At 39.9% G+C, this 60,948-nt stretch overlaps 4 protein-coding genes across 4 annotated transcripts; all 4 read left to right on the top strand.

Annotated features, from left to right (window-relative positions):
* The first annotated feature begins 15,139 nt into the window (after nucleotides 1-15,139).
* LOC149287483 (ankyrin repeat and SOCS box protein 12-like) lies at nucleotides 15,140-19,520 on the top strand. The gene is made up of 2 exons (XM_089492827.1): nucleotides 15,140-15,962; nucleotides 19,378-19,520. The coding sequence occupies exons 1-2, from the start codon at nucleotides 15,140-15,142 to the stop codon at nucleotides 19,518-19,520; spliced, it is 966 nt and encodes a 321-aa protein (XP_089348953.1).
* A 4,541-nt stretch (nucleotides 19,521-24,061) lies between these two features.
* LOC149287484 (ankyrin repeat and SOCS box protein 12-like) lies at nucleotides 24,062-27,170 on the top strand. Its single transcript, XM_089492828.1, has 2 exons — nucleotides 24,062-24,815; nucleotides 27,037-27,170. The coding sequence occupies exons 1-2, from the start codon at nucleotides 24,062-24,064 to the stop codon at nucleotides 27,168-27,170; spliced, it is 888 nt and encodes a 295-aa protein (XP_089348954.1).
* Nucleotides 27,171-35,046: 7,876 nt separating this feature from the next.
* Nucleotides 35,047-38,253, top strand: LOC149287485 (APC membrane recruitment protein 1-like). Its single transcript, XM_089492829.1, has one exon. The coding sequence runs from the start codon at nucleotides 35,047-35,049 to the stop codon at nucleotides 38,251-38,253; it is 3,207 nt and encodes a 1,068-aa protein (XP_089348955.1).
* Nucleotides 38,254-45,690: 7,437 nt separating this feature from the next.
* Nucleotides 45,691-49,616, top strand: LOC149287486 (ciliary microtubule associated protein 1A-like). Its single transcript, XM_089492830.1, has 6 exons — nucleotides 45,691-45,799; nucleotides 46,254-46,457; nucleotides 47,725-47,826; nucleotides 48,292-48,413; nucleotides 48,537-48,677; nucleotides 49,524-49,616. Exons 1-6 carry the CDS (start codon nucleotides 45,691-45,693, stop codon nucleotides 49,614-49,616), a joined length of 771 nt encoding a protein of 256 aa, XP_089348956.1.
* The last annotated feature ends 11,332 nt before the right edge of the window (nucleotides 49,617-60,948 follow it).

Consider the following 60,948-nt stretch of genomic DNA (forward strand, 5'->3'; position numbering starts at 1 on the left):
AAGCCGCCACTATCCGACGTCCTCCTAGGAGGTCTCATTTTCCATCCTTTTTTCCGTGTCCTTCCTCTCCTGAGGAATCTGCATGGCACATGCTAGTCGTCAAAAGGGCTTTGGAGATTTATATTGCACGTACCTCCTCCATCCGTACCTCGGACCATCTGTTTGTAAATTTTTTCGGGCGTTCAGCCGGGAAAGCGGCTTCCAAATCTTCCATTTCCAGATGGCTTGTGGACACCATCCGTATGGCCTACCAGTCCAATGACCTCACTCTGCAATAGCCCATCAGGGCCCATTCCACAAGGGCCATGGCAGCCTCCTGGGCAGAAAAGGCTTTGGCTTCGCGTGAGGACATTTGTAAGGCAGCTACCTGGTCCTCGTTCTCCACCTTCATTCAACATTATCGGCTAGACGTCTTCTCCTCCTCTGCGGCGTAAGGTGCTCCAGGCGGTGGTCTCCTAATGTATTTTTTTCCCTCCCATATTACCGGGATCTTGCTACATCCCACTCGTACTGCAACTGTATGCCAGGAAAAACAGAAATTTTTACTTACCATAAATTCCTTTTTCCTTAATACAGTGGCAGTACAGGTTTCCCTCCCCAGTTGTGGTGGAATTAATTTATATTTTTTGGCAAGCATTTTCTGTGTGTTTTCATGTTACTTACTGATTTCCTACGGTCGGCTCTGGTTTTCTGGGTAAGGAAGAGGGGCTCCGGGGCATTTAACCATTTCTGTTCTTTAGATTCTACTTGTCCCTAAGAAAAGGACACTACCCACTCGTACTGCCACTGTATTAAGGAAAAAGGAATTTACGCTATGTAAAAATTTCCGTTTTTTTTTTTTTTAATTAAAAAGGGGTTCCCTGCCCCTCAAATTATTTTAGGTACTATTCTGCTGTTTGTAACTCCACTAAATCTGTGTGTGTACATGTATGAATGGATTTAAAACACATAAGAAGATGCCTGAGAGGTAAATGGCAGTTAATATCATTGTGGAAGATACTTGTGCTTTGGTCTCACTTGCTATATGATTTTTAAAATAGTGCAGCAATTGAAAATTATGTACCTTTTTTTTTTTTTTGCAAATAATCCTTATCTTCACATCTTCTATATCCCTAAATATATAAAAGTAGTGAAAATGGAAAGCAGAAAACACAAATCACAGAAACACACGATTGCCGACTTCTCAGTTTTGTAGCCATGACTCCTTATTTCATATAAAATATAATTGGATAATTATTGCTGCATATTATGCCCCTGGCTTTTTGTCTTGATAGATGAGTTCAAATGCCCCATAAACCCCTTTCTTGAAGGAACTATTAGTATATTAATATATACTAAAACAGTGAGAGAATTTAAACATGCAAGGTATTGGTATATGGCTCCCTAATCTAAAACAAGCCCAAGGGCTGATTGAGGCCTGAGTCTTTACAGCAGGGACAACAGGCTGACTAGTGGGGTCAAATGGATCTCATCTGCTGCAATTCTTATGTTTCAATTCACTTACCCAACACTTACAGTGGTAGAGAGTGTGTATGTGTGTGTAGAGGGTAGTTAGTGTACAGTGCAAGACTGTGGGGTGTCAATTTAAAGGGTTAGACTGTTAGAGTGCCAGTGGACAGTGTTAGGGTGTGTGTTAGCGTGTGTGTTACCGTATGGTGTTAAACTGAGTGCGTGTAGGCACATGGTTAGAGTGTGTGAATGGTGTGCAGAGTGACATGCAGGGAGCAGAAGACTAACCAATGAAGAAGCTGTACAGAGTAGGGGGGCAGAGCAATCATTTCTTATACAGGGGTAGCTGTGTTGGGTACAGAGGGTATATCACACCTACCACTAATCACGTCAAGAAGTTTAAAGCTTTAATTCTGCTGGCCAAATGCTGCTAGTATTAACTATACTAAGACCACACTAAGCCTTAAATCTTGCTATATATGTAAAAGAGTAGGAGAGGGTTCATGAGAATATAATTGCCTGAGGTGCTGCTTTATCTAGGAGTGGCCCTGAGAATGTTTTGTTGGCGTCATCATAAATTAGCTGTGTTTTGTTAATGGAAAATATTTGTTTCCCTGTTTTTATTCCAGCAACGGCAAGACATCTTAGTTAAACAAACTGTATTGAAAGCTGCACCAGAAATGGAAGAGATGGTGACTAAAATTATTCCCGAAGAATGTGAAGATGAGACACTGCCACCTCTATCTAACGGTTCTATGGACAATGATAACCATACAGTCTGTGAGGACAAACTGGAGCATCTTTCCAATAATCATAAACTTGTCGGAAGAGACAGAACATCATCTGTCCCTAATGTGTTAACAAATTGCGTAAAAGAAGGGAATGACAGTATTGTTGTCCAGAAATAAATCTAAGAATGCAACGAAGAACAACATTTTTCCTGTTTCGGTGATTGTCCTAAGATGTACCTTGTATTCCGAAAAGGGTATGAATTTGAAAATCTTTGTCCCCTAGCCGTGTGGCATCCAAATCTGTCAGACTGAATCATCGATCATACCTTGATCATTATTAATAAACCGTTTTATGTTTTAAGGTTGCTCACTATACAAGGTGTAACAGCTGCCCAGTCAAATATGTGTTTACTTGTTACATCTTTGCTCTTGGGCTCGTGATCATATTTACCAACAGTCCTGAATGTGCTGGGGCAGTCACGGCTTCTTGGGTCTTGTCCCGTCAAATTTAGGTAAAATACTGTCTATGCAAAGTGTCCCAGGATACCTGGAGCGGAAGTTGTCAAGTATGTATGATATGTTAAATAGAAACAAAGAAAAATAGTCTTGTACATTTGTAATATTTAAGACCATGATTTACCAAAATAAGCATGGAGTATTGAAAGCAGTAAAAGTAACTGTGTTGTCTTTTTGTAACAAAGGTCTGGCTGAGGTTTAGGAAATTTCCCTTGAAGTAGACTCCTTAGCAAGTTCACAATAGATTGCAGGTCCTATATAACTGTCAGATGATAAATCTGTAGATTTTGGGGGAAATGTTTGCTGTATGTCTGTGAACTTTAAGTGGTGCTTTTACTGGATGTAATGGGGAAAATAGGTTAAAGCCATGAAAACGGTAATTCTAAACATTTGAAAGCTGAACACAGCTCAATATAAATTTGAGACTGCATTTTTATTTGGGATCAAAGAGTCTGTATTACTATTAATAAAACATACATTTTTCAATGTGTTACAAATTCTTTTTAATTAACCACAGTCATTAAAATGCAAGATGCCAGATGCTTATTTTCTTAAATACGCTTTATTGCATTATTAACTGAGGGGCAGTGGGGATTTTTTTTTATATTTATTAAGTAGGGTTGAAGACCATGTGCCATAGAAAATCTCCCTTTTAAGAACAACCAAATCCCTTAGAAAGAGCAGGGTCTGTAGGTTCTCACTAAAGGGAGACTAAAGTGCATATTTTATATAATCATAAAAAGAACGAATCAGCCCATCTAGTCTGTCCATCTTTCGTGGTGTAAAAAAGCCTTAATCATCTCCAGGGGACCCCTTGGTGCATTTTTGCAACAAGTCGCTGGCACATCAGTCATTTCAATCTGCCTATGCACAAATGGCATGCAGTGAATGTTCTGTATCAATTTTATATGATACAGGTAGCAGCCAAAGGGCTGGGAAGGCTTAAAAAGGAACCTCATGTAAGTGCTTGTATCATGTAAATATGTATTTATATAGCACCGTCATATTCTGCAGCACTTATGTAGGGTTGAAGATAGGACAGAAATCGCATAGCCCAACCCACGCTTTTTTTTTTTTAAATATAAGGAAAATAACAAGTCTGAGAAAATGTAAATACTCACAAAAGGACCACCTTAGGATTTGGCCCAGTGACTATAATAAGCTGTTTAATAACATATAGCTATTGTGCACTTCAGGAATCTCCATCAAGCCTGCCTTGTTAGATGGTAACTTTCTCTGGAAAGTGAAAAGCTTATTTTCTTTTTTTTTTTTATCCAAAAATAATGTGGATTAATCCAAAAATGCACACTTGGAAGTAAAAAGGGAACTGTATGCATATGGAATGTATGTCAATAAAATGTTTTTGTACATTCTTGTGTCTTTTCTGTGCCGGCCAGCGGAATAGAATTTTTTGGCTTTGCAATTCATAAAGGTTGCCTTTTCATATTTTCAAAGAATATAATATAAATATAATTTATACCGTGTTTTAAGCATATATAAATAAAATTAATGGTCTGCTGCACCATTAGTCATAGCGGAATCATTGGACGCCTTCACTAATTTACAGACCCTTGTTTTCAATCAAAAAGATTCTAAGCTCTGTGTTTAAAATGTCATGTTTGTGTATAACGACATTGTACAGCATACCATGGTATATACCATCGAAAATAAATATCACCCCATGAGCAACTATACGGTTTCTGTTGGTAATGATTGAATAGTTGTTGTTGATGCTAAGGATATAGTTGAGAAACTATGTTGCAAACATGTTTCATAAATATGGCAATATATTGTATTTCTTACATGAAGAGCCAAGCTGACCTGTCATGATAGGTCTATAATAAAATTTTTAAAAATGGTTCAACTTATGGCTGTGTTTTGATTTGCAAGCCTTTTCCCTGGACACTGAAGGAGGTGGATGTGATAAATTCCTATGGTTTAAAAGTAATTTGTTTAACCTGTTTTAAAAGTTAAAACGTTAATGTGTTACAATTTGTAACCTTTGGGCATCATTGTGCTAAAGGAGTTATTGGTAACATTTTATCTAGATGTGGATGCACAATATACTGCATTTATTGCTCACCTATTTGTTCCATGTCTATTTAAGAACATCTCTTCTCCAAAACTCTGTCATCCATCCTCCAAAACTCCCTTTATCCATCCCGTGTCAGACTTCTTGCATTAGCTGTCCTTGCTGCTCACTGGGGGTGTCCTCCGTCGGGTGTCTTCCTTCAGGTCTGAGGTGTCTGGTGTCCTCCGTCAGTTGTCCTCCCGGGACCCTCAGGAGTCACATGTTGGGCATCATCTGTCTGCTGCTTCCCCTAGGGTAATTTTTTGGTCATGTTCCCTCCCCACACACACATTGTGTTACATTGTACCCTCTCAAAAAAAATAAAATCTTGGTTGATGTTGGAAATAAATGTTAGTTGATACCAATCTAAATGTTTTCTTCATATGTAACAACTGCGAACCCCTCAAAAGGTGTTTGTCACTATTTTATTAGTCATTGCAAATCTTCACTATGGACCCATGTGTGTCCCCCTTAAATTTGGAGACTTTGCTGCCTACAATGGTCACAATGAGGATTATGTATAAATAATAATGTTTTATATGTAATCCTGATTTCTTCAGTCATGTATTTGCTCTTGAGCATGTGTGATCTGTATAAACCTGTCAGAATGGGTTTTGTACCTAAGAAAAGAGAAAAATGTGCTGAACTGTGACTTTTTACACTCAACATTTTCCTCTCAGTATGTGACTTCTTGTTGTCACTGTGCCATTTTGTTCCATACAAGATTAGGAGTGGCAGAGAGTTCTAGTCCCTAAAAAGTGATCTAAAATAGGCTTAATTATGCCCCTTTTTTGTACAGTCGGCAACTTTTTATTTCACCACAACAGGCGCACTGTGGCATTTTTTTTTACAAAAAACAAAATACTGTCTGCGCTTCTCACCCTAATAAAGTTGGCAACAAATATATAAACATAATATAAATGAGAGGTTTTGGTTATATGAATTGGCCAAAGCATAATTAAGCTCACCCGCCACGTCTTTTCCCTGTTTGCACATATTTGAGGTTGTTGGCTCCTCATCAGTCTGGTTGCAGCTTGCTGTCCAGGGGTTAAATGGGAGGAGGTTTAATTGCACCTCCCCCAACACATTAATCTGGTTTTGGTAGCAGTATAAACTGCTTTGTGTGCCCACTATGTAGGAGGTGAGAGTAGGTTCTCACCCTATTGAGAGTGTGCCTTGACGTGGCGGGTGAGCTTAATTATGCTTTGGCCAATTCATATAACCAAAACCTCTCATTTATATTATGTTTATATATTTGTTGCCAACTTTATTAGGGTGAGAAGCGCAGACAGTATTTTGTTTTTTGTATACATTGTACAGCCAACACACTGTATTTGCAGCATGCTCACACTGTTTGGTAGGCCTTATATTATGCATTTTTTTTTTACACAGGTTAAACAGGAAATATGGCGCCATTGCACTACATTTTAGAGGGAAAAACCTTAACGGATAACACCTAAGTAGGCTTATGTTTAAAACTGCCGCACACTAAAATTGAGCCTGAAAGTGGCAAAGTCCCATAGTGCAACAATGTATGAAGCAAAAGTTCGTGCCCTTTTTTGTTTTAAACGTATGTTAATGTTTTATCATGTTGTGATTTTAAAATAATGCAATTTTTTCTGAAATAGTTTAGATATGTCGGCATAAAACCTGTAGAAAAATTAAGTAAAAATATACAGATGGTACTATATTCATTAAAAAAGTCTTAAATTTCACATTAGTAAAAAATATATAAATTGTCCTTAATTACAGTTTAGGGATGTGTTTATTGTTGGTCACACCATGAACAAAAGCTATACGAACTATACAACAAAATAAAAAAATACATTAAAACATTTCAAGATGTTTCTATGTTAACTACCAGGAGGGGGAGCATACAACAGGAAACCTGGTTTTCCAGATTTTTTTCAAGTGACCATCAGTGTGTGCTTGTTTTCGTATATGGCTATACAATTCTATACATTCACGGTCAACCCTTTTAAAAAAAAAAAAAAAAAAAAAAAAAAAAATGTTACAAAAATTAAAACATTTAGTTAAAACATTATACAAAATATGAAATCACATTTAAATACAGGATTCAAGATTACACTTTCAAAATACAATCATATTCCTGGCATAAAAAAATGTTCCATCTAATTTATTACTAAACCAAATGGAATTCCACATCATTCCAAGATGTGGAAAACCACTAATAAAATTGAAAGTGTATTCAAGATTGTGTATGTAAAGATAAGTGGATTATTATTATTGTATATGATTGTAAAAATTTTGTATTACAGTTTTCCCTAACCTCTGCATCAATGAAATCAAATCGCAAACCAGAATTGATTGCATGCTATGTTCTTGCATGAAGCTAGAGAACATGTCTTGAAAACCTTTTTTTTTTTTTTTTTAAAAAGGGTTAAAAATGAAAATACATTTTTGTTTTTCTTGCTTATTTTTATTGTATAAAAAATAATTCTTTTTTCATTCTAAACATTTCTAAAACAAGGAAATAACCATCTTATTAAATTCAGACAAGTTTACAAAACAGGTTAACAAGTGTATCCATCATCATCTCAACAATCCATGCAAAACACTTGGAATGATTCTATATAAGACTCTCTGACTTTGCGCAGTAACCTATTGCTGACATGTGAGCCAGCAAGATAAAATAAATGTGTGACCTTTTAAAAGGAGAGAGTTTCCCTGTCAGTAAAAAAAGGGAGATAAAACGTTTTTTAGATATATAAATTAGAAAAGGAAAGTAAAACAAGGAGTGGCAAGATTAAAAACAACATAATGAAGGTATGTAGAAGAGGATAAATGTCTAGCTGACTCCTGAAAATGGAAAGGGATAAAATAATTGATCAAGGTGGTGCAGTAGACATTGCATACCTGTATTTCAGTAAGGCTTTTTTTACACTGTTCATAGCAGACTTATCAATAAACTGCAATCTCTGAGTTTAGATCCCAATATTGTTGAATGGATTAGGCAGTGGCTGAGTGACAGGCAACATAGTCAATGGAGTAGGTTCGGAGTAAGCCCTTGTTACTAGTGGGATACCTCAGAAATCTGTACTATGGATCCATTCTCTAGTATTTTCATTAGTGATATTGCAGAAGGTCTTGATGGTAAGCTATGTCTTTTTACTGATGACACACAGATTTGCAACAGGGTTGATGCTCCTGGAGGGATAAGCCATATGGCAAATGATTTAGTAAACTGGAAACTGGCATTTAATGTGGATAAATAGGCCTAGGCCTAGGGCGGACACCAGAGGGGCTGCAGAGAGCCTTTTCCCCCTCTTCTCAATAGTGCTGGTGCTTCTTGGTTTCTCAAGAGTGGTGCAGCTGCTGTTTTGACATCTAGCCTGCAGAGGGCAAACCAACTGCCTGCCACTCAGTACTGTTACATTTCTGCAACAACCATTTACTGTATGGGAATGTAACTGGCTTCCTGTGAGAACATTTCCTACAAGGCATCTCTCCCCCACAGTTCTGCTCCTAATCCTCCCCAGGGGAGGGCTGGCAGCCTAAGACCTGGGGGGGCTAGTCAAGTGGCCCATTTGGCCACCGAATCAGCCCACCATCCATGCCCAGTTTTTCCTGATTTTCTAATGCATATTGATGTGATGGTATTGGGAGTACATCAGTACACTAAAAAAAAGTCATCATATGTGGGACGCCTGAAGCCACAATTTACTGCCACTGATCCTTTTTAATAAGATATGCAGAATGAAATAGAGTACATAACACAAAACCTTTATTTTGCCTCTCACTGATTTTTGGGCCTAGAAAGTTTTGTCCTCTGAAGTGACTACAAATTCAGGAGGGTGTTTTATCTCTGGATGAGCAAAAATTAAATAATTTAATTTATTCCTACAGTAAGTAAAGTGCCAGGAAACAGATGACCAAATACACACACGCACCAGATGACCAAATACACAAGCACACACGCACCAGATGACAAATACACACGCACCAGGACAGGCTCTGCCACACCGACACCCAAAGACACCAGGGCAGGCTCTGACACCCACCAGACGGGCTAAGCTACAACAATCAAAATATTTTCCACACTGCTTTGTCGTTGACCCCCCTTTTGTGTTTTTGCCCCTTGTACACTTACACATCCATGCAATCACACACATTCATTCATTCATTCACTCATTCACAGATACGAATTCATTCAGTCATTAATATATTCACTCATTCACAGATACGCATTCATTCCCTCAATCACGAATATTCATTCATACACCATCCCCCACCCCCTTAGCTGAACTGCAGATCTGCAATTGTCCCCCCTGCCCAGTCCGCCGTTGCCCTTGACGCTCCAATAAATGGACTTCTTCACTAGCATGTGCTGCCTCCTTTAGACTTTTATGTTAAGTTATAATATTGCATCAGTGTCTCCATACCATATGTCTGGGTATCTTTTTTCTTGATTCCAGGACAACTTTTAACACAAAATAAACTTCTGTTTAGCTGAAAGGTTGCATTGACGGTAGGCATTTTATATAGAAATGCTTTAATGAAAGAATATAAATAAAACAACTTGTTGATAACCCTTGCCTCTGTATAGCTCTATCGTGTATAACTGGGGAAGGTTGGCAAAATAAAAGGAAATAAAAACAAGAAATGCATATTGCTAAATCATAGTTTTTTGTATTAAATATGAAAAAATAGTTTACACGCAAATTAATATTTACTAGTAAAACATTTTTCCTATAGGGTACTCTTATATTCAGGTTTTTTCTTTTTCCTAAATTAATATTCAAATTTGGGGGGTGGTCGTCTTATATTCGAGCAAATGCGGTATTTCTTTCTGCTTTGTCCATTTTTCTGCAACATATTTTAAAAAATGTAATTAGTACAGTAAACTGATGAAATCATCTATTCTAATGTTCTATATTGATTCATACTTTTAATGTCAAAAAGCAAACAAATTAAGCAATATCCTGCACTCCCACTGCTATTTATATAATCTGAGGTTTATGATATGTCACTTATGGTGCAGCTGTACATGCAATAAGTAATCAACTTCCATATAAAAAAAGAGGGTTGGAGAGATGAGAATAACTAAATGCAAAAAATGTGGATTTGAAAAATGTAATGTACATAAACAAATAATATAACATTGTTTACAGAGAGTATAGTCAAAAACACCTGGGACTCAAGAGTTTAGTAAAAGCAGATACAATATAGGAATGTGATGATTTTATTGTATAATTGATCTGAATAAGATCTTAAGGAAACTCAGCAGGACATTCAAACAAAATTAAATACAGTCAGTCACTTATATAACTGTCCACCATTTATTATAAAATTAAATCGATAGATTATCCATCTATAGTAATTTTACTACCCTGCACCACTTGTGTAATCTCTTCATCCTAACCTTAAAAAATGTATGTTAATTAAGCCCTTCCAATAATTTCACTTACTTTTTTCTTCTTCCAAACAGGTTAAACACCCTTAATTTATTTTTACTATCACAGAAAATGTCAGCATTGTTGAATGTGTATGCAATTGCAATACCCAGCCCAGGTCAGTTAGCATTAAAGTGGCTGAGTAGAAGGAAATCAAGATTAAATTAAAGACTAACAGCTTTTCTGCTTCCTCATAATACAGAACAAACATCCACAAAGAAATCTGAGTAAAGGAGATATAGTTGGTATTTACAGTGCCCTCCACTAATATTGTCGCCTTCAAAGAGTGCTGTGAAAAATTGTCTTTATTGTCTAATGAGGTTTGGAGAATACATGGCAATGGATCTGAGACCACTGCATCATACAGAATCTCTCCAGACCCTTCAAATTTCGAGGTCGACGCTAGCGGACTCTCTTCTTCAATTTGCCCACAGGCATGACAAGACTGCTTTAATGTGACTTTAAATATTTAGCATCTGCTTCGCCTACTGCATTTTCTTCTTTTAGAAACCATCCAGGATATTCCTGTAATGTTACTGTGAATGCCTGAGACTTTCCACACCCCTGTTTTGACTTGTTTTGCAGAGTATGGACATTTTTATTTATTTATTTTTTATTATTATTGTTATACTTTTATGTGCATGCTATTAAAAGAACAATCCTGTACATTTGTCCTGGGATCAGTAAAGCTAACTCTGTCCCTGAAATGTTTATTGGCTAACTAGAGGTGCCACAGTCAATCAAGAGCACCAGGTTTCTATATGTACACACACACACACACACACGCACACACGCACATTTCCAGTGCGTTTTACACTTACTGAACCAAGCCATACCAAATATGTGCCACTGGCATAGTAGTGTGTTGAACAGGCTAGGCTGCCGCCATCAGCAAAGGTGAGGGACTTTGACATTGAGCACAGTGAATTGCATAGACTGCTCCTGAGAAAGCCAGGCCCTTACTTAAGACATGGCAGAACCCATTGAGACACTGTTCCAAAGTGTCTAAAAGTGGACTCCAGCATATCCCTACCACTTTGACCCATTTGCTGGTTAACAACATCTTTGGACTCTGTAGTATACCAACCTGTATCAACAGTACAAATTATTTTGCAGCAGTTTGGTATGGTTTTTGATGATATGAAGAGAGTATTTTATTTCCTTTTGTGAGTGCATTGGTTTATCATATATGTTGTAAAGTTATTTTGGTATTACACTCCTTTTATGGTTGGCATTTGCCTTTACTAGTCATCCCATGTATAGCATAGGTGTGCTTGTGTTGATGTCAAGATCATACTACACTATATTAATAAAAAAATGGTTGGGCTGTTCCTGTAATATAATAAAGGGAAGCACACTGGTCTTACAGCAGGGTCACTGGACAGTCCTAGCAGATCACTTGCTAAAAGGGGTGATCTAGATGTCATGAAAAAGCAATTTAAAAATGTTGATAAATGTGGACCAAATGAAATGCTGGAACTCAGCAGCAATGGGGAAAATGGCCTCCCACACAACTTTATAGACCTTACTTACATGGAACACTACTTTTGAACTGGTATGTCACGGATGTTTTGTTTTCCTTGAGTTGTATATTCTTCAAATAAAAACCACAAGTTCGGGTTGTCTCTGTTGTGAAATCAAGTAGTTGGAGGACTTTATTCTCATGTGTTTTCTACTCTCTGACAACACAGACATGTGAGACTATAAACACGATAGGTGTTACTGCACATGGCTGTTGGTTAAAAAAAAGAAAGAAAGAGAGCAATCTAGTTACCATGTCAAAGCTCCCACAATTTGTCACAAGACAAGCTGAAAAAGCTAACAGCTGCCTCTCCGAGTTATCAGATCCCATTTACAATACATGAAGCAGACGGGTGAATGCATTATCTACCAGAGAGGCCTAGACAAAAGCAACTTTCCCATCATGGGTTAACAAGATTAGGCAATGGATGCAGACTCTGAATTTAAGACACGCAAATTCTCTCATTAATATACTCCGTCATACTGATATTTTGAACACCAGCAATAGAGAAATAAAACCAAAAACTTCTTGACCTCAAGTTCTTTTGCACTAAAAAATCAACACATTTTAAAACCATGCCAGTATCAGAGCGTATTGATTTGCACACACACTTGGCGCTTTATGGATAATATACTAATACAAAGTTCTCAAAGCATTGAAATCTGCTTTATGAGCACACAACTGTATCTGTGAAACTTTTAAACATTTCAAATGTCACCATATTTGCTGACAATTGATTCCGACCTTTTGGAACATCCTCGTAAAGGCCATAATAAATATGTATGTATGTTTAGAGTTATATATAATATATAAATCAAAATATACGTTTTTTTTACATTAAAATGGTTTATGTAGAATTTTGTGTGGAATAGTTGAAACTGTAAATGTAGCTGATAAGTTTACAATATTAAGTAAGTAACCTTTAAGCTATTCCTTAAAAAAAAAAATTACAAATCGTGATAAATTAATAGGGATATGAAGCAGCTAAATAAATGGCATTTGGTCAGGTTATTTAGTAGGTTATAACAAAGTCACAACTCTTTTGCTCACTTTATGCTTCCTGACCTAAAACAGACAAGAGCACCTGCCATGTACCTTTCTATATTTACCCACAAGGCAGGACTGGCAGTCCAAGAAAGGATATAACAAGCAGGACCTCTCTAAGACTATTTTTAGCTGGAGTCCCTTATCCATTTGGTGGCACTTCTGTTATAACACACTGTTTTGCTTCAACACATAACAGTTTGGTTCCAGTTGAAGCCCTTCCGTAGTTTGTCCTTCATTTTGTGGATATCATTGTGGGAAGAAGAAATGCAAAGCTGACACCAGTGCATCAGGATTATGTGCCTATTCTAACATGAGGTCCTAGTCATTGTACAGCTCATAAAGGTAGGTTATACGTATACTTGGGGCAAAGGTGGAGAGTAACCAGTTATTAACTATGCATTTCAGGGTATTGATCTTCATTATTCTCAGACTAGAATTTCAAACACACTAATTCTTAAAAGACAGCCTGGTCATAAACGTCATTACATTTAATTGATTTTAATGTTGTGTGGTTTACAGCTATCATCTCATATGATGAAAAAAAAATATGGAAACAATTTATAAAGGTGTTTTGAAGCATTAATGATCAGATGTCATGTATCTGTTCTAGTCAGCATTTTATGTTTCCGAATACAAAATATTGGTATTAAAATGTTTTTTTTTACATAAATTAAGTATTCAATAACAGTATTTTCAGAGTGAAATATTTATGTAGTTTAGAAACTATCAATTCAATTACATATCTCTGAGTCTGTTTGTAATATTAAAATGTTTCTATTTTTACCCTAAAGTTTTTATGGACTGTATGAATACAGTTGTGGCCTTGGCCAAGCCTGCACAAGGCTTCCCTTTGTAAAAGGATAAGAGTTGATGGCAGGATTTGTTGGACTAAGAGCAAACTAATATACAGAGGATTGTGTAGCAATGTGTTGCTGGCTGTCCCAACATAGAAATTAGAAAATTGCTTAATCTCAAATATAATAAAAAGCAATTAGCCAGACTTCCAGGTAAATCTGTATGAATTAAAGCAGCTGTAATTCAAAGGGTGGGGGAGATAGTTACTTTAGACATCAGTGAAGTGAACACTTTTTGACTAACATGACTTAAAACAACCTACAACTGCAATCCATATACGATAAATATCATACCCACTGTCCCTAGCGTTGGATGCTCAAGGTCTTATCTGCCTGCTGCTATTTCTTATTTCTCATATTGACAAACATTCTAATTTCACCATGACAATATCAGAATGTTTATGTTGCCATTAGTGTATTGTGATGATCTCATAGGAGTTGCTTACATGTTTAGGAAACAAAGAGGGTTGTGTAAGAAGTGACCACATCAAAATTGGGGGTTATTGCAGTAGAAACCAATAGGATGATCCTGATGATTGAACCATTTTACTTTTGAAGACTCCAAACTCTTTCTTTCTCCATATGTGTCAGCTTACAAGTCAGGTACCTGGATCCACTTGATTTTTGCACCAAGCCCTGATTACATTACCTAACCTAATCAGAACTGACAGCTATGCTAAGATACACACTTTTATATATTTCTGTATTAGTTATATACAGTAATTTACCTTTAAGCTTAAGAGGGGTTTAAGAGACAATTCCAGGGGCAGGTAATGACAGGGACACATGTCCCATTGTCTGGAAACCTGGTCACCCTATAGATAATGCTAAAATGATTGTAAACAGAAGAAAACAGAGAAAATGACAGTGCTCCTGGGTTAACAATATAGAGGAAAGTTGGGTGGTTTATATACGGAATGTAAGCTATTCAGTGCATTACGCTGGGTACTATTTTTATGAAGAGAGAGAGCTTACACTAGCCATGGGCTTAATTTGCCTGTATAACTGTTGTTGGCTAGCACTGTCAGGATGGTCTGCCAGCAAAGTGATCTAGTGATCAGTAAGCAGTAAACAGCTAATTTTCATGGGATGGTGGATCCGCCCATACATCACATGTAACTATGCTCTATCCATGTCTTGCCTATGCCCTGTCAACAAATCCTTTTTATTTTCTTTATTATTTGTATTACTATTATTTTACAGACACCTGGGGTTTGCATACTAGTGAGTAATCAACTGGAGGAATATTAAAGAAAGTTCTCAATTTGCCTGGGCTAGTGCACAGAAGACCTGGTGGTGCTGCCTTTCTGTAGTTGGGTGGCAGTTGCTAACAAACTGGTGGCATTTCTACATGAAACATCTACATGTTAAGCTGAAACAAATGGAGTAAAGTTCCTTAATTCCTAAAATAACTGGACATCATCACACCTTTATTTCTTTTTATTGTTAGTGTACCTTTGTGACCCTTTATTCATTCTAACTTTAGTAATGAACCCTCTCTTTCTCCCATAGTATTTAGATCTAAAAACATTTTTATGATGAAAGTGGTTCTGTTCAGATGCAAGAAGATGAGTGTCATGGATATAAAAAAGATCTTCTCCTTATTGAAACCCGAAGAAGAAGAAGACAAGCTTGCAGAAGCTCGAGAGCTCCATTTGGCTGTGGTTATGGACAATCCAGAATATCTTCAGTCTCTCCTTTCAGAAAATTTGTACAAAGAACTAATCAATAGTGGGAGTGGTTGGGGTATTCCAGTGACTCCTCTCCGTCTTGCTGCATCTAAGGGTTCTCTGGAGTGTCTCAAGATCCTGTTAGCTTATGGAGCAGAAGTGGACATCCTTGATGTGAAAGCACAGACTCCGCTGTTCACTGCAGTCAGTGCTGGACATTTTGATTGTGTTAGGGAATTACTGAAAGCTGGAGCCAACCCTTGTGGGAGTATTTACAATAACTGCTCACCTGTCCTAACAGCCGCAAGGGATGGTAAAACCAACATTCTCAGGGAGCTTTTGGAATATGGTGCAGAAGTCAATGTCAGATCAAAGTTGCCAGACTGGGCTACTAATATTACAACCTCCACTGGACCCTTATACCTTTCAGCTGTTTATGGCCACTTAGAGTGTTTCAGGACTCTTCTTCTCTATGGAGCCAATCCAGACTATAACTGTATAGACCAAAAACTTCTACAACGAATCAAACAACCGAAATCTGTGCTAGAAACCTGCCTGAAACATGGATGTAGGACAGCTTTTGTGAAATTACTTATTGATTTTGGTGCGAATGTGTACCTACCTGACATTCACACTAATTCATCGTTCCCTAATCATGAGGCAATTGAACTTCTCTTGAGTGAAAGAGGTAAAAAAAAAGTTGATGCAATTTAACCCAGTAATATGTCCAAAACTAGTCAATATCAACCATATCTTGCTGTAAATTAACAAAGCATGCATACTTTAGTTATTTTTAAAATATTTTCCTTTCTGAACATTACGGGTAGAAAGACAAGCACAATCTGGCCTAGAATCAGTTTTGACTCCTCTGAAAGAACGCTTCAAAACTTTAGACAAGAAGTGTCTTGGCTATATCCAAATTAACTTAATGTTTTTAATTTAATGTGAAACTTATTTAATTTGGATATGTCATATTTTCTGGCTCTGCACATACCAAATTGTAAGAAAAATCTATGAAATAATTTGTAGTGTCTTTAATATACTAGTCAAAATAAACAATTTAGACCTCCAAGACACTAAAGAAAATCGGGAGACCCTGAGAGGCAGGAGCTGCTCACCTTGCGGTTGACCTCCAGCCTGAACCGAAAATCCCATGAAGAGCATTTTAACTGCAGAAACTTTAGTCTATTTAGCTGTAATTATCACAGCTGGCACCAGACTTGTAACTGTATATCAATCAAAATAGCATAAAAACTGCCATTATTTATTACCATCCAGTTGTTTTTAAAGGGGTACTCCAGTTTTAAAGGAAGCCCCCCTGGGTGATTACTACATATGAAAGTATGTGTCTGGCTGTGGTATTGTGGGAGTGCCCCCCTCAAGATTAGGCTCTAGTTCTGCCACTGCTTTGGGAGAAGCTGCAGAAGAATGCCTTCTCTGTGGTCCATTGTTTGCCCCTCCCCCTCATCCCTCGAAATACTCATTGACCCAGTTTTGGAGGTGACTGCCAGTACGTAAAGCACATGTCAGGATATCCTACACGGCAAATAGCTGGGGGTAGAGAAAGGAGAACATGGATACCAGAGGATTCCATGGAAATGTAAAAGAACTTTTCAGCTGTCATATGCATTAACATGCACATGATGGCTAGACCTTTATGGTCTCTCTGGATAATGAGTTCAACAGTCCAAAGTAACATTATGCTCCCTTTCTTTCTGTACTATTGGTCAAGTACTACAGGCTGATTTCATGTAAACAATGGTCATGTACAGGGATGGTAATCATTAAACGGTAGTTTGAGATTTAGTCTGAAACTTCTTTACCCAATGGGAGCATACAAAATTAGAAAGCAATTATCCAGTAATTTGAGATACTATCTCTTACATTAATAGCAGATGTGTCTGACCCGGGAAAAACTGACATCAGTTAAAAGTACACTAGCTTTTCACAAGGCGCTCTCTAAGGCAACATTTTGTGGGACACTAACTTTAATGCAGACCCAAGGTATATGTTTTCATTATGTGTCATAAGCACACACTGGCTTTATCCATTTTCTACACTACGTTACCATTTCCCTAGGTTGGTTATGCTTTGGGGCAGCAGGAGTTATTAAATGCTATACACACCCTCTCCATACTGATTTACATTGACCACAATCATCTGAGCCTAGTTCTCCCATCCTATATTTCACCATGACCCATTTATTTTTATGGTCAATTTCTCCATGAATTTCCCCAGGCATATTTAAGAATTTTTGGTTTCTCTGCCAGGAAGATTGATATATATTTATTGACCCACCTGTTCTCTCAAAAAACTGTGAAAGAGCTTTGACAGTGTAGAGGCTGTTTATATTGGGGGATCTGACAAATGTCATGGTGCTTAGCACAATACATTGGCTTTTTGTGGTCTGTCACTCAGAGATAAGAGACAAAAAGCAGAACTTAGTACTAATCAAAGACACCCAGTTCCTATTTAGTGATGAATGAAAGTGATCAATGGATTGTGTAATCACAGCAGTGCTTCCGAGGCTAAAAACAAACTGCTAACTGCAATATTCTGCATAGGCTTTGGAGTGATATCTCAGTATATGCCCTATGGGCTCCAGTGCTTTCTCCAAACCTTGAGGTGGACATCATTCTCTGGGTATGTCTTATTATATTTTCACAGATAACCCCAAGCACAGCATAACCTCAAGGGTCTTTGTAATATATTGGGATATATAATTTCAAATCATATCTATAATTAGGTAACCCTTGGTTGGATTGTTAAGTATACATCCACACAAATGTGAGATCATGAAAAAGTCAGAATTCTCTTTAATTTTTTATATTCATTGTTTATTTACTCAGCTGACTGAGGAATTCCTACAAAATTTACCTGTATGAAATTCATTTTTTTTAAATATGGTACTGTTTTTTTTTTCTTTAAAAGCGATAGTTTTACATAACGTAATGTTTTCAGAACAGTTGTATATTAGCCATTTGTATGCGTTCTAGCTCTGTTATCTGGGCCTCACCTACCAAACAACCTGACTCCTTATCATACTCCCTGGTTAAACAATACAATAGCTCAGTATTAACGGGGAACTCCCGCATTTTTAAGTTTATTATATAGTTATGTAGGCAGTTGGGCACCAAGTAATATGTGGTTAGTAGGTGAAGTAGTGTGAAGTTTTCCATGGGTGTCCTTACTTCCGTGTTTCCTCCATGCGAACAACCTGTTGTAATTTCTATAGTCACTGCTCAGTAATGTTGCATTTTCCAGCTGGACTTTATTCAAAATGGGGCATTACTCCCCTTTGAAAACATAAGCTGCCCCCTGCATGAAGCCGCATATAGCTGAAAATGATGCCGTATTTTGCGGCCTTTTCGACAGTACACAGCTTTTGTATGGGGCATCAAGGAAAATGCAGTGTCCAGAGCTCCAGGAGGCTCCCAGATCATGTAGGCAGGGGTTGGAGAGTGCCAGAAGAACGTGGACAGGTAAGTATTCATGGTTAACATAAAGGTAAGTAGATTTAAAGAGGTATAGATAAACCATTAAGTATATATCACTAATCTACTTAATGCTTTATTACAAACAATATTGGCAGGGTGGTGGGTTTGCCTTTAGTCATCCAGCCGGACACTCTGACTAATGCAAGTCTATAGATCACCTAAGTGTAGTATTTGGGCAGGAAAAGAAACACGGAATATAACATGACTGGCAACAATTGCAGACGCTATGAAATTATTCATTATTCCTCTAGTAATGTAAAAACAGATGCTCCATTAGATGTTTTAAGTGTTCAGAATACTCAAAGCACAAGAAGAATGAAATCTGTTGAAAGTAAATTAAAATCTGGAAAAATATGTTTTCAAAAAATGATGTATGGCATTTTCTCTGTTGAGTAATTACAATTTTTTGGTGACAGAGCCACCTTAACAATAATTATGTTTCACCCGAACTATCAGATTGGGGAATTAGATCATCAGAACGACAAGGTGATCTTTTTCCAATTGACCATAATTGAGCACCATTCATTCTATACTGAACCACTAAGTGTAATCAATCGTATATATTACCATACTTAATGTATATGTTATATTGTTATCTCTCTGCAGTGCACCCTAAGACCTTGATGTCACAGTGTCGATTGGTCATCAGGAAGCTGCTAAGAGAAGCAGGCCACACATGCCTTATTGACCATCTGGAGGTCCCCCAGACAGTGCTAAGATATTTGAACCACCAAACTGGAGAGACATGAAGATTTCCAAAAACCAGGGAACCTTGGGAGACCCCCCCCCCCTCCTTTCATGTAACTGTTACTAGGACTGGACAAAAGAAGCTCTGATTGTATGAGAAGGTTTAATTGGGGTTTTTTTATGGGCTGCCTTTTAATGATAATGAAAAGCTTGCTGTTATAATGCCACTTTGTGCATATTTTAACCAAATAACATCTGACAAATGGAGAACTTTAATGCTCATTCTAAATCATATTTTAATTTCCATTAATAAGTTAGAATATATAAATAAATAATGTATTGTCAAGAACTTCCTTACAGCTCACATTACACAAATATTACAATTTGCAGTTCAGAACATATATCTGCACTATTATTTACAGATTTTAAATAATAATAAAATAACATGTAAGACACACACCTTACTGTATATATATATGAACAACTGGGAGCACATCTTTTTGACACATATATAAGCTTCCCAATGTTAAAAGAGTCCCTTTTAAACCAAATACCTAAATAGGTGGTAGGGTAAAGTCTAAACACTATTTAAATTTGTATTAATATCTGGGTTTTTTTTATACAACTGTAACTCGGTATTGATTTTATTCTAACTTAAGTGTAAAGTGTAATATTTTTATTATAACCAAATGTAACACATTGTAGGCATTGAAAATATAATATAATTCATGAAATGAAGAAAATGGTATTAAAACAAATCAACTATGACTATTTCTTGGTACAGGCTGTTGTATCCAGCTTTTGATTTATGCACTGGTAGTCAGCTAAGGCGTGTATTTAAATAGCACTGATAATCAACTTTGCTATCAAAACGTACCATCTGACTGTATACGCTGACAGTGAAATAGTGACTTATCGCACCAATGCCAGAAACTGTAATACAAAGAATCTGACAACTTTCAGGTCACGCAAAACATAAAACATAAAAATACACGTGGTCGGAACAACTGTGCCTGATATGGTACCTTGCTATTTGTGTGGGATCAACATATATTTTATTTATTGACATAAATGTGTGGTTTGTCATTTTTTAATATTTATAATAAACGTAAAGATTTTATGATCTTGTCCAGAAGATGTTTACATTCTTCAAGTTACATTCAGAAATCTCTGAGGTGGGTAAAGGGTCACATTTGTGATTTGTCAATTAATCTTGTGGCTTGTCATTTGCGGCTTCAAGCCTTCTGGATGAGGTACAATAAAGGACCCAAACATGATCACTGTAAAAGGAAGGATTGTGAACAGATGTTATGGGAAAAATAACCTAAAACACAAAAAGGGAAAAAATACACACAAGAAAAACCCTAACCATTCTTAGTTTGGCAGATGTCCAAACAGGAGAAGGCTGTAACAGTCATCCTAAAGGGTAAAAATCAGCTAAGTGGTCCAATAATGAAACAGCCAAAAACTTATTTGGCACACAACAAATTTGTACTGCTATCTATTCCGGACCAAACACATTTAGAGACAAATAAAAACATCCCATAGGAGTCCAAAAGTATCCAGCCATTGTGTGGCTGCTGTCTACATTCCTTGTTACTGTAGATAATACCCTAGTGGCTATAGATGGTACTGCAAGTAAAACACACAGAAATGCTTCTGAAGTGGCCCAAAATCGATCCTGTGCCCAAACAGTTAAAAGGAGAAGACAAGTGTGCATGAATGTGTGTGCATGCTTGTATATTTGAAGAGGAGTATGTATATGCAAGAATGAGGACAGAAGATTTGGACCTTTACAATCATTGAGTGCAGCTACTGCAGCATTATGGGACTCCGTTGCATATTTTGGCCTACTGTAAAAGATTGAGAGTGGCGAAATATCACAATCACCACCTCCTTCCCAAGTGACTACTCAATGGGCCAGTTACAACAGAGATCCCTTCAACCAGCCTGCATACACTATGGAGGACTGTGGTGAGCTGGCTCCACAGAGTGGTGGGTTATGACATATCATGGCACTCCAAGCGAGGACACTGGCCATAGATGCAGGGGCTTGGGGGCCCTACTCTGGGTAAGGCCCAGGCCAGGCAAATATGTAATTAATGGGAGCTAGTCTGCAGACCAGCCTTGAACTTGGAAACTGCCACGCCACATGCCCACACATTCAGGAACATTCCCACGACGTAGAGACTGAGCCTAGGAGCAGGAGGCACATAGTTCTGCGCTCTGGCGTCAGTGCAGAGTACATAACAGTCCAGCACTGATGTCAACTTAAATTACACTCTCTTTCTGCTCTTACCAGAGAATGGTGGGTTGGGGTATGGTGATCATGACATGCCTCCTAGGGAACATAAAGGACTGTGGAATTTAGTTTACATGAAGGACTAGCCTCTTCTTCCTCCAGCTAAACAACCAGGGACAGGGGTACCCTTCTGAAGGAAAGGGAAAAAAGGAAGGGCCCCACATAGTTTCAGTGATATGTGGAGGAGGGTATGATATGTGGGCAGGTGCTGGTGTGTAGAAGAGATAACCTGAATGAGGGCATGCATAGTGATATTATCTGTCGGGAGTTAGAGGGGAATGTAATGGATTGGAATGTCTGTGAGGTTATAAGAACTATAAAAGGATGTGTGTACAGAAAGTCCCCAACATACATAAGTGGCTTGTTCCGCAAATCTATGTGTAAGCCAAGTTTTATGTAATATTGTAATATTTTAATATATACTATATCTTACGTTTGTTACGTAAATTACGTACATTGTTTGCATATGTTTTAAGTAAATCGGGATCTACGTAAGTCAGGGTCTGTCTGTATATGCGTGCAGCAATATGTATGTTGAGAGGTGTGTTTGGTATAAAAGTACATTTAGCACCTAGAATTGTTTTATCATTAACCATAATTTATGCATATCTGAGACTGCGGGTGAATCGCTGCTTCTGCGGATCTCCGGGTCACTCAAGGGGGAACTCTGGGTCGCACAGCAGCGTTGGGGCCAGGCCCACAATGTTGGCGTGTTTACAATATACCAAATCAGAAATAAACAAACGGATCTCAGTGATGTTACACGACACCATAAGGGATACCATCTGGCCCCTGACGTCTATGACGAACCCAAAGAGATTGACAGTCAGATAAAGTAAAAGCATAAAAAGTCTACAACTACTACTAACAATAAAGCTGATAACATAAAAAAATTTAAGAATTTAAAAAACTGTACAGTCCCTTGTACTCCTCCCTTTAGAAATCTGAAATGCCTCCCTACACGTTTGGTGTATATATATATATATATATATATATATATATTGCACAAAAATAAATTTGTCCTTGATAAAAACTATATAATTTCTGCCCTGTGTTATATCACATCAGTTATATTTATTTTATATAATGATATAGGTGTAGCTGCTGAAAATAACATAAAGAACATAAGCATGCTTTTGTATTGTGTAAAGATGCTCTTAGCTCCCATCATGGCACTTATGTATGAAAGGTTGTGAAACGTGTGACATCTAGTGGCTACATTAGGAAATGCAAGCCATTCCAAAGTTGGAATATAACGTCATTTCAGCAAGGGTATTGAAATGAAAGATTTTAAAGTATACTGAAAGCAGTCAGGCTCGGGATCCAGAACAAACCATATGTGCTTGCCACTCGGGCAGAAAAAAGGTTAAGGAATACAAACTCGAACGCCTGCTGAGTTCTGATTGGTACAGGTCTCTTCCATCGATATACTACTAGGACCCGCCCACTTCATGTTCATTGGCTGGTTAGACTGTCAATTTCAGGCTCAACGCGGAAGTGATGCAGATAGGTGCGTATAAAATAATTTTGAAGTGGCTTTTAGGTGAGCTATCTTATCAGTGGGCGTTTATATTTACTGTATATTTATATTGTAATCGGAGTAATGTTAACATTTCTCAAGGGCAGGCTCTAAAAATATAAGTTTGTTTACAAAGTGTTTGTGTAATATAAGATTCTGGGGCATTTGTCAAGGATGCACCCCATTTAATTAGTAGCTCAGTTTAATGTGATGCTTAATGTGTGGCTGTATTAATGAATTAAACGGGCATACAATCCTTCATATGCACTTTAATTTGTACAGCACTGAGGTCCCTTTACATTTATGCTTGTGCTCCTTTTCCCACTCCCCAGTTGTTTTGTGCGCAGATGTGGTCAGCTAAACACATCTCCATGCATGTGATATACTTACCTCTGGTCAGCTTTAGTGCTGGCTTGGCAAACGAGACATCAATGCACATGCGTGGAAACCACTACCATTTATTTGAGTAGGAGCACTTTACTGAGACTAATGCAAAACATCAGGGCACGGAGTATGCATATGAAAGTTCTTACTAAGCTTTTTTGCTATAGGTCAAGTTTAATTATGTTGGAGGTGTCCCTTTTCATTTCTGTGATGAGAACTGTGTGGGTGTGTACATATAGCCGATTTTTTTAATATTTTTGCTTTTTATATACATCAGGTAAAGAAGGCACAATGCGAGAGGGCTTTCCATTTCCACTCTGATACCTGGATTCTCTGTATATACCAAGAAATATATATATATATATATATATATATATATATGAGCTACAGGATTTCCCATGCTAAACCTCAAACGTTATGAAGACTCTGGAGAGGGGCATGAGCTGTACATTGCAGTATCAACAGACAGACCACAATACCTGGCTGAACTGTTATGTCAAGAGACATACAAGAAATCAATTGACAGCCGTAGTGGTTGGGGAATTTCAGTGACCCCATTACATCTAGCTGCTTCTCGCGGGTCCATGGAGTGTTTAGAAATTCTCTTGTCTCATGGAGCAGATGTGGACCGTCTGGATGTGAAGGCCCAGACTCCTCTCTTTTCTGCAGTCTCTGCAGGCCATTTTAACTGTGTGAAAGTTTTGTTAAAAGCTGGAGCCAACCCTCGTGGTAGTCCTTATAATAATAGTTCCCCAGTCTTAATGGCAGCTCGGGATGGTAGGACCAACATCCTCAGGGAGCTTATGGACTATGGAGCACCAGCCAATGTGAGGCCAAAAAAACCCATCTTGCATTGCACAAATGCAGCTTTCATTGGACCGTTATACATTTCAGCTTTGTATGGGCACCTGGAATGTTTCAAAACTTTGCTTCTATATGGGGCTAATCCAGACTACAACTGTACAGAAGTGAAAGTCATTGAAGGAATGAAGCCGTCTAATTCAGTGATAGAGTTCTGTCTCAAACATGGCTGTGAGATATCCTTTATAAAACTACTTATTGATTTTGGTGCTAACGTGTACATGGCTGACACTAATACTAGCACGGCATCTTGGAGGAATGATGCAGTGGAGCTTCTTATGAAAGAAAGGGGTAATGTACTTATTTTCAGTTGATTTTATTTCATTACTGCTCTATCAATTCAGTCTTTAACACACATTATGTGAGGCAAGGATTAATCAACAGAAGCAGAAGTATGCACATGTGTGTACATGTAAGGGAGAGTAGGGGAGGGCTAGCTGCTTTGAGTCTGGTAGGCAAGGATATACACACATACACTGCCCTTGCACATGCCTGCCCATACATAAGCATATACACTGACCGTGCACACACATTATCAGGAAACACCTTGGTCCTTAGTTTAGAGATGAGGAATTGTGAGAGTAGAAGTGGCCACCACCTGTGGTCAACCACTGGTATAGAGCAGGAGACAGAGTCTGTACCGGTGAGCAGAAGCAGAAGGCAGGGAAACTCTACACCAGCCAACAATAACAGCTATAAGACTGAAGAACAGAAACAGCTGGGTAGCAGGGCCGCAGGGGTAATCTGAAAAGCAGGGTTAGGTCAGGCCAGGAGGTCAGCAACAACGGTCAAACAGCCAAGGTGAAAGAGAATGGATAATCTAAATACATAACCAAGGTCAACAACTGGTGATCCAAACAAAGAGACTGAGGTACAGCCAGGAACACAAGTAGCGGGAACAGGCTGGTAGGCAGATAAGGACAGGTAAAAGGCGAGTATCGGGCCCTGGCAGGAAATAAATGGGCTTAGTTAAACTTGAGAATCCAAAATATAACTAAGAACCATTCTGCAGGTGTTCAGGTCTTAAATAGTGTAAGGATGACCTCTGGGCACGCTCTGGCCTAATTGGGTCATGGTGCCCTTCAGAGGCCCCCCATGGGTGGGTACATGTCGAAACTGCATAGTGCAGGGGCGTCCAACATGCGGCCCGCGGGCCAAATGCGGCCCGCGAAACCTCGAGGTGCGGCCCGCGTGAGATCGGCAGCCAGGATCACAAGAGCCCTGCTGCTTACTTGTGGGAGGGTCTATTCTCTGCTTCCGTCGTTCTTCCTCTGTGGGGAGAACGAGGGAGGCCGCGCCCCCCTGCTGAAGTCTGTGAGCGGCATCGAGAGCTGTACAGCAGGTAAGGGGGGGGAGGGTGTGTGAATGAGTATGTCTGATTGAGGGAATGAATCTGTGAATGAATGAATTTGTGTGTGTGATAGCATGGATGTGTAAGTGCTGGAACCTAGGCATGATGGGACTGTGTTTGCTGTTAGCAATCACACTCCTATCATGCCAAGTCATATCGTTGATTTATCGTTGGTTACACACTAAAATTGGACAAAAAATACAATGCCCAGCCAACCAGTACATGTTGGAGTCTGGGTATGCCTGAGATTGCTGTTAACAATCATAATATATAATTTTTTTTGTACAATTTTAGTGTGTAACTTACTTTTATTAAAATGTGTGGGGGGTCAGTTTCAGTTTTGGCTAAGTGAACCCTGAATTTTTGGTTTTGGTCCAGAATTTTCATTTTAGTGCATCCGTAAAATAAATAGAACTATTTTATTTTTACTTTTCCAGAATCCTGAATTTGTAGGCCCAGAAATCCCAGAAATCAGTGAGAGGAAAAGTAAAGGTTTTGTGTCATTTAATTTATTTTAATCTGCATATCTTATTTCTGGCCCACTGCAGAAAAAACTTGGACACCCCTGGCATAGTGGGTTGAATCCAAGGACAGAGTGCAGTTGTCGGCAGAGAAAAGGACCCAGACTTTGGGGCAGAAGCCTTGCCCATACACACTACCTCTTACATCATGTACTGATTAGTGGAGCATGGATCCAGAGCATTCAGCAGCAGGAAAATTGTCCCATTGAGCTTTCATTAACTGTTGCATGTTTGTAGAGACATATTTCCCATCAGGCATATGACATCCAGTTTCAGATTGGCTGCTTGAGTTTGCTTTTATTGTATTTGTTTTTCTTAACATATTTTAGAACTGGTAGGGTTGGATTGGTACTCCGAATAGCTGAAGCATTCACTTCAGGTTGAAATACAGAAAACGTGTGGTATATTTTATAGTACTCTGTCATTATGTTCTCTAGATTAATGTGAAGTTGTGGGGATTTGAGTGTGTTTGTGTTTTTCAATTGAAGAAAAAATACCCAGAAACAAACAAGTTAAACTTCTTGTTACACGGATATTTGTATTGCACTGCTGATACTTGGCAAAGAGAGATGGCTGATTTTGAAACAATTTTTAACATCGATTTACATTTGTCTTCTAACTACCCCTTTTGTTTTTGCAGCTCGTCCCAGATCGCTGATGTCTCAAGCCCGTTTGACCATAAGGAAGGTTTTGAGAGGAGGGGGAAATATACATGTCATTGACCAGCTTGAGGTTCCTCCAATGATAAAGCGATATTTACAGCACCAGGGTTGACAAAAAATGTGGATAGAAAAGATTGCATTAAAAATAACGCACCTGGGCCTTTTAAAATAAAAAAAATATATACATTTAAAGAAGTGTCATCTTCACAGTTTTAAGCAATAATAAATGCATTAATTCACTCATATACTATGTTCTGAACACATATGTAGCTGCCAAAGATGGCCAGCTACATATCTCCTACACAGCAGCACACTGAATCCTGTAAGAAATGGTTTCACTTGCTCATTCACATTTCTTTTCTATAATATCAGCTCTCTGGAGTCGCCACAGCGTGTCCTGGGGTGGGTGCTCGGTGTCGCTGATTGGCTCCTAAACTCCTTTAAAATGGGCATTCGCCGCCATACAGTGTATGGCGAACATTGACGCCCCGGGGATGCCGACCTCGGTAATGCTGAATGCCTTGACATCAAGGCATTACAGAACACCGTTTGGGTGCAGAAAGTAAACGCACGTTGCTTTCTGCACCCTTTTAAAGCTATGGGCGTCACAAACTGAATGTTAATGCAAGAGATGCTCGGACGTTCAATTGTCATCAAGGGGTTAAACAAAAACTTGAAGAGAAATGTCTTGATCCAACTATTCTGCAGAATAGAATAGGAGAGTTGGATAAATCAGAAATCCCAGAAAAATAGCGACATGAGAGTCACTTTTATTACACAGTATAATGATTTTAAGATCAGGGACACACTAGACAAACATCGGCATATATTTATACAAGATGAAATCGTGACCAAAAACCCGGAGAGCATCTTGGGCCCCAGCATGATTAGTAAGAGGGGGGAAAACAGGAAAAGGGAACAATTTAAGGGGTTCAACAAGTGTTTTTATTATAAACATTGCACCTTCAACCCCAGCGTAACTAACGGGTTTTCTAGTTCAAGCACTGGTGAGAGTTTTGAAATTTCTTCTAAAATATCTTGTGAAACCTCCCATGTCATATACACTCACTGACCTTTTGCTTTCATTCTTTGTGGCATACTTTCTACAAGGTGCTGAAAACATTCCTCAGAGATTTTGGTCCATATGGACATGATGACATCACACAGTTGCAGCAGATTTGTCGGCTGCACATCTATAACGCGAATCTCCTGTTCCATCACATCCCAAATGTGCTCTATTGGATTGAGATCTGGTAAATGTGGAGGCCATTGAAGTACAGTGGACTCATGTTCAAGAAACCAGTTTGAGATGATGTGAGTTTTGTGACAACGTGCATTATCCTGCTGGAAGTAGCCATAAGAAGATGGGTACACTGTGGAGCAACAATGCTCAGGCAGGCTGTCGTGTTTAAATGATGCTCAATTGGTACTAAGGGGCCCAAAGTGTGCCAAAATGTCCCCCACACCATCACACCCTCACCAGCCTGAACCGTTGATACAAGGCAGGATTGATCCATGCTTTCATCTTGTTTACGCCATAGTCTAACCCTGCCATCTGAATGTCGCAGCTGGAATCGAGACTCATCAGACCAGGCAACGTTTTTCCAGTCTTCCATTGTGCAATTTTGGTTAGCCTGTGAGAATTGTAGCCTAAGTTCTCTGTTCTTACAAGACAGGAGTGGCACCCGGTGTGGTCTTCTGCTGCTGTAGCCCATCTGCTTCAAGGTTCAACGGGTTGTGCATTCAGAGATGGTATTCTGTGTACCTTGGTTGTAACGAGTGGTTATTTGAGTAACTGTTCTGTCATCTTGAACCAGTCTGCCCGCCCATTCTCCTCATGACACAACATATAAATCATCATTGGACCGTTATGACATCTTAATAAAAGATCCTAAATATAATAAGGGCAGCAAGCTTCTTAACCTGCTAAAGCTAAAGCTTATGAAATTATCTTTTATTTATATAGCGCCAACAGTTTACGCAGCGCTTAATACAATACATAAATTCAAGGGGTATGACAAGACAAGAATTGACAGACTAAGACAAACCGATACATTAGGTGGAGAGAGACCTGCTCGCAAGCTTACAATCTTGAGGGAATGGGGTGACAAACATAAGGCACAGAGACGGGTGAGAGGTAGTGTGGTGGTTATATCAATGACAATGAAGTTCTAGCAGCTAAGATGGTATGCTTCTCTGAAGAGGTGGGTTTTGAGATGTTTCTTAAATATTGGGAGGGAGGGTGAAAGCTGAAGGTTCGTTGGGAGTAGATTCCAGAGATATGGGGCAGCTTGAGTGAAATCTTGTAGACGGGAAAAGGAAGAGGTGTGAGGAGGAGAGCCTTAGTCCATGGGAAGAACATAGGGATCGAGAAAAGACATTTGACTCCATTTGCATCATATTTACGTAATTATTTTACATGCAGTGATGCAATCAATGCCATCTTCTGATCCTCAAGTCTTCCAGGTTGCAACAACTAGCTACTCAAAAAAGCACTTATTCTGACTTTTATTCGAATAGGGTAAATTGAATTGGCCGGGTTCAAAAATGTCCCAGATGTCAGAATGGAAAACAGCGCTCCTCACAAATAAGACCCCAAACAACCTGACAAATCCATGCATGGGCAAGATCACTGTACTCAGCGGATGTTGCTGAACATGAATTGGCTTGTTGTTTGTCGGTGACAAATACCAAGGGCTGTAAATTCATACATAAAGTACAATGTGTGTGAAAAAAAACACACAAAAAGTTACTACCACAAACTTTGACAAAAGCTGGTGGTAGAAATAGTTAATGGAAAGAGTTAAAATATCAACATTTGAAATACCATGGGGTGTCTAGTTTTCAAAAAAATATGGTTTGATGGGAGTACATTGAGTGAGCTGGCTTCAAAGATTTTGTACAAATTGTGGACAAAAATGGTTTTGAAATAGCAAAACACTACCTGTACTGATTGCCCAATAACCTGCAGAAAAAAACAAAAATAGTATAATCTATTTAGCAGGTTTTTTTCATTAGCTTTTGTAGATGAGTAAAATATTTCCCAAATATAATTTTTTCCATTTTCACGATACTTTTTTTTTTTTATAGGAAATTAGAACTTGTGTGGGTTCAGTAAATCAAAGAAAAGAAAATTACAGCTAAACACCGCCAGCCCCGCAACAATGTTAAAACAACCTTGGTCACAAAAGGGTACAAAAAAAGCCTGGTACTTAAGGGGTTAAAAAGTTCCTGCTCATCGAGAAAGCAATAAAAAATGAGATACCTAAGTGTATAAAAGTATGAATTTTTTATGTAGCCAGTGAAGGTTTGCATGACTACTGAAAAATGAGTTTTCGCCAGTCACAAGCATAACGTTGATCGCAAAGCACGCGTCAAAGCCAGAATGGCAGTCGGGAAACGTGGTCTCCCTAAGCCTGCTATATATTATTATATTTTATTTATTATATAAGTGCCTGAGTTGGAATTCCTATAAACTAGCATTCACAGACAAACCTTTACGCTGCATTGTTCCTCTCAAGCTGACAATTCATACGTTTTACATTGTGAGGAACATCTGCATGCATGTTTATAGCTTCAAATGATCTAAAGGCCTTAAAGGGACATACAGTGGGAGTTTGTCTCACTGGTTTTCCTCAGAAACACTGCCCATTCACTATACCAGGACTGCTGCCTCACTATTGCACTGCAGGATCCATGGCGGAATCTTTAGGGAAGCCTGGGGGATTTAAGGCGCTAATAAAAGGAATTAAAGACATGCTGCTCAGAATACGCCAGGGCGCCAAAAAAGCAGATTTTTGGGTCAGATATTTTTCCAATATAATCTAGCCTGGATCCTAATCACCTCTGGCTTTTGCGCGTATTTCCACACGAATGAACTACTGTTACCTAGATATGTGCGGAATACTCGCCACTACGTATTGTATTTGCGTATCCACTACCGGCTCGCGAAAAGCGTGGAGTAAAGAGGCAAAAATCCGTGCGTTCCACCTTAGTGTCCTGATTAGCTTCCCGAGCTATCAATCAATGGCAGAGCCAATAGGCTATTGTTTGAGTTTCAGGCGCTGCGGTATCATTGGTCGATCTTCCAAACGTATTACAGAACGGTAGCATTTGCTGAATGGTCGGTGAGAATGTCAGTCGTATGTTGATTAGGGGAGGTGTCAGGTAGAGGCCGCCTTGGTACAGGAGCATCAGTGTGCAAAGCTGAAGCAGGATTCCCTGGGCACTGAATGTAGGATACAGCGTAGGCACGAGGCCTAGTTCCGTGGAGTGCAGGTAATAACCGTGTAGCTCATGTGTTCGGCATATGCACGGCTCTGTTGAACCGCATATGTCTGTACGCATATGCAATTAAGAGTCGACATATATTATTTAATAAATTAGATTTTATGTGGCACTTTAATCGATAACACACACTAACAGGGCATTCCCTCCATAATAATTGCTTACGGTTTTATATTCAATTATTTTGCAAGCAGTCCAGTAAAAAGAAGCTCACAGTATGGGATTGTAATTTATAGACATCAGCCATCCCTATGCAATCTAATTTGGGAAGGGACTGTCTGCACATTGTTTTTTTTTTTCTACACCCCTGTTTGTAGGCCAGGCTATCTGTGTTGCATTCATTAAAGTGGTTAATGACTGAGTATGATGTGAGTTGCAGTCCTAGGGGTTAGGACAGCAACTCACATGCTACCCAGACTGGCAAAGCAAAAATAAAGCATTCGAAAGCTTCCTAGTAAAGAGGGTTTGTTTTATGCATGAGGGGGGCTGCACACTTATTGGAGACATCACACACTGTAAACAAACACAGCTGGAGAACACTATTGGTTGTAGGACAATAACACAATTGTATGTTGCCGTAGAAAGTTACTGCACCCCTTAGGCTAAGCGGAACTATATTAGTTCAGTTATTCCAGTCCTTCCAAATCTTGCATGCTGAATCATTTATTTTGGTATTTTTATATGTGTTTATAAACTCCTCTCTGCTAGTATTCTCATTTATTGAACATTGACACATCTGCTGTAGAAGGATATATCTGGAATGTATTTAATTTATTTTTTGTTCTACTTTGGTTATTATTGTTTATGCTTATTTACGATTCTCTAAAATATCTGGTACCTTTTTCAAATCATCTAAGAGATACATGGCTGGAGCAGCGATGTGTGCTTTGATTTGTAATCTGTAATATTAGCACACGTATTGTGCAGTTTTGTACTTTAAATTTTTGGTTGTTTTTTTTTTTGAGATTCTGTTAATATGGCCATACAACTGTGTATAGATAATAAGCAATATAGCAAAAAAAAAAAAACACTACAGGGAAAAGGTATATTTTCTCATAATCTGCATTTCTATTCCTCCCACTGTGTTATTGCACTCCTCTTGATTAAGGAAAAAAAATCTCTTTGAGCTTAAAGTGCTTTATTCAGTAATTTAGGTATGCATTGCCAAAATCTGATTTTGTATCTATTCGGTAAAGGGAGAGTTGTAGTTTGACTTTCGCTTTACTACTCCCTACGAGTGCAAATGTTGGTAGGTTCTCCTTGCAAGAAGGGCCAAGCTGGTCCTGCATAATTCAGCGGGTGAGAAGCCTGGAGAGATCACTATACACGACCTGCTAAGCTCTTCCTGCATTAGATGCTTATAAGCCATCGCAATGTGAAGTGATGTCAAGGAGTTACAACCACAATTCTCCTGTTTGTGAATAAACACCTTTTTACTTTCAGACCTGTCAATCACCCCCCACTTTCCCTGCCGTAATACCGCACTAAGGTGTTTTTTTACGGCAATACTAATCAAGTGTGTTCCTCCACATACTTTCATTAGTCAGAGTATACAGTTGGGTAATTAAGATTGAGACATTCTATTTGTCATACCACAAAGCAGTACAATAAAGAGAGTGTTTGTCTAGTAGATTGGGCTAAGATAACAAAGCTAGAACACATGCATATGTTACTGCCTGAAAGCATTATGCCAAAGCTGGCACTGTTAGAAAAAAAAAAAAAAAGGCATGTTGGCAGTTCATCCTATAACACGGGATATGGGTATATAACAAGGGATTCAATTCGGAAAGAAATATAAAACAAAATACACGTTTCCACATGTGATTCTCTTTCGTCTCTAGGTCATCTGATTTTTAAGGTTTCTGTTCTTGTTACCCTCATCATAATTTTGAATGTAATTATATATAGTACTGTTTAGTGTATTGAACAGAATGTAGGATTTAGAGAAGTGACAAAACTGAATACATATGCGATGTTTTCAGAGTCTGGGAGTTCCAAGCCCTGGAGGGTGGGAGAGGTTTTATATAGTTAAGTAATTTCCAAAAAGCTCCGGTCTTCTTTTTGGCTATGGAAGAAGGGGTTTTATATGCCCATGTAGCAGTGTGGCCCCCGGAAGTAAGGATTCAGGGACCCTGTGTTGCACTGTAGCTTTACGACTGCACTAAGTCACCTTCAGCTATCTTCACCGGCTATTGGGAGCGCCTAGAGCTTTGAGGGGGTATTTATTAAGTTTATGGTAGCAATATTATCTACACTGAATGTAAGATTTATAAAGCAAATTATGCAGATTATATAGATACTGTAGGCTTAATTTGTGACATTGCTAAAATACATATGAAAGGATTGATTGTAGACCACTTTGGCATATGTCTGTAAACAGCACAGAATTCGTTAGCGCTACCAATACCACCGAGCAGATACAGCCACTAAAAGGGATATTTTGTTATTCTCAGTCTGAATAGTTATGTCCTGTCTTGCTCATGATGCAAATAGGTGCCATATACATTTGGAAAAAAACACCTCTTTTGGGTTTTAGGCCTTTTTATACTAATGTGTATTTGATATATTCACAGCCTAAGAAAAGTTCTTATTCATTATATGTATTTCTCTGGCCACAACATCTGTTGTCTAGATCATAAGGAGGAAAAAAACGCAAATTAGTCACACATTTTATTTTGATACAGTCTCATTCGTTCTGTCTCAGAAGACTTATGGGAGTTAGCTGTAGCCATATTTGACAAGAAATTGAGGTAGTTTGATTTCTGTGAAGAAACAATAATGTGTAAGTCATTGTTTGTAAAATGTCCAACAAGCAAGGTCATTCATAATATCTGTTGATCGCTTCACAAAAAGTAATACATTGGGGGAGCTTTGTAAACTTTTAGGGGACTTTGTATTACAGGCTATACATGGATTATACCTGAATCGACTGTAGAAGATAATGCCCAATGTATGAGAAGTCACGCCTACCTGTCTCATACTTTTTAGTTTCTGTGGGTGAGTTGCCAATGTGCAACTGGACCATATTATTAACAGTTGGATGTTGAAAAGGCCATTATGTTTATTTTAAGGTCACATTAACCTTATTTCCCTTAACGAATATAAACCTCAAAGTACTGAATCTTTTTTTGCCAGCTGGCTCTTGAATTATGAACCAGCGAGACAAGATTAGCTAACATTCTAATCTGATGCACGCTAATGCTTTTTGCGGATCTCTGTTTATCAGATGTGAGATGGTCAGTGTGAGATGATGTTCCAATGTAAATTTCATTAGGCAGGTGCTCATGTTTTCCTACAGTAATCAACTCTCGTGCTGTAACGGTTTTCTAAATAATCCCTAGAGTCAGCTACACCCATATAAAAGCAATATTGAAATTCTAGGAAGCACATTTTGATGTTTAAGACGCGTAATAATTTCAATTGAAATTTAGGATGCAGACAATATTTTGAATGCAAATTTTCTCCAGAGCATAGGTCTCATCTTTTACCACACCAACATTATAATTATTGATTTAGTATTAAGAAATCATCATAGAAATATATCTTTTAATTATGTGACTCCCACTCACCACGATATAACAACTTACCTGCTGTATTTCTTCTTCTCCTAGGAAGGATGCCCATCTGGTATGTTAACCGGTCTCCAGTGCTACAGTTTTATCAAGTGACCTTGACATCCCTGCTAATTCTTTAGTGTTGCCATGGAAACAGACCAGTTATGCAAACAAACTGGGGCAAATGTAGCATCTATCAGCTGTGAGAAAATTGACTGTATTCGCTATGATGCCAGCTCTGGGAAGGTGGAAACTTCTCATAGTTCGACTGTACTTGTCCTGGACCAACAAACTCCAGGGAAGCAAAAGAAAACCCCGTTCAAATTTTTTGCAGGTAGAAAGTGCATTTGTACTCTGCCAAGCTTCTTTGGAAAGCACAAGGGTACCAGCAAGGGAGGCTCAAGGAAACTACTGAGCAAAAGCAAAACCCATGATGGCATCAGTGGTGTACCTGAAGAGGATGGGAAGAAAGCTTTTTCTTCTAATAACCCGAGTGGGCATGAGCATACAATGCCAGGGGATAGCTTGCCCAGCTCACATAGTGCAGACTCTGGCATTACCTCCCCTGTGAAGTTGGATTTTAACTTTCAAGATTCTTTCCTTGCAGGCAGCACAGAATGTTTTGACAAAAAACTAAATGGAGAGAAATCACAGTCTTTTCCCAGACCAAAGAAAGGATTAAAGGGTCTGTTCAGCAGCATCCGCTATCATAAGAAGAACAAATCATGCGCTACAGAGAAATGTGAACGTTCTGATCATTGTGTTTCATCAATCAATTTGCAGCAAGTAAATAAGGAATGTCTGACTGAGGAAAGTTGCAGTGAACAAACAAATCTACCCTGTGTTGACACCTCATCTCCAGGGTACTCCCTTAATGCGGCACATGAAAAAGAAGCAATAGTAGAATGTTCTGCCAGCATCCCAAGGGTTCCCTCCCCTACAGATAAGTACTTGGAAACCGATACAGTTGGTTCTGTGAACCAAAACCCTACCATAGAAACAGAAAGCCCCCTCCCTTGTTCAATTGATGACACAGAATGTTGCCAGACTGTAAATGCAGACTTCAAAGACAGAGATCCTCCATCTGTGCCTGGGGGTGAACAGGCCAACCTTATATTTGAAGATGTTTCTTCTCTAAAAAGTTTTGACTCTCTAACTGGCTGCGGGGATATAATTGCTGACCAAGAAATTGACAACATAAGCGAAACAGTTTCATTGGAGCGGAGCAGGGAGGCTACAAAGAGAAGCTCCTGCCTTGTTACTTACCAAGGTGGTGGAGAGGCAATGGCAACACCGGATGACACAGAAGAAGAGTATTTTCACCAGCTGTTAGATGAGAACAGTGAATCAGAAAAGGTTTATGACATGAACAAAGAGAAAGAAAACAATGAAATGCCAAAAGGCTTTATTTGTCTGGAGACTACTGATTATCATTTGGGTGTTAAAGATCCATTTGATAGAACCGTTACGTGCAACACAAACTTGCTGACCCCACAAAGTGATCAACAAGAGTCTGCTCCAAACAGTGATGAAGGATACTATGATTCCACTACACCTGGTCCTGATGAGGAAACCAGAGAAGGCTTCATGCCGAAGGAGAGACTTCCAAGAGACAGCTATAGCGGTGATGCTCTTTATGAGTTCTATGAGCCTGATGACAATCTCATGAGCCCTGAACCTGGTAGTGAGTCTCTGTATGAGAGTAAAACACCTTGTTCTGATATTTATGATCACTTTTTTGATTTTAGCCTTCATGCTGACAGTGGATTGATTCTAGATGCTAAACACAAAAAATGTGCAACAGAGACAGAGGAGGAGAGATTGGCAGTGATTCAGAAACAGTTGCTGTTCTGGGAGCGGCAAAGAGAGGCAGTTCTGAAGGGAACTGCTCATGTAATTCCAGATATATTATCCAAAGAAAATAAAAATAATGAATGTGAAAACAGAGGTGCTGTTTTAATAGACAGGAGCAAGAGTTGCCTTGATGGTGAACTTGCAAAACTACAAAATACAAGCAAGGATGGCGTTCACAAAGGAATTCAAAATGTGCAAATGGGGAAAGCACGATGCAAAGATATTCGGCAAATGTCCTTTACTCGCGCTAATTTCCAGGGTATTTATAGCCAAAACTCAGAGAGTAGTTGCCTTACCCATGACACTGGTTATGAGTTCAATGTTGGTAGCCTTGAAGCTCAAGATCAGGGTATCATCAGAAAAGCAAGTGCTGGCAGTTTTTCAACTTCTAAGATAACTCCTGTGCATCATGTCCAGAATGTATTTTGCCCTGACTATGATTTGCAAAATGAATGTGAGCTGACTTCCAAATCATCTGAAGCATTGGCAGACTTCAGTAGCGGAATGTTGTTTTCAAGCATCTCTGAATGCTTAGGCAGAGGTGGTTCTAGCTCCTCATTCCATCACAATCTAGATTCTCTTCCCACCATGATTAATTTTGATATTGTTGATGTTGATAATGAAGGTGAATGTGAACAGCAAGTAGAACTGAGTCCAGATGAAGAGGTGGATTCATCATTTGAGACTTTTGACCACAATTATGTTCAAGAGTCTTTAGCAGATTGTGAAGAACCGTTGTTTCAAATGGACTTCCAGCAGCCGGATCAAGGCTTTAACTGGGGGGTTGCTAGTCTTCCCCGTCACCTTGATCAATATACTCTGAATCCTTCCATTACTGCACCGCTTTCACTTATGCGAAGAAGCAAGTCCCTTGATACAGAAACCATGGAGCTTGAACTTGGCGGTCTCCGTTTGTCTAAAAGTGGCCTGAAAACCAATGATGGATGCACTCGTTTGGATGGTGAAAAGAACTCCTGGAATTATGAGCATGAGTCTCTTGTGGGAGATGGACGGTGGGATGGCTGTCATTTTTTGGAGAAGGATATTCAAAAGACTGGAAACTTTGAATGCTATCCACCGATTATATCTTCAACGCAGAGCTGTCGCACAGATCCCCAAAGCCAAGTTGTAAGTAACCCTCTGTCAAAGCAAAACAAACAAATGTCAAGCAGCACTATGCAGTGTACAACTAGGCATTCCCAAGAGGTGACTCACCTCTATCGATATGGTGAAAACACTACAAAGAAGCTTGCACTTGTGTTGCCGCTCGGAGAGAAGAGGGAGATGGATATACATGGCAGTCTTTATGATTCTGGAAAGCAAGTGCAAAACAAACCCGTGGGCATTACACAAGCAATTCCACAGCAACACAAACATGAAGAGGACTGTTTCGAACAAACAGTGAACTACCAAGAACTTTCTGGATTCACTAAGAAAGGGACAGTTGAACCCAGGGGCTCTGACTGGAGTAATAAATACAATGAATGTACAAACAGCTAGTGTTTGTGGGTATTTTTCCCCTTTCATTATGAATAGGATGGTCAAGACCTTTTTATGTGTCACTAATTAAAAAAAAATAAAAAATGCTGGAGTGGAGAAATAAACTTTTTTTTTTTACTACTGCAATGATTATATTTGTACTATTTATTTTGCTGTGGCCCATATGAAGAATATCACAGAGTACTAATGTGTTCACTATAAATTATATTTGCTAATTTAGGCAAATTTGATAGATTTATCTTAATGCATTACAGGCTGTAGTACTGGTTTTCTTTTTCTTTTGGCAGTTTCAAGGTTAAATTGACTTTTGTAGCCTAATATAACAATCTAGCTAAAGTATGTTTATTTTTGACTTGATTTCCAGTCAGATGGAGCTAAATTTGTTGCTATAGAGAGTCTACTTTATTCCCTAGTTGGTAGTGTCTGGTTATAATATACTATAAACAAATAGGACACATCTTTTATTGTTTTGAAATGTGTCTCCTACTAAAAATGGAAATCATGTGGACATGAATACCATAATTAATGGGAACTGTCACTGTTAAGTGGAGTAATAGTATCAACACATGAGTGATTTAACATTTTAATTTCTTGTTCAACCTGGAGATCCCAGGACTTGTGAAGTCTTTATGTGGCTGAGCTACAAATGTGTATATAGATAAAATAGGAATGTTGAGTTTCAAGAGAACAGGGCAGCATCTAAACCCTTTTCAGATTCAGGTGATGGTAATTATTATTATTTTTTTTTATCACTGCTGGTATCAACAGTGGTTGTGGGTCTTGTGATGCCAAAGAAGCGTGGTTCTTTAGCTCAGTGCATGATTGGTTCAGATTGGTAGCTTGCTTTGATTACATCACTTGTACACCAAAAAGTCCTTGAGGACCTGTAGATATATAAAAAATGGCATACTCTGCATGTGACATCATTGGGCCGCTGCCCCAAAAAATAACATACAAATACAGTATTTTGGATACGAGTAGGGCAAATGGCATTCAAAAATTATACGCATTAGAGAGCGTATTACATTTGTAATTGAAGATGAATACAAATGCCAATATTTCCCCCAGGTACATGACTTAATGAGGTCAAAGCAGACCTGTGGCAAAAAAATGCATTAAGTTGTATAGAAATACCTGACTTTTTCAGGTAAATGTGGTTAAAGACTTGAGATTTTATCAGGGGTTGGCATAAAGGACAGCTTAATGAAAACAGAAATGTGTTAAGGTGGATCCATGTGACTTTTGAGTAAAACTATAGGAATGCTGCCCTCATTATAGTGAATGTTTCTATTGTAGTAAAAATGTGATTTGTGAGTATGAGTGAATTTCTTGAAACTTCACTTCTACTAGGCATACTCGGTATCAATTCTGGATGGAGTAATTGGTAATACTACCGAATATCCCTGCCGTTGGCTGTATACCTTAGGTACAATTTCATAAGAAGGCTGGACGTACAGCCTCTGTTTCAATATTGATTAAGGTGTAAGTGATGGCGTAGCAAGCAACACTGCTGCGTTGTTAACAGAGCAGATGTGCTGTGTGAAAAGCATTGGCCTCCATTCTGTGACCAAGTTCCGAAAAGTGCAATTTGAAGACTCAAATCATTAAGCTTAATCTTAAGCAGAAACCAGCAGCAAGGTTTAGAAACATAATTTCTCGAAATTTTTTGAATGTTAATTTCTCCATTTATCATAGAAATGTGATTTGTAGTCGGGTGCATACAGTACAACAGTGATACTAGCCCTGTTGGGAGCTATCTGTGGCATATGCTTCCACTGCCAATATGCTATGCGGAGCTTGTTTGCTTAATGTTTACAGGTAACAAAACTTTTTTTATTTTTTTTTTATTTAGTTTTTCTTTTCTGGTAAAAAAACAATAACGGATGTGTAATTTATTACTTGTTTACTTAATTATTTTAAAGTTTGAATAAAATAAAGTCTTCTAAAAAAAATCTGCATCCACATTAATTTCCATAAACAAATGGTGATTTTGATTATATTAGTCTACACAATCATGTAGACAAGACCACCATAATAAGCAAGCATAGTGTCAAAGATATTTGTGATCCGTTTTTGGTATTTTGTTTGCCTATATTAAAGTAACTTTTAACACTGGTTAACACACAACAATGGAATCAGATCTCTGCTTTAGCTAAAACATTCACAGTAATGTACCGTATTTGCTCGATTATAAGACGAGGTTTTTTTCAGAGCAAATGCTCTGAAAAATACCCCTCGTCTTCTAATCGGGGTCGTCTTCTAATCAGACCTCAAATAGAGTCTGATTAGGAGACTAAGATCCAGATCCCCCGCACCGCTGCAGGGGACCTGGATCCTCCTGTTTCACCCCCCCCATCATACACACTTACCGGTGCTTCCTGCTGTATTGCCGGGGCAGCGGGTTGACGTCTACGCGATCCGCGTAGACAACGTCCGCTGCAGCCGGAAGGAGGTGTGGCTAGCAGCGGGGGTTGTCTGCGTCCGTCGCGTAGACCTTCCCCGACTGTCAGAGATCTCTGATCTCTGACAGCCGGGGAAAGTATACGCGACGGACGCATACAAACCCCCGCTGCCAACTCCACCTCCTTCCGGCTGCAGCAGAAGGCGACGTCAACCCGCTGCCCCGGCTGGAAGCACCGGTAAGAGAGGGCTGAGAGGGGAGAGAGAGGAGAGGGGAGGGGGGGGAGAGAGTGTGTGTGTGTGTGTTAGTTAAATGGGGGCATAGGGCATTTCTGGAGTGGCGTTAAGGGGGCATTTAATAGAGCACTCTGCCTCCTGAAATGCCTTATACCTCCCTATATATTCCACTCTGCCCCATAATATGCCTTTTAACCCCCTAAATGCCAGAGTGGCATATAGGGGTATAAGGCATTTCTGGAGGCAGAGTGCTCTATACAATGCCTTTTAACTCCCTTAATGCCACTCTGCCTCCTGAAATGCCTTATACCTCCCTATATGCCACTCTGCCCCATAATATGCATTTTAACCCCCTAAATGCCAGAATGGGATATAGGGGTATAAGGCATTTCTGGAGGCAGAGTGGCATATAGGGGGTCAAAAGGCATACCATGGGGCACAGTGGCATATAGAGGGTTAAAAGGCATATCATGGGCCACAGTGCCATATTGGTGTGGCAAGCCTGGGGGCAGATGTGCGTAACTGGGGGACAGGCTGGAAAATACAAGAAATAAAAACAAAAAAAATATTTTTCTCAATCATAGCTTTTATTAAAAAAAATAGTTTACATGAATTAACATTTACTGGTAAAACTTTTTTCCTTTAGGGTCGTCTTATATTCAGGCTTTTTCTTTTTTCCTAAGTTAATATTCAGATTTTGGGGGGTCGTCTTATAATCGAGCAAATACGGTAATTGTGTATTTCCAAGTTGCCATTTGCAACTTATTTTCATTTGTACATAAAGTAATTTGCATAGGGTCTAGAGTCCAGTATAGGCAGGCTGGGCTCTGTGTGAATCGGTTTAAGTTTTAGACATCATTTAGCTGTGTTCTGGAATGGGAAGGGGATCTTAAATTCTCATATTCTGGTTAATGTGGCTAGATACAGTTGTAATAAAATACTAGTGGGATTGAGATGACAGCTGTAGTCCTAGATGAAGAAAACATGTAGTTTGTGCAGCCTTGGAATGTAGAAAATGCGCTGCACTCTTATTGGAAACACCACACATGCTGTTGCTATAATGAACTTGGAATGAGCTATTCCTGTTTTTAGGTGAGAGGGTTTCTATGAGTGCAGAAGTGGTGTTATTACTGTCACCTATCACACCATGAAGCTATCTCCTGGCACATTCCACCCTGCCTCTAACTATACAAAGGTGTTCTGATACACGCACACAGCCAACATTTCAGTCACTCACTGGCCACCTTGGTAGTAACGGGTTGAACCCCCTTCTGCCTTCAGGACATGATGGTATCACACTGTTGCTGCACATCCATGATGCAAATGTCCTGTTCTACCGCATCCCAAAGGTACTTAGTTGAATTGAGATCTGGTGACCGTGGAGGCCATTTGAGTACAGTGAGCTCTTTTTTCATGTTCAAGAAGCCAGTTGAGATGATGTGAGCTTTGTGACATGATCTTGCTGGAAGTAGCCATCAGAAGATGGGAACACTGTGGTCATAAAGGGATGGACATGGTCAGCAACAATACTCTGGTAGGCTGTCGCGTTTAAATAATGCTGAATTGGTACTAAGCGGCCCAAAGTGTACCAAAAAAATTGCGAATTGTAGCCTCAGTTTCCTGTTCTTAGCTGACAGGAGAGGGACCCAGTGTGGTCGTCTGCTGCTGGAGCCCATCCGCTTAAAGGGTCGACGTGTTGTGTATTCAGAGATGGTATTCTGCATACCTTGGTTGTAACGAGTGGTTATTTGAGTTACTGTTGCCTTTCTGTCATCTTGTACCAGTCTGCCCATTCTCTGACACCAATGTCACAGAACTGCAGAGGACTTTTAACCTCTTCAATTGTGTTTACCTGTTTTGGTTGTGCCCAGGAGTATAATCCCACCCTTGTGTCACTCTGATCCATTGGATCTTTATTCCCCTTGCCCTGTACCTGACAAGGTCTTAGCCATAATTCACGGGAACTGTTTGTCGGCTAGGATCCGAAGGAGCGCCGTTGGACTCTTTAACCCTAAATATCTCCATGCCCTGGCCCCACCAGAGTGCTCTTTTGCACAAATATTCTACTTGTGGGTGGTTGGGAGAGGGAGCACCTTGGGATCACCTTGAAAACAACGATTTAGGGTTATATGGGCATTGCTGTGCTTGGTGGCCTGATTGTGGCACCCGGCTGTTTGGGCAGGGTATTGTTTGTGGTGATGGTATTATCCTAATCTCATCGAGTTTGGATATAAGACTGTGTGCTTTTACAATAAAGTGTTCTTTGTTTTTCACCTCAACATGAGTTCTGTCTGATGCTTGAGGTGGGCTGCTGTAATCATTTCCTGTCTAGCTAGATTTCGGTCAGCTACAGCGCCAGCGCAGCTCCATTCCGAAAAAGTCCTGCTTCTCTCTACCGAAGCAACGTTTGGCGGGGGAACCCAGTCGGGGACAGGACCTCCCATCACATTTGGTGGCAGCTGTGGGATTATACTCCTGGGCACAACCAAAACAACTGAACAATAGGTTAAAAGTCCTCTGCAGCCCTGGTTCCATGACAAACCAGGCATTTTTGTCCACACAACTGCCGCTTACTGGATATTTTCTCTTTTTTCTGACCGTTCTCTGTAAATCCTAGAGATGGTTGTGCGTGAAAATGCCAGTAGATCAGCAGTTTCTCGAATACTCAGACCAGCTTGTCTGGCACCAACAACCATGCCATGTTCAAAGTCGCTTAAATCCCCATTCTGCTGCTTGGTTTGAACTTCAGCAAGTTGCCTTGACTACTTCTACATGCCTCAATGCATTGAGTGTCTGCCATGTGATTGGCTGATTAGCTATTTGTGTTAAGCAAATGACCAGGTGTACCTAATAAAGTGACCAGTGAGTGTGTACAGTGGTGTATTTTGGTTTTGTGCTGCCCTAGGCAAGACTAAACTCGGACACCCCCCTAATCTAAAATTGGCCCACCCCTTCTTGATTAAGACCCGCCGCTTCATCTGTAAATGCCACCTGTTCCTCTCTGTACATTAAAAGTAGATACTAAGTACCTACTTATCTTTAAATAAAATAATAAAGTGTAAATTCAACCTTTTTTACAAAGATCTGTCATCCATGTCAACAATATTATATGGATCACAGACACCCAAAATGGTTGAATTAGCACGTGGTCAGTCCACGTGAGCAGTAACCCCACACCAAGGCTTCAACTGCTGTTACTGGACATTCATAGCCCATTTGCACCATTCATGCAAGACTGTACAAGTGCAACTGTACATATCAACACATCCAATCTTTTATACTATATAGCACATGCAATGACACACATTAACCCCCTGCTTACATCAATCAATCATGAAACAGACATTAGTTTTTTTTATCTGCATGTGGGAGACAATCCGGCGGCAAATGCAGTGAGTTTCAATCGAATCCTGCGGCGCAGCCCACAAGAAAGGGCACAGGCGCGTGCCATTAGCTAGAACCAGGGGCGTACCTAAAGTATTTGGCACCTGGGGCGGATCCTGTATGTGACAACCCCCACACAAACACTTTAAAACTGCATAGCTTCTATCGTTAGGCAAACATTGACGGGGGTACAGCATAGCTGTTATCATAATATACTGAGGCAGACATTGCCGGTGTTACAGTGCAATCCCTATCACTATACATTGAGACAAATATTGACAATAATGCAGCATAACTCCTATCACTATACACGAAGCCAAACATTGATGTGGTGTAGGCCTATCACTTCAGTGTCTGGCTTAATGTATAGGGATGCCCCGAAATGAAAATTCTGGACTGAAACCGAAAAGTACCCCCCTTGTAAGCTGGTTAGAGGGAGATCCTTTATCTCCCCAACCGAGCCTGCTCCTCTAGCGGCGGACATTACTGTCTCTGGAGGGATAGTGGCACCCCCCTGATGAGCGGCACCCGGGCAGACTGCCCCTGCTAGGTACGCTACTGGCTGGAACACTTGCAGGGGGCGTTCGATGGGCATTTGGGACGGCGTTTTTCGTTGCCCCCTAAAATGTGCCGCCGAGGCAGTTGCCTTGTCTGCCTCGCGGCAGATACAGCACTGTGTGTATACAGACCTAGACACACACATTTATACTGCATGCGCTGTTATATAGCTGTATTTAGCCTACAGAAATGTACTGTATAGTTTAGGGTTTGCGGACGGCAACCCATCAACTTTAAAGATGTTTAGGCAAAATGTAAAGTTTGCGGATGTCCTTTAGACAAATGCAGCAATTGTTGATCAACATTTTCAGATAAATATCTTATTTTAATATTTTTTGGAAAGCTTTTCACAGTACTAGAGATATTTCTAATCTAACAATTACTTATAAATGTGTTATTCTGCAGAGTATGTGGACAACAGCTACTAAACTGGTAATTGTTTGACAGTTGGAAATCTGTTATAAATCCCACATTCTGCAGTGTGGCACTTTACATGTGCTGACCACTAACATGTGAAATGTATACGTGTCCCCCCAAAAATGGTACATCGCTCTTAGTAGAACAGATCATTCAGTACCAAGTAAACACTGATTTGATTGGTAGCAGCCTGTTTCGCACACACAGAAGACAGTATTGAAGATTATTGAACTGGCCAAATGTGGGCTCCCTCAGCCTATCACAGGAGGCTTCACAGAGCCCGACTCTGAGCTTGTGCAGGTGGAAAGGGAATCGCACAGCTGTCTACCAGACCAGCCCCAGGGTAGGCCTCTGAAATTTTGCTACAGAAATATCAGGAAAATAACCACAGCTGTGACCTCACTCTATGCCTATTTTATGTCTATATATATCTTTAGTTATATGGACACACAGCCGCAGAGTGAAACATGCAAGCTGCGCAGACCAAAACATCCGATGCCAGCTTTGTACAGCAGCCCAGGGCCTAAGTATAGTTTGCCAGGGAATACAGGTAAATTACAGGAGTCTGTATGAATATTTTGAAAATGTGAGTGATTGCATTTTTGCCAAGTCATTAAGTTAAAGTTATGAAGATATGTTATAACTGGCACCGGTATTATACAAGTGCCATGTTTATGCATACCCGTATGTAAATAACATAATAAGGGAAGATCTTCTGCAACAACATTGCATATTTCATCTGTTCATGTCCATTATCGTAAAATGATCTCTAATTTAAGTAATTGTTCAGTTCTAAGATGAAACATCCTATCACTGTGCTGTATCTCAGCTAAAAGAGTGTATATAAGTTTTGTAATTCACCTTTTATTTCTTCTTGTGTTTTTTTTTTTTCTTTTTCTTTTTCTTTCCTATACCAGACATGTAAACACCTTCACATAGGGATTTGGCATGTGGTACCAACTATATAATTTTCCTTTTATTTTCTTTCTTTCTCTTCCCCGAAGGCTATAATAAACCCGACCCATGCAAAGCTCGAGCCCCGGCATTCAGCTTTGGTACTCGCCGTTTTAGATGTGCGGACAACTCCTCTCCAGGTCCACAATATTTCATACCACCAAACATCACAGAGCGGGGCAAGGATGTTAGTCCTGCTTACGCTATTTGTGGAAGACCTAAGAGCTTCAGCACCTTCCAAACACCTGGGCCAGGTATAGGGCATTAGAAAATGTTAGCCTAATGTCATCTCTTGCTCGTATGTATTTATAGTAGCTATAGAATTTTATGTTTTGGAGGTTTGTTTTTCTGTTATCGTTCTTTCTTACCAGGGCCATTCTCATTTATATATTGTTACTTATGTCAGAATAGCTTTATGGCAAATATGCCCAACATCCAATAAGGAACTTCTGCTTTACTGGTTTGGAGACCATTATAATTGCTGAACTCTAAATAACAAGCAAGACTTGCAGTTTTACAGATGAAAAAGATAAGCTGTTACAAGGGATAGAAACATAGAATCTGATGGCAGATAAGAACCATATGGCCCAGCAGGAAAAAACTGGCTATAAAGGCTCAAACCTTAATCAGGCCTTAGTGTCCTTTTAGATGGGGCTAGCCGCAAGTGGCCATAGAGTTTAGTGACCTCTTGACTAATAACCCTGGGTTACACTAAATTATCAAATGTATGTGGATGCCTGACCATCAAACCTATATGAGCTTGATGCACATCCCATTTTAGAACTATCGGCATTAATATGGAGTTGCCCCCTTGGCAGCTGTAACAGCCTTCTGTCTTCTGGAAAGCCTCTCTATGAGATTTTGTAGTGTGCTTGTGAGTGTTTGTGCCCATTCAGCCAAAACAGGCACTGATGTTAGAAAAGACCTGGCTTGCAATCAGCATTCCTATTCATCCCAAATGTGTTCAATGGGACTAAGGTCACACCAAAAATGTCTTTATGAACCTTGCTTTGTGCACAGAGGCACGGTCAAGCTGGACCAGGAAAGGACCTTCTCAGAACTGGAAGCATACAATTGTTTAAATGTATTTGTATTCTTTAGCATTAACAATAACCTTCACTGGAACTAAGGGGCCTGGCCCAAACCCTCCTCCACCAAACATTACAGCAGGCATGATGCATTCTTATTAGTAGCATTCTCTTGGCATCTGCCAAACCCAGATTCATCCATCAGACTTCCAGAGCGATACATCACTGTGTGCCACTGTTTTCTTGATTTTATATACCTGATAGCAATGGGTGTGGCTGAAACACCTTTACTCTATAATTAGAAGGTGTCCACGTGCATATGGTCATGCAGTTATATACAGTATACTGTATTGTGAATTTTATATATAATTCTCCTCAGAGGCAGTTAAGTGATCTTAACTGAGATTTTAGGTATGCAGTGAAAGTAGTTCATTAAGTGTGACCCTGAAAAATCTGTTCAGAATGTGCTAGTGTGAGGCTTCTCCTTTTACAGCTTGTTACATTCCTGAGTGTTCAGTGAGGTCTACCTACACCTCTGTTCCAAGTTATTCAATGGGAGCAAGAACAAGGATGTCCAGCAGAGACCAGACACCAGGTATAGAGAACAGTGCAAAGAAAAAATAAGTGGCCAAGTATCCTTTTGCCTATTGCTATCACAATACAATATAGAATATTCTGTAAGGGATCGATGTGGCTCTCTAGAACATAAAAAAAAACTATGCATAGTATTACTGTAATCAAGGAATATTGCATAAATTGAGTTATTATTCAGATTTTTTGAAGAAATCCCAAGCGAAATTGCAAAATTTCGCACAAAGCCCTGATAATTTGGGTAAATCAAACATAGAAATAGATAATCATGGTTAAACCAACATATGGTAAAATGGCAAAAAAAACCCTGGTAATAAAGGGGAACATTTTTTTTTTAGTACATGGTGTTCAAATGTGTGATGAATAACATAACAGGCTTGAAATATAATAGATATGGAGATATATGCTCTTAGTCCATTTACCTCATAATTTGCAAGCTTTGGTATGTTTTACACTATCTGTCCCCCAGGACCAGCCGCATATAAGCTCCCTTCTGTACTGGGGCCAAATGTAGTTAATAAATCTTCTTCTCCAAACTACACCATGACTGGTAGGAGCAGGATTGGAAGCTTCCTTGACAATTTACAGAATGTGAGTGTCAAATTTGGTTATTACTTTTATTTCCCACTTTTGATAGTATTATTCAAGGTTTGTTACTGTTATAATTTTCTGTGATTTGTTTTCCACTCAACACCAATCCACCCCATTTTTTAGACACCTGGCCCTGCGGCATACCGGGTTGTGGATCCAACAACATATAAGTATAGGTCTCCTCAATACAGCATTGGTGCCAGACTCACTATGCCTGGAAACAAAACTCCAAACCCAGGTCCAGCAGCCTACAAAGCAGAGAAGGTAAGTGAACGGAAAACACAAAATTCAGGAATGCATGGACATTTGTCAACCATTGAACCATGACGTTAAATGTTGAGTAAGGGTAGCATAGTTGACACAAATGCGGGAATGAAAAAATCTCCAACCTCAGACATTGGATTTGAGACCCTGGGAAACCCTTTGTAGGAAAACCCACACACGCAACGTTTCAAAAAAAATGCCACATGCTCCATGACATCGGTTGTAAGAAATGGGCAGATTCAAGTCACTTTTGCACACATCAAGCATATGAAGGAATGACCTCAGAAGCAGATGTAATGAGAAATAGAGTGGAAGGAACTAATTAAAAATAGTGGTATTGTAATGTGGCCACAGTGACTGTTTGAGCATGGTCATTTTCCCCATTTATGCGATTGGTAAATATACCTTTTGTTTTGATTTCTACACTGCAACTAGCATGGTTGCATACTGTGTCCATAGCAGTTTAGGGCATTGTGTTTACTGTTTGTGTACTTTTAAAGGTGCTAAGGTAGCGGTTGTAGTTTGTTTTCCAGGTTTGCTCTTTTTTGGTGTCTTGTTATGCAAATTGTTTAGTATTGGGGTAGTCTTACTGTCTGTATGTAGGCTATGTCATTTCTAGTGGCAATGTTAGACAGATAAACACTAATACATTTACATATATGTACACAGTCACACTAACACACACATATGTTTGCTAACATACACATTCATTAACACACTTACACAGGGGTTGACAAATTCGGCAAACACCAGATTTTAGAGATCTCTGCTTTTTTGTGGTGATGATCATATACTTTCTGCACTGGGTAAGCCTTATTGTCTAAACTATTTACTTGCTTCCTATAGGTGGATGTGACCCTGCCTAAAGCCCCTAACTTCTCATTTGGAATCCGTCACTCTCCTCATGCTGTATCGCTCATAGCAGATATGGAAGGTTAGCCCAAGTGGACAGGATACAACCAACTTGGAGCACTTCTCTTATAATATTCTTGGGGTTGTGCATAATGGCAAAAGATAGATGTTCATTTAACCTCTTATGTACTGATGAAATAAAGCAATTGTTATTAACCTAGTTTGTTTATCTAGTTACAAATCCTAGTTTCAAAACCTAAGCAATGTGTTTTCACAGCTGGACAATGCCTTTTTTCCTCCCTATATATTATCCATCTTTTTGAGGGTTTATTAACTAGCAAATGATCAAAACACTCTGAGCATAACACAATTTTTACATGTTCAAATGGCCATGTACTATATATCTAAATATGTAAATTGCACTTCTATGTAGATATGTTATGAGATTTTAGGCCTTTGTGTTGTACACAAGTTTAACATATTTTTTTCTCATTTCCCAAATGTTTGTAGTTTTGTACGATCATACCGGCTTGTAGTGTAATTTTTATTAACGATGTCCTGCTCAACATGTTAGGCAAGGCCACTCCATGCACAACTTGCCCAATTTATTCTCTCCTAGAGCAGGTGTCATAATGCTGTGACAAGTGTGAGCACGTTGCCTACTTGGAAACTTTAGATAACTAATCTAAGGGGACAACTGGCAATATTGAGGGACATAAAGAGGAGCTTACGTCTTACTACGGAGGCACTGGCCGGAGTCAGTGTTGGTGAGGGTGGAGATGGAAAAGGTACCTAGGGCACAGAGCTGGGGCTGCAAGGAGGGGATTAGGGGTAAAAGGTTTAGGGAAGATCAGTTCAGGTCACGTGTTACTGGAGCAGACTACTTAACATAGCAGCCATGTGAGTAGCCTCTTAACCAGACCTGGGCAAAGCACGGCCCGCGGGCCACGTCCGGCCCGCTGAATAGCTCGGACCGGCCCGCAAAGAGTGTCCTGGTGACTCACCAATGAGTCCGGTGTCCCCCCGCCCCGGTCACTTACCTTAAACTCCTGTGTTGGAAGCGTTTGTCTCGGGTGCCGGCGCTTTACGCGGGGCGCCGGCATATGACGTCAGACGTCGGCGATCAGCAGTGAAGCGCCGGCACCCGAGACAAACGCCTCACGCTTCCAACACAGGAGTTTAAGGTAAGTGACCGGGGCGGGGGGGGAGATCCTGAGAAGGGGGGGTTAGGGAGTTAGAGGGGAGATACTGAGAAGGGGGGGTTAGGGAGTTAGAGGGGAGATACTGAGAAGGGGGGTTAGGGAGGGAGGTCTTACTGTGTGTGTGTGTCTTACTGTGTTTGTGTGTGTGTGTCTTACTGTGTGTGTGTGTATCTTACTGTGTCTGTGTGTGTCTCACTGTGTCTTACTGTGTCTGTGTGTGTCTCACTGTGTCTGTGTGTGTCTCACTGTGTCTGTGTGTGTCTTACTGTGTCTGTGTGTGTCTTACTGTGTCTGTGTGTGTCTCACTGTGTCTGTGTGTGTCTTACTGTGTCTGTCTTACTGTGTCTGTGTGTGTCTCACTGTGTCTGTGTGTGTCTTACTGTGTCTGTGTGTGTCTCACTGTGTCTGTGTGTGTCTTACTGTGTCTGTGTGTCTTACTGTGTCTGTGTGTGTCTCACTGTGTCTGTGTGTATCTTACTGTGTCTGTGTGTGTCTCACTGTGTCTGTGTGTGTCTTACTGTGTCTGTGTGTGTCTTACTGTGTCTGTGTGTGTCTCACTGTGTCTGTGTGTGTCTCACTGTGTCTGTGTGTGTCTTACTGTGTCTGTGTGTGTCTTACTGTGTCTGTGTGTGTCTTACTGCGTGTGTCTTACTGTGTTCATAGCTTATTCAGTTATTGTAATAAATATTTTAGCCCATTTTTTAGCTCAAAATATTTTTTCCTTTTTTTTCTCCTCTAAAATCTAGGTGCGTCTTATCAGCAGGTGCGTCTTATAGAGCGAAAAATACGGTATGCACTCCGAAGCCTTGTTCATTTTGTTCACTTCTGTGCTGTGCTAATAGTTATTCAGGCCTTACTTATTCAAGCACCTCTACCAATGACGTAGGCTTGAATAACTTTATTAAACAGCACATAAGTTAACAAAATGGACAAGGCTTCGGAGTTTGTAGTTTGTAGAGGTCTGGCCCTCTAAAACCATTCCAATTTCTCATGTGGCCCCATGGGAAAATTAATTGCCCACCCCTGCTCTTAACTAATAGAAAAGTCTAGGAAGGCTAGGCAAGTTGTGGTTGAAGGGGGGATTTGGTTATAAGCAGGAGTGGGCTGGCACCTTCTGACCCAGGGAGGCAGGTAACCCCACCCACTCACATACGTATTAGCATACATATATATATATATATATATATATATATATATATATATATATATATATATATATATGTACACAGTCACACTAACACACACATATGCTAACATACACATTCATTAACACACATACATAGTGGTTAACAAATTCGGCTTTTTTTTCTCTCCTGAATCATGTTTTCATTTTCATATAAAGAATGTGAATTGGGGCAATATGACGTAAAAAAAAAAAAACACCTTTCCTAAGTCCTGTACCATTTTGTAAAGTTCTGCAGTTACTTTCAAAGTTTCATATTAAACTATCATGCAAATAAATTTATATATAGATATAAATTACCAAAATGTAAGCATTAAACCATTGAAATGTGTTTGGCACTCCATTTTTATCTTCTCAAGACCTTTCCCCTGTTGCCAATTTTGTCATCAGTGGCCTTTATATACCCTTGCTGGAAAATGTTGTGTCTGGGCATGGCAGTATTGTTTGTCGCTTGATCTGCACATTCTGTTTCTCACCCCTGTCTCCTGGTTTGGGACTCCATTTGGATTATTGAGCATCTGGGTATTTGACCTTGGACTGTTCTTCGTTCATGCCTCTCTCTCGTCCCAGTGTACCACTATTTGACCTTACTGTGGAGTACCAACAAATGGATATCATCATCAGACTGTCACCATCATATGTAAACAAATGATCAAAATCAGAATCTCGGATGTATCTGCTGGGAAAGCAGCCCCTAGATAATTGACCTGGAGTGGCTGGTTCACATGGAGGTTGACATGAATGATCGATATCGGGCGCTGCGGTGGTGTGCAGCATAGGAACGATACGGTCCAGAGGGAGAAGGCTTTCTTGAGGGGGATGGTTTTGATGGCCGTATTATAGTGAAAGTTTCGAGGAAGACAGCAATTTTGGAAGTGATTACGAAGAGGGACATATATATACGGAGAGGGCATACCAAAGGCTGCTAGAAAGCGTTTAGCAGCATGCCATGGAAACCATGGGCATAGAATATGATGTTACACCAGCAGAAGAGCTGGCCTCTGTCCCCTACATGCAGGGGATCCAGTTTTTGGAGGAGGAGACAGGCAGCCCTCCAATAGTGAGGAAAGGGACCCCAGCGGAAGAACTGACAGCAGGGCAGGGTCTTGCTGGATTCTGCCTACAAATATCAGTGGCGCAGGACTCCCGAGTATCGGCGACCAAAGATTTAGCCACATCCCCAGTGGAAGAACTGGCAGTGTGGCAGAGTACCGCTGGTATCTGCCCATAACCATCGATGGCCCTGGAGCTGGAGGGCACTGGGTTTTATCTGCAAGATACATTTGTAATTTATATGTAGCAATACTTTTTTTTTATCCTTAATTGCTTGTGGATACAGAGGGCTCAATCTAATGACCTGACTAAAATCTAGTCTTATAAAATACAGAAAGGACATGCTATACACAGATTAGACGAAGGATTTGAAGGTCTGAAATGTATCATCAAAAATGGTGTGTAAAATATACCTTAAATGGGATTGTGTTAAGGAAATCATTTAAGGATTTGGGAATATTTCTAGACAACAAATTTGCCTACAAAGCTACAAAGTAAGCAATACAACTGGTTCATTTTTGTAATATTTATCAATGTAGTTGGATGCATAGGCCTAGATACGTATCTGCCAGGCTTTCCCACATATGGTATGTATATATATATATGTTGTAGGGAACAGCTCACGCATGGGGCGGCAATGACAGTATTCACACAGGTTTCAAAAGTCAAGCGTGTTTATTTAGATGGTGTAGGCACAGAGCACCTTGAAAATAAAACAAACTCTAAGCCTGTCCGGCTCTAACTAAACATCCGGATCAGTAGCGTACCTAGCGGGGGTCGGGTGGGCGGTCCGCACCGGGTGCCGCTCATCAAGGGGGTGCCAACTTGCCGGCACACGGCACCCCTCCAGAGACGGACAGCAATGTCCGCCGCTGGAGGAGCAGGCTCGCAAGGGAGCGGTATCGGAGGTCTTTAGCAGACCTCCGGCTCCCTTGAGTGATTTTAAGCCGGGTTCAACCCGATATCGCTCCCTTGCGATCCGCGCGGCAACAGCTGCTGTGCGCCGGGATTTGTTGTCAGATCCCGGCGCACAACACTGAAGCCGCGCCCACTGCCGTCCGTGCCCTCTGACCCGGAAGAAGACAGAAGAACTGAAGAAGAGGAGCTAAGAGGAGGAAAAGAAGCTGTAAGGAGAAAAGAGGAACGGTAGGAAAGCATTCAGTGAGTGAGAGTTGATTGGTATGTGCGTGGATTGGTATGTGTGGATTGGTGTATGTGTGTGGATTGGTGTATGTGTGTGGATTGGTATATATGTGGATTGGTATGTCTGGATTGGTATATGTGTGGATTGGTATATGTGTGGATTGGTATGTGTGTGGATTGGTATGCGTGTGGGTTGGTATATGTATGGGTTGGTATATGTGTGGATTGGTATATATGTGGATTGGTATATGTGTGGATTGGTGTGTGTGTGGATTGGTATGTGTGGATTGGTATATGTGTGGATTGGTGTGTGTGTGGATTGGTATATGTGCGGATTGGTAAGTGTGTGAGAGTGATGGGTGTTATGCTGTACCATTTCCAATGTATTTTTCATTATATAATTATGCTCTAGTACATCATAACTCCCATCACTCTATACTGTTCCATACAGTGGCAGAGCTGGGAGACAGAGGCCTTGCACCCCCACCGCAGGACTCCTGAAAGGTAAGTGAACTTCAAAGTGGGAGAGGGTAGATAGTTAGGAGGGGGTAGATAGGGAGAAGAGAGTGAGACGGGGGGATAGGGGGTAGATAGGGAGAAGGGAGTGAGAAGGGGTAGGTAGGACAAAAGGGAGTGAGAAGGGGTAGATAGGGCAATCATACTCCTATCATGCCAAGTCTGCGAGTACATCCTGGAATCTGGGTATGCCTGGGCATGATAGAAATGTGATTGCTGTTAACAATCATATATATATATACATATATATTAATATTGTTATTTAATTGTTTTGTCCTATTTTGGTGTGTTACTTACTTGAAATAAAAGTGTTAGATTTTTTTTTTATGGTGTGGGGGGGCCCATATTCGGTTTCGGCCAGGTAAATGCTGCATTTTCGGTTTCAGTCCAGAATTCGTTTCGGTGCATCCCTACTACTAATGAAGTGGTAGGCCTACACCACATCAATGTTTGGCTTAGTATATAGTGATGGGAGTTATGCTGCACTATTGTCAATGTCTGGCTCAATGTATAGTGATAGGGATTACGCTGTACCACCGTCAATGTGTGCCTCAGTATATAGTGATAGGTGTTATGCTGTACCACCGTCAATTTCTGCCTCAGTATATAGTGATAAGTGTTATGCTGTACCACCGTCAATGTCTGCCTCAGTATATAATGATAACAGTAAGTGTTATGCTGTACCACCTTCAGTGTGTGCGCCGGTATATAACGGTAGAAGCTATGCAGTTTTAAAGTGTGTGTGGGGGGGGTGCCACATACAGGATCCGCCCCAGGTGCCAAATACTCTAGGTACGCCCCTGATCCGGATACCTCTCTACAAGCCTAAGGTCTGGCACAAAGCAAAGTAACAGGTTTTGCATGGGTAAAGCTTCATACCTGGTGGGCTGCAGCGCTGGCTGTAGCTGCTCCCTGCCTCAGTCCCTCCTCCACCCTGCAAACCCAACAGCCCTCTCTTTTAAGGCTTCTTCCCCATAGGAAGCCTCACCTGAGGGCTTCTGGGTTTGCTACCGTGCCTGGCTGAGGAAACCAGGTGAGATATATATCCCATCCACCACTTTCCCATACACTTTACCACAATATATATATATATATATATATGTGTGTGTGTGTGCAGATGTTTTTTTTTCTCTTTTAAAGCTGTTATTTCTGTTTTAACTTTGATTTATACCTATTTCAGTTGTTGTTAAAAGTTAGAACGATGGGGAGACTTCTAGTTACCCATATAGGATGCATGCATTTGCCTACCCCCCTCTGAATGCGGAGGAAGTCTGATGAATATCTCTAATTCCCATGGCCATCAGTGCATGAAACCTCATTATCAGTGTGGGATGCATCATCCTGAGATTGCTGGTGTGAATCTTATCTGGTAGACTCCTGTGTCCTTTGGCCCGGAGGACTGCTCTTGGCCCGCACTCCTGGAGTTGCATTGCACAGCATGTCCAGGCGTTGCCTCCATATACTTAAAACAGCATGAGTCAATTGTCAGGGGAATCATATCATGAGCTCCTAAGTTTAAGTTCCCTAGGGTTACCTGTGTTTGACAGCCTTTTGGTAGCTCTGTCTCACTTAGTTCCTTTCCTATGACTATTTACTCTAATATGTGTGGAGGGCAGCTCCGCTTCCTTTTTATCATTTTTGTTGCGCCTTATTCCTATGTAGGAATTTTTCACGTGTTATTGGTTTCATGTTTAGCTTGTACAGGGAAACGCATGCTCCCTCTGTCAATCTGACTCTTGATGAATGTATCTTGATGAATTTTTATCTTCCAGTCCAGATATATTTTGATGGTGGAGCTCCTCACTGGGAGAGTTCTCCTTCTCTCATCAACAAAAATCTTAAACCTCTATATTTGCCTTTGACATTTTAGGTATCTGTGACTCAAAAGGCCCCTATGCAACCACTCACTTACTAAAATTGTATTCTTGGAATATTAAAAGCGTGCCCACTATTACACAGTAAGAAATGAATATTTTTTATAAGCGAGTGCCAAAAGTTGTATTGTATAAAGCCCTATATAAATGGATAGGTCGGAATGGTGATAAAATCACGTTAATAACATACAAATGAAAAATGTTCTATACACTCTGAAACAAATAGATACACTGTGTCTGAATATGTATCACTGCCCAAACCTTCTGTAGCTAGTAGATTCTGGATAAATGGAACTTACAATTGATAAGAAAAATCTGCATGTAATGCTGTTAGTCATAGATGCGCTAATGTGCACTGGGAGGAGCCAGTCTACCATATAACTTCTAAAAAAAATATAAAAAGTATTTAAAAAAATGGTAAAAATGAGGACAATGGTCTGTACTTAAAAAAAGAAATAAATAAATAGAAGGAAGTCCACACAAACCTTATTACATTTTGATGCCACAGGAGGCCCCTGCCAGTGACCAATAGAGTCGCTCGTATGGTCCTCCCCAGGCCAAGTTTCGGTCCAAATGAGAAACTCTATTGGTCACCGGCAGGGAGCTCCTCTGGCATCAACCAATAAAAGACACACGAAAAACTTACACAAATATTCACCTGAAAAGAACACGGGAAAAGGCGATTATTCATGGAATGTGAAGGTTTTGTTTTCACAAAGATGAATATGAAGACTATTATTTATGTATACATTGAAATACAGGGTTTGTATGACTTATTCAATTGATCTATACACGCAAGTGCTGTTTATATGTGTTGTTTATTTGATCTATACCTGAACTACAGGGAGTAAGTAAAATAGAGGTATGGCTTAGTGAATTAAGGGACAAAGGGACTCTGGGGATGATTACGGGGAGAGGACCTCTCAATGTCACGGTAGAGTCAGAAGGAGGGAAGTCTGCACTGACTCTCACAGTTTTCCCCTAAGATGCAGTCAGTGTATGGAGCAGAGGGAGTGACTGCATGCTAGGGAGCATGGGGGGGGGCAAAGAAAATCCGTGCCTAGGGTCCAATATTTAAAAAAATTTGCATTGTTTTTCCTATATTTAACGTATGTAATGTACACCAGTTTTTCAAGTTATATATAATTGTACTTTTTTGCACTTGCACATGAGTAATCTCTAATTAAAACTAGTTGTTTGTTACAAGATTTTTTTCTTTTCTTTTGTGTGTGTGTGTGTGTGGGAGGGCACCAGAGGAGTACTCTGCACAGGGCGCATGAACACCTAAGGTCAGCCCCGATTGTACATAATTTCAAAAGAAAAAAACAATATACAGAATATCTGTCGATAAACCAAATGAGAGGGGAATACAAATGATAGAAAACAAGTAAGCAGAAAGGCAAAAAACCTCCAGCCCTTAAATGTAAAATAGAAAAAAACAAGCGTTGTCCTTTAGGGGTTAAAGAGCATTTTAAAAAAATACATATGATACCACCACCAAAGTAATAGTAGATTTATGAGGGTAGGAATGATCATTCAGATCCTGTAGTAATGTTAACATGCATGAGATATTCTTGTTCATATATATTGGAACATGAAAAGGCCGGAACACATTTGGAGAGGCTAAATTGTGCAGCTACTAAAATATCAGACAGGCTTAGATAGGCTTATTAGGCAATTTCATGTCTATAAACTGTAGTAAAGTGAGCTGTTATTTTCATGATCTAGAAAAATGGCAAAACGTGATTTTGTAAAAAAAAAAAAAAAAACCCCCATCAGGATTCTGTTAAATATGACACTTAACCCTTATAAACCATCCTTCTCATATTTCATGCAACATAATAGAGGATTATAGTGTTGCATTGTCCGTGAGTTAAGATAAGTGTTTCTCCCATCTGGCCACCCTTTTGCTTATGGCTGGTTTTCACCTATTGGGGCTTGGATGTAACCATATGTAGGGTGGATCAGTTTACACACTCTATCACGGTGTGGGCAGTTGTGTATGGTGTCAACAGTTTGGATATTGAAGCATCTGTCCTTTGTCATATTTTTATTTTGAATTCAATCAATCTGCTTTTATATAATTTCCTAATTTTAGAACAACAGAGGTCCCTAGTTTTGAAAATGAGTTTTGCTTGACAAAATATTCCCTTTGTTTCAAATTTGTAAGAAATGCATGTATTTTTTTAGTCCCGAATGATGAATGTTTGAAAACGAGGAGGAACCCAACGAAATAAACATAATCGAAGCAGAGAGCTCCAAATGATTTTTCACAAGTGGTATCTGTGTATTGTTAGTAGGGTAACTAGCAATGTGTGCTAAGTATAATTGTATTATTAAAAACAAGAGGGCAGGAAAACATACAAAAAAGCCCTGTATGAGTGTTTCTTAGTTCCTGATTGTTTCCAGTGTGATTTATAGGCAGTTCATGTATTGTCGCTTTTCCTACCCAGACTTTTAGCACCGAAGAGTGGTAATAGGTTAAGCTAATGTCACAACTGTGACAGCCCATCTGCTTGTCCCATATGTTATTTTGGCCCCATTGCTGTTTTCATGTGTTACACCTCTATCCCTATGTCTTATACCCTATATATATATTCACCAACTTTCCCAAGGATTAAGGACTCACGGATCCTGTGTTTCCATTGTGCTGGTCGGATTCGCCATCCTCCCTGCTTGGTGCCTGACCGGGACCTAGCTGCTAATTCATGGAACTGTATGGCGGTTGAGGACCACGGCAGTACCTGCCAACGATTGGAACTGCATTGCTACGGACATCTGTTGTCCCACCACATAGCTCTATTGGGATTACACTATACTCGTTCATTTATGAACCCTGGTTTTATTACCCAGCCGTGGAGACGTTCCCGACACTGTTGCTCAGGATCCAGATGTGGGATCAAGTCAATTTTTGGAATCCTGGACCCTGAGCTCTCAATTGGTATGCTTCTTCCTCTGGATCACCCTGAAATAGTGACTCTGTCGGATGGGCATTGCTGATCCTATTATGTTGTCTGTATAAATATCTGTACTGTTCCCAATAAAGCCAGTTCCTGTTTTACCTCAATACGAGTTCTGTCTTGTTATTGGGGTAAGCCTTGGTGCTGTCCTTGTTAGGACAGTAAAACACTGTATTGTTATATTACAGTGCCACCGATTTTCCTGAGGAGCAGAGTTTCCTAGTGGCTAGGGGCAGAAGGGAGCAACTTTTGGCAGGTGTACCCAGTCCGGGTACAGGTAGTTTCCTTCACATTGTCATACCTTACTTAGGCGACTGGCTCCTGCATGCAAGTCACAGCTGCACGATCATCTTCAAATCACCCTCTCCGTGCTTCAGCAACTAGGATGACTAGTAAAATGTGACAAATCTCATAACCCCTCTAGATTACTTTCCTTGGCTTTATACTCAACACTTCTGAGGAGAAAGTTTTTTTTACCTCAGGACAAGCAAGAAAAAGTGACAAAGCTTATACTTATACAGATTCAGTTCAAAGAGACCAACCTTCTGGACAGCTATGGCTCAAGTTATCAAGATATGCCATCCCCTAGGCATTGGCACACATGAGACTGCTCCAGTTTTCCTTGTTATCATACACATCTCTAGACCATCACTTAAGACTTCCACCCCATATTCTGTCCTCCTTGAGTTGGTGGTTAGACAAGACCTGACTGACCTGCGGAAGATCTTGGCGGACACTTGCACCTCTGGTCCTCACCACAGATGCCAGCAGCCATGGTTAGGGTTCTCATTTTTCAGATCAGATCATCCAAGACACCCAGAGAAGATGCAAAGCAGTACAAATATGGTCCAACAACAGGTCAGTGGTGGACCTATGTGAATCGCCAAGGTGGCATAAAAAGTTGAGCTCTTTAGAAGTGGCACTATGAATCTGTCTCTTGGCAGAAATTGGCAAGTCTCTTTTTGAGTTCTTTATAGGAAGGGAGCTTTGAATGTTTAAGCAGATTTCCTGAGTTGACATCACTGAGTTGACATCACTGATCACCAGTGTCAGTGGCAAGGTTTGTGAAGGTCCATAGAACACCATTAAATTGTGCACCACAGATCCCAGTAAATGTCCACCATGAGCAATGTTGGTGCCTTCCCCTGGTCCCAGACTTCAACCTCATGGCCTCCAGAAAAAACTCAGTTCATGTTTTGTGCCACAAGGGATAACAGGAAAACATAGATTCTACAGAGAATTCTCTTTTCCCTGCTTTTTCTTGTTATTGACCTATCCTGGTGGCCCTGACCACGGCTTGTTTTATGGAATTTGCTCCTATTCTCGTGACCCTGACCACGGCTTCTCTCACGGATTTCTGCTATGGCGTATATACTTTTGGACTTTCTCCTAGTATGCAGGATAATACAAGCTGTCCCTTTCTGGGACCACTCTGTCAATTACATGCAGGTAATCAAAATTGTAATGGTTTGGGTTTTTTTGTAATGG

This window comes from Sceloporus occidentalis, unplaced genomic scaffold, assembly GCF_023333645.1.
Source record: "Sceloporus occidentalis isolate IW3139 unplaced genomic scaffold, rSceOcc1.0.p SCAF_60, whole genome shotgun sequence".
Lineage (NCBI taxonomy): Eukaryota > Metazoa > Chordata > Lepidosauria > Squamata > Phrynosomatidae > Sceloporus > Sceloporus occidentalis.

What these genes read in the sequence shown, in the direction of transcription:
- LOC149287485 (XM_089492829.1), top strand. Translation starts at nt 35,047, where the DNA reads ATGGAAACAGACCAGTTATGCAAACAAACTGGGGCAAATGTAGCATCT.
- LOC149287484 (XM_089492828.1), top strand. Translation starts at nt 24,062, where the DNA reads ATGCTAAACCTCAAACGTTATGAAGACTCTGGAGAGGGGCATGAGCTG. An exon ending in GCTTCTTATGAAAGAAAGGG is followed by an intron (nt 24,816 to 27,036) that starts GTAATGTACTTA and finishes TTGTTTTTGCAG; the next exon opens with CTCGTCCCAGATCGCTGATG.
- LOC149287483 (XM_089492827.1), top strand. Translation starts at nt 15,140, where the DNA reads ATGATGAAAGTGGTTCTGTTCAGATGCAAGAAGATGAGTGTCATGGAT. An exon ending in ACTTCTCTTGAGTGAAAGAG is followed by an intron (nt 15,963 to 19,377) that starts GTAAAAAAAAAG and finishes ATCTCTCTGCAG; the next exon opens with TGCACCCTAAGACCTTGATG.
- LOC149287486 (XM_089492830.1), top strand. Translation starts at nt 45,691, where the DNA reads ATGGACACACAGCCGCAGAGTGAAACATGCAAGCTGCGCAGACCAAAA. An exon ending in TAGTTTGCCAGGGAATACAG is followed by an intron (nt 45,800 to 46,253) that starts GTAAATTACAGG and finishes TCTTCCCCGAAG; the next exon opens with GCTATAATAAACCCGACCCA. An exon ending in CAGCCTACAAAGCAGAGAAG is followed by an intron (nt 48,678 to 49,523) that starts GTAAGTGAACGG and finishes TGCTTCCTATAG; the next exon opens with GTGGATGTGACCCTGCCTAA.